The sequence below is a fragment of the Lycorma delicatula genome, chromosome 5, assembly GCF_047948215.1.
Source record: "Lycorma delicatula isolate Av1 chromosome 5, ASM4794821v1, whole genome shotgun sequence".
Lineage (NCBI taxonomy): Eukaryota > Metazoa > Arthropoda > Insecta > Hemiptera > Fulgoridae > Lycorma > Lycorma delicatula.
Window position 1 is genome coordinate 169,929,326 of NC_134459.1, and position 60,948 is coordinate 169,990,273.

The following is a 60,948-nucleotide window of genomic DNA, read 5'->3' on the forward strand; positions in this document are numbered from 1 at the left end:
TACAACTGTTGACTCATCTTGTTAGCCGAGTTCCAGATGTACATAACAAATTGTTTTTATTACTTTATTTCAAGAGAAGGAAAATAAAATTATATTTTTAAATTAATAAATCTTTTTTTCAAGAGGTCAAATAATTATTAAATTATTCAATAAAAATTAATTTTTGTAATATATTTAACTAAAAATTATTTATTTATTTATTATTATTATTATTTTGGAAAACAATTTTCATTTACCATATAAATAATATCTGTATCTGTAAAACATTGACTGTACCTAATCGATTGATTCATCATTAACGCCCAGTAAAAACTACTAAAGATAAATTATTGAAAATTTTAATTAATGCACGTTCTTCTTAGGAAGAGCACACTAAGAAATATTTTTTTGAAATTCAGAGTGTTTATGTTTAAAATGTAATAACAATGAAATTTACTTTTTTATAATTTCTTGGTAATAAATTAAGGTATCAACTTGATTTTTGATACGTCTAATTTTCATATGAATATCTAAAAGCTAACATCTAGATTTTTCGAAATTACAAGTTTAAAGAGTTAATATTGATTTTTAAATTGTTTTTCAAAAACGGCTGTTATTTTTTTTTTTAACTTTTTGGTAAGAGATGAAGATATCAACTTGAGTTTTGGAGTGCTTAATTTTCATGTACATATCTAAAAAAAAAGAAACAATTTCTAGATTTTTCAAAATTATTACACTTAACACTTATTACAAATTTTCCCCATTCCCGACTACACTAAACACGATATTCACTAGATTGGAGCTTGCAAATACTGTTCCGATAAATATCTAAAAACCATTTTCGGGTTTTTGAAAATGTTTGAAGGGTGAGAAGGTATATAACGCAACGGTTCAACCAGCGTAGCAACTGTTATTGTATGTCCGATACGACTGGCTACATCTGCTCCAGTTACTTGGCTAAAAAAATAAAAGTAATTAAAAAATTAAAAATATAAGAAACGAAATACGGTCACCTTGAAGTGGTATTTGTCGAGTAAAACTAAGAACCGGGTAAAATACATTTTTACCTTTCCGAAGTACGGGTAACTAGTTATCTAAATAAGCAAAAATGTAAATGTTCGTTTGTTCAAAATCTTATGTCTCCGAAAGTTCTTCAGCAATTGCTTTGAAATTTTGACACAACGTTGCATCCGAATAATCGCGTGTTTTTGTATACCTACTATTTATATACCTAAGATGTTACACCTGTGACGGGTAAAATTATGTTTTTTTTTTTTGAAAAACAACGCTATCTGTTGGACGTAAAAGTAACACACGCTATAAGAAATATTTTACGATTCCATTTCAATGTTTCCGATATATGTGTCCGCTATAGATTCAAAAACTACTGGACCGATTTACGCGAGGGGAAAAAGGGAAAAATCGAAAAAAGGGGAAGAGAGAAGGTAAAAGGAAGAAGGTAAAAAGGGGAAAACGGGGGAAATGAATTTGAAAGGGGAATGGCGGGAAAGGTTATGCGGTAAAAATAAAATTGGGAAAAAGGGAAAGATAAAATTTTTTGAAGTTCCGTAATATTAATTTGGTTAATGTTTTATCCAAATCTATTAATTTAATCTACATATATACTCAAATCGAGCAATAGCGAAGCATGGCAGCGTCTGCTAATAACTAATCACTTTAAGATGGTGGTTGACTATTTTGAAACCAGCATTCTTCAGATCGCTCAAAATATCGGGTCCTGTACCGATCAAACTGTGACAATGAAGAAATAAAAATATTCTGATATTTTTTTAATAAATTGAACAGGCTTTAATTCTTATTTATCTTTATTTTCCTAACAGGCACGAGTTCAACGAACACAGAGAGATCGAAGGGGCAGAACCATCTGGCTAGACGAGAACCTTCTGGCTAAACGGCGAGCGAAGCTAGCCATAACCTGCTAAATATCCCCTGACTTTGACGGGAAACGCAAGTAATCGCATAGCGTGGGCGAAGCCAGATATGAATGCTGTATTTTTGGGCTTGCAAATATTCCCCAGATATACATTTAAAAACTTTCTGAGGTTTTTTGCATTTCGATTTTTAAAGGGTGCGACACAGCCCCTGTGCGACGCGACTGGCAACACCTGCCTCCAGTCAGTTATTTGACTAAAACAACATAAAGTAAAAGAAAAAATTGATCACGACAGAAAACGAGAGTAATCATATATAGCGGCGAAGCCACGTCAACAAATTAAACGGCTGTACAACTGATATTATTATCCACGATGGATTGGAGACGATATATGCATTTGGGGTAAAAGATTGTGTGTGTTTGCGCGCGCGCGCGTATCTGTGTTACCATTTTCCTCCAAAACTACAGGATCGATTTCGATGCGGATTTTAGCATTACATATGTATCTCTTTAGAGCGAGTCAATGCCGAATCAATGGCGAGTCAATGTGACGAGAGCCGCACTGTCGGACCGTGTGGGAGCTTCTTGATGCGGTTGCTTTGTTCAACCGACATCAGTAGTTTATCTAAGCGAAAAGACTCCTACCGCACTGCTGCGGGAAGCTAACCGAGAGACATGGCTGCCTAGATTAATGCTCCAAGCGCTTTAATGGTGGACAGGTACTTGCTGGCATTCAGCAGCCTAGGCGTGGCAGCGAATTGCTGGCTTTGACGAGATAAATTTAATCATTGATAGTCATAATATATTTGGTAGTTGTCGTGGTGCGCCTACCCATTTTTTTTATATTTGGCAAGTGGGTGGTGGGACACGCAAGCGAGTGTGTATAGTACCGCGCTTATTCCGCTCACGTTTTTAGGTTAGCTCTACGAGCTAGTTAAAACACGGATCGCTAAACTGTTTCGAAGCTCAGTAGCCGTTTGCGGCACAGACATTCGGTCTTATGCTTTAGGGCTACCAAATGGGGCGGTGGCGGGAGAAATGCCAAGCAAACCAATCACTTTAGAGCAAGTTCTTAAACTATTTTTACGGTTATAGGCCACCAGGGGGCACTGTAGTAGATATGTTACTTCAGAACGGCGTCGTGGGTTTTTTGCATTTTTATTTTATCGCTTGTTTTCTAAATAAAAATTAATTTCCAGTTTTCTTCGTTAATGGTTGTCACCGCTTCATTAATCCTGTTTTTTAAGCGGTTTAGGTCACTTTCCTGAGAAGTGTGATTGATTGAAACCCAACCACCAAAGATCACCGGTATCCACGAACTAGAATTCAAATCCGTGTAAAAATAACAGAATTTACTAGGACTTGAAAGCTGGAACTCTCGACTTCTAAATCGGCTGATTTGGGACGACGCGTTCACCACTAGACCAACCCGGTGGGTTAATAGGATATATATATATATATATATATATATATATATATATATATATAGATTAAATTAACACAATTGAAAGTTTGATAAAATATTCAAAAAATTAACACTACGAACTTCACAAAATTTAACTTTTCACTTTTCCATTTCCCTGTACCCTTTTTCCTTTCCCGCTATTTCCATCTTTCCAATTTTACAGTTTCCTCATTTTACTTTTTCCCATTTACCCCTTTTCCACTATTCCCTCTTTCTCTTTTTTTTCCCATTTTTTCCGTTTTTCCCGACGCGTAATTCGGTCCAGTAGTATTTTAGTCTATAGATGAGATATATATCAACATTGCATTTTATATATATATACTGATTATGATTCAAATCGGTCCATAATAAAAACTTTTCTAAATATCTCAACCTCAGTGCCACCTAGAAACACTATTTTTCGCAAAAATATCTCTTTTCACAAAATTAATACATTTTCTGAATATGAACCAAATCGGACCACAAATGCAACTTTTTCAAATATCTCGACTCCAGCGCCATCTAACGGGTCCGTTTTTTGCAGAGGTATCTATTTCCATTTAAGTAACTTATATTCTGAATATGAGCCGTATCGGACCATAAATAGAATTTTCTGAAATATCTCGACCCCAACGCCACCTATCAGGTCCAAACTAACTCAGAAACCTTCCCTGACATGCGTCCAACCGTTTCCCAAAATTTCATCGCTATCGGATGAACGGATTAGGAAGGCATAAGAGACATACAGACAGACAAACAGTTATATATATAAATTTCAATTTTGTTGAATATAATGCAGAGAACCGGGAAACATTTACAATTCCCTACTGATTTTTAAAGAGCAACTATATTTCATTGTATTTTAAATTTTAAATATAATGAATAAAATACAATTAATTGGATTTTAAAATACGAAGATGGAATTCTGATTTAAATGTCCATTAATAATAAATGATTTTTTTTAATCGATACATTTAAATATTAAAATAAATAAATAGATATTTTTATTTACAGAAAAGAAATTATCTGTAATATCACATCATAAATTACTTTTGTTTTTTTACAAGATTTCTTAACTTTACTTAAGAAAACAAAATTATTAAAAATATAATAAAGTTTTTACTTACATTTAATAGTCCGTATAATTTAAATAATACATAAATAAGATGTAAATAAGATGTATTATAAATATAATACATTAGCACCGATAAAATTAAAGAACAAATAAAAATATATAAATTTAAACATAACAAACAGGTTCTCCTCCGCGTTATTTCTTTATAAATTATTGATTTTCAATGACCGCCACAAAAAAATGTCCAGTGGTGTAAGGTCAGCAGATCTTATCGGCCACAACTGTTTCTCTTCTATCTATCCGATGCTTGGGAAACAACATAAAATTTAAATAACGGACATCGATGGGGGTTAAAACTTTATTATTGCGGCTGCAACTCTAATAAAATTTAATAAATTTTATTGTAAAAAAAGAATCTGTACTAGATCATATCACCTGAAAAGGCGTAATTTTGTCTTTTATATTATTTACAGGAAGAAGAATATCTTAATAAAAAAATGTTACTTCCATATAAAAATTATTTCTCCAACAATATTTATTGACATGTTTATCACATAAATTATACTACGTTAAAAGGATGCTTGTTATTCTTTAAAATGACTGTGTCAACCGGTTTTTCATATCACAATCAATAATCATTCCGGTAATTGCAGATTAACATAAATATTAATTATGGGGGATTAAGAAATCTGGTTTTCAATGCTTGCTACCATTTTTTATTTTTTTGTTCAGCCTCCGGAACCATGGTAAGGTATTACTTCAGAGGATGACATGTAGCAAATGAGAAATGTATTCTTGTACAGTCTCAGTTAGACCATTCTTGAGATATGTGGTTAATTGAAACCTAACCGCTAAAGAACACCGGTATTCACGATCTAATATTCAAATCCGTATAAAAGTAACTACCTTTACTAGAATTTCAACCTTAGAACTCTCGACTTCGAAATCACCTGATTTCTAATGACGAGTTTAACTAATAGACCAAGCCGGCGAGTTAATGCTTGCAACCAATAAACAGCTTAGATGTAAGTTTTTATTTACACTGGATTATATGAAACAAATAACTAAACGAAAAATTAAATACAGAAAATATCTTTATTTAAGTATATATTGAAAATATTTGTGTAGGCAATAAAAAGAAAAAAATTAGAATACCTTAGTATTACAAAATAACTTTTATAGTGAGGTTAACATTTAATTCCTCATTATGAACGAAGATGAAAGTTATTTTTATCTTCACAAGTTTACTTATTTTATTAATTAAAGAAACCTATTGAGAAATATTATATAAATAACTTTTTACATTTTTTAAATCGGTAAAAATATTTTAAAATTCACACGATCTCCATTTTATACCAACGAATAATAATGCAGGGTTCTATAAAATTTAGTTTTGATAATATCATTAATTTGATTATTTAAACAACAAATTCATTACTGATCATATAAATATTCATATTGAAAAATGTTACAAAATCAATAATTTATGAACTTTATTTAGACAAATTTATTGAATTAAAATTTTTAAGGTTAGATAAGTTAAAGAAAAAATTAAAAAAATGAATTAACCTAATTATTTTTTTCAATAATATTTCTTATACTAAACAAAGAAACGCAATATAGATATAACGTACTCCAATTTAAACCCAAAGTCAAACCAGATTTTAATTTTAAAAAAGTACAGATTAATCTTCAGGAGGTCCCGGGTTTCTATCGAAATGAATATAATAAACCTTCCGATGTAGGAGATTAAATTCGAATTCTGGCCGTTTCCAGTCGTATTTTAAAACTAATGGCTACTGTATAAATTCTCCCGTCCAATATTCCGGTTTTGGGTTCTAATAAATAATATACTCTTGTTATATAATAAGTTACAAGTATTTAAACTATATGAAATAAGGGACGCAGTTGATAATGGCGGTCGAATGAAGTATAATATGTAAGCAAACATTTCCAGGAAATCGTACGAATCAATAAATTAATATATATATTTATGTAATAAATATTTTCTAAATAAATCAAATCAAAATATATCGTATACTGTACTTACTTATATTTTTAAAGTCGTATTTTGCCTGATATCCATTCAAAAAACTTTAGTTGTTACTTATTAAAACATCTTCACGTTAGTTTCACTGCAATGTATCACATTAATGATGGAAGTACACTAAAGAAAACTATACAAACTAAAAGATAAACATAATTCAAATTCTTTTGTTAATTTATTTTAAATATATAAACTTTGATTTAATCAATTAAATGTTTTTTTTCAAACAAAAACAAAACAAGTATTAATTGTAAAATAAATGATTTATCTTTTAACGACTGTTAACCATATACTAAATTAATTCTAGTTTTAACTTTACTCTCTAGAGAGCATTATTGGTTTATGAAATAAAGAATATACACGACGACTAATTTATTACATCCCTCACACCCTTGCCGACTGAACATTGTTCACGTACAAGGCTTTTTGTTATATAGTTGTCTTATGCAATATCACTTGTCCTTGAAGTCTACATATAATAGCGTTTTTTTGTTTGTTTTTTTTTTAACTTTAACTTGTCATCTTTAATATAAGGTTTTTTTTTAGCACAAGCTGCTGTGGAATTTTAAAAAAGTTTTAGACTATATATATATATATATATAATTCTTGTACCAACAAATATAACAAAAAAATATCTCGGTAACAAAAATAACTTTTTTTCAATACCTACCAATATAAGGTTGGGTTGCGTTTTATATGGGACACTCTGTATGTATATATATAAACTCAAATCTAGCAATAGCGAAACACTGCCGGGTCTGCTAGTTTAAAATAATTTTTTAAACATTTTTTTTTAATTATAAAAAATAGTTTTGTTACTACAATCCATCGCAACGGAATGGAGAAATTTTTTTATAGCGGTTAGAAAGCCGATTGATATAAAAAAATATACATGCACAAAGAACTCCTATTAACTCGTTTTCTGAAGTATGATATAACTAAATAACGAAAAAATATATATATAGTCATTTCTTGGGGAGGTGAATAAGTATTAATTAAAACGTTTTGGTTATTTTCAATCTCGATAAACAACCTTCGACTTTTGTAAGAAAGGCTTTTCGCTAACATACTCCCGTAAAAATTTGGATTTTTTATTTCAGCCAAACCCCCTTAGTTTGGAAAAGAAATTCGGTCGAAGCGGTCCACAGTTATAAGATCAAATACAGGCCAACATATACATGTACATATGCACAAAATCCGCCTGACAAAAATAAATTGTTTGCGCTTGGAATCATCGGATAGAAATATTTTTTCGCAGATTATTTACGATTTATTTAAATATCTTTTTTTTTTCTTTTTTCTTTTTAATGTCTCTTTAAGGCAGAAACCTTTAAAAGACAGATCTTTTTATCGATCTACATTCTTTCCCGTTGTAGCTCCTATAGCAGCTAATATCACAATAGCTAGGAGATTAATATTTTAAAATATTCCATTTACAAATGAAAGACTCAGGTTTTTCGCTTTTATGCTTCTTATAAACGATATTTTTCATGCGGTCATCATTTTTTTGCCCTATTCAAATTAAAAATATCGATAAAACTAAAATATTAAAATAAAATAAATTTTAAAAATCTAATAACTAAAAAACAAAGTAGTATTTTTAGTTTTTATAAATTTCAAAAATTTAACCGACCGAGTCGGTCTGGCGGTGAACTTGTCACGGCAAATCAGCCGATTTCGAAGTTGTGAGTTCTTAAGGTTCAAATGTTAAGTAAATACAGTTACTTACACGGATTTGAATACTAGATCGTGATGCCGGTGTTCTTTAGCGGTTGGATTTCAACTAACCACACATCTCGTAGCGGTCGACTTGAGACTGTACAAGACCGTAGTTCATTTACGTTCATACATATCAACCGCATTCATTCTCTGAAGTAATACCTTACGGTGGTTCCGGAGGCTAAACAAAAATAGAAAAAGAAAATTTCGAAATTTATAACCCTCTGCCATATTATATCGTTGTAAATTAACGGTATTTAAAATTTACATTTAATTTGACAGGATTTCTGAAGTTCAAAAGTTTCAGAGAAATTGAAAAAAATAATTTTTAAATTTATATATCGTGTGTGTGTATTTGCGCGCGCTGTACTAATATATATCCAAGAATTAATATTTTACTATTATACACACATGAGCTTTGTTAGTTGAAAAAAACATTGCTCGTATTTTCTTTTAACGAGTCACTCGTGCAGTGAAAATATTTTAAAAAATAAATAATTGTTCATTATATAGCCTAATACTGAAAATATAGTTTTGGATTTTATTTGAGAAATTTTAAAAAGTATCTAATGTATTTTTTATTGAAAATCACGTAAACCATGTTGATGACCAAATTCTAATCTTAGGATTATTAAAAACAAGTGGAAAATCTATTTCGTAGTTTTGCAACTACTTTTTTTTCTGCTAGAAGTTAGAATTTCAGTGTATTATTATTTTACGATAAGTAATTTACATTATTATAAACTAAAAACTATAAAATTTTCTAGTTTTAATTAAATAAATAATTGCTTTGGAAGATGTCACTTTTGCTTTGTTTGCTGATGACAAGGCGATCCAAGCTGTAAACGATGACCCGACTCAAGTTTTGGTTAAACCGCAGTCCGATTTGCATCTAATCAACGCGCGGCTGGTTAAATGGAAAATGAAGATCGATCCGATGAAATCGAATCGTATGACGTTTGCGATGACGAGAGGTGAGTACCCACGGGTCCATCTGAACGGCGTTTACATCCCAAATACTAAATGTGTACGACACCTATATCTGCATCTGGATGCAGATTAGATTAATATTTTAAATATTAATGTATATAATAACGAAAAATAAGTGTCGTGCAGTTTAAATGTACGCGACTAAATAGTACTGTGGATACTATAATACAGATTTGGAAACTAGATCGTGGATACCGGTGTTTTTTGGTGGTCGGGTTTCAATTAACCACACACCTCAGGAACTGAGACTGTACAAGACTACACTTAATTTACATTCATATATATTATACTCTGAAGTAATACCACACAGCGGTTCCGAAGGCTAAACAGAAAAAGAAAGAGTAAGTACTAGATATACTCACTAGGTCCATTAAAACCGGTCGAGAACTTTTTTATTGTACGTATCGATAGTATTTACGCGATTCCAAATTACTGACTAGTAGAATATTCCAAAATATTGTAATTTTCACCAGTTAATTTTAAAAGATTCATATTTCTAAGTTTGCGTTCCCATATTACTACGTTTTTATTTTGTCTAAATTAAACGTAACTTTGTCAAGTTTAACGATAAATAAATAATTTTGGGTACAGTTAATAACATTTTAGAAAACAAATGTGGTTTCTTTGTTTACGATTTTTTTGAATTTATAAATCAAGGAATTTTTATAAAATTATAAAGATGTTTAGCAGCAGCGTGCGAAATATGTATTTGCTTTTGAATGCAAGGCTACGGGACCCTCTTAAATGAAACATTTTCAAGATTCAGTCAGTCAAATAAAAACCCTATTTTTATCTTTACGTTTGAAGTTTTGTAAAAACTTCTTATCTACGAGTGCCTATGACAACTGTAACCCTTGAAAAAATTACATTTTTTATAGGTTCACGGGAACAGAATATTAAAATGTTACTTACTTAATAATTTACACGCATATTAAATATTACAATTTTGAGAAGTTGTAATTTTTTCGTTTATTTTGGGTCAGGTTTAGGCTGGCTGCGATCATTTCTTCTTCTTGTTCTTCTTACAGTTATGTTCTTTCTTTTTCCTGTTTAGCCTCCGGTAACTACCGTTCTCAGATATTACCTGAATGAATAAGGATGATATGTATGAGTGTAGTCTTGTACATTCTGAGTTCGACCGTTCCTGAGATGTGCGGTTAATTGAAACCCGACCGCCAAAGAACACCGGTATCCACGATCTAGTATGTTGTATACGATAGCTATGTTTGTCTCTTTGCAGATGAGTATTTTTTTTTTTTTTTATTTAACCTCCGCGACCACCGTTAGGTATTGCTTCAGAGGATAAGATGAATGATTTGTAGCGTGTATGGAAATTCCACGCCTGATCGGGATTCGAACCCAGGACCTCAAGATGAAAGGCCGAGATGCTACCCTTCGCGCCACGGAGGCCAGCAAGTATTTATATTAGTTTTTAAACGTGTTAATCGTTTTTATTGTTTATTTAAGTTTTCATATTTTTGTTATAATTCAAAAATAATTTTTTTCCTATCAAATTATTTTAATATGTTTTGTTATAATTAATACGATCGATTAGTCGATGTAATTTAATGTTGTTGTGATAAATTACCGGTTGTAAATAAACGAATAAACAATTAATTTAATTTTTTTTGTTTTTTTTTTCTAGAATTTTTACGGGCATCGACTACTAAGGTCATTAGCCCTCGTCACGTTCTTAAAAGAAATTAGTATCACCATCAGGATCGTCATATGTAAGGATGTAAAGGGCCCTTACATTTTATTTAAAAGCACAAACTACACAGAACATTAAAACACAAATAACAAACACAAGCGCAACACTTACGGGGTGTAAAGGGCCCCGATATTAAAATTTGAGATAAGGTTCTCAAAAAACCATGAAATTAAAAATACAAGTTATCAATACCGTTATCTTCTTCTACCTGTCTCGATTATTTGTTTATTTTAGCACCCTCGGGGCCGTTAAGCAGAATATCAGTCGCGCCAAGATGCCGTGGCAGTTGACTCTCCATATAAACAGGCTACAGGCATGCATTGCGCCCACCCATAGCCTCGCGCCCTCAGTCTACCCTTGAGGGTCCCCCATGCCATCATTGGGCGCACCCCGACTCACCGCTCTTGAATGCAGACAAGCCAGGGTGGCCTAGGCAAGCGGGCTACCTCCCGTATAAGCGGGCTACCTCTCGAAGCGCGGCACGTATAGTGATACGTGCCACGCTTCGAGACTCCCACATATGGATGAAACTACCTCTTACAGACTCTTTAACACGGATTTAAAATTTCCATTTTTATAGACTTTTAAGAAGTCCACTGGCGTGTAAATATGCAATTATTTTTCTTTCATTTCCATTAGCTAAATCAGCAGTAATATAATTTCTTAGACGGAACCTCTTTCTGAGGTCCTCATATATTGTACGCTCTTCTATTAGATGCTTAATTGTAAGAGTTATATTGCAAACACCGCACATCGGTCTCTCATCGCCGGTTAACAAATATGAATTTGTTAATCGCGTGTGACCGATTCTAAGTCTGGTCACAGCTACTTGTTCTCGGCGAGTCAACTTCACGTCGCTTTTCCATTTATATGGAGAAGTTTTCACCGAGTTTAATTTTGTATTTAAACTCCTCCACTCAGTATTCCACTTGTTTTTTACTACGTTAGTTAGACAATTTTTAACATCTGCCACTCTTACAGGAAATGCATCCAAATCATCGCAGACTGTTGCCTTTCTGGCTGCTTCGTCTGCGCTCTCATTACCTGTAACACCAGCATGCCCTGGAGTTCATACAAATATGCATCGCTGTCCTCGTTGATTTAAAACGTATAAAATGGACAGGATGTTTGAAATTAATACATCCTTAATGTTTTTGTTCCGAATTGCAACAAGTGCACTTAGAGAATCGGAACAAATTAGCACTCTCTCTTCTAATTAAATAATTAATTTAATTATTTACTATATTTGAACTTGAACGGGAGTTTATTTTTATTATTTCAGCTGATTACTTTAATTTTTTTTTTCATTTCTTGATTCAATTGCATTCATTAATATAATATTAGCGTTGATTAATTACTTAGGTCAGTATTATTTTTTTTACTTTTTTTCATTTGTATAATTTCTGAATTGTTACTTTTTGAATTTGTAAGTCGCTGTCACTGCTTGTTAGCAATTTTAATTATTACTTTTATTATTTGTCGATTTTATAATTAATTTTAATTTTATTGTAATACGTATTAGTAATTTTTTTTTTGTTATTCTTCGCCCGTCGATAAAAAAAAAAGATTCTATGAACTTAAATGTAAATTATCGTAAATCTAATAATTAAAAAGCTAACTTAAGTTATGTTACATGTATATTGTTGAAATTGGGATGAAAAAATTAAATATTAATTAATAATTTCGAAAAATAATTATATCATCGGTGTACAGTAATGAATTACAATAAAATATATTACTTGTTTACGATGCTTTCGTTTACTAAATAGTAGTTATTTCATATGTTTATTCTTTTTTTAGGTAGATTTCAATACAAAACTACCTACTGTAACGGGTACAATGATTCGACATCCGAAAAATTTCTATATCTTTGCGTTTCACATCCCGCAGAATCAAAAACCACCGTCAGCTCAAAAGTTTAAAATACATTTATACATGTTATATTTCAGTTTCTTGTGGACAGGATAACTGCCGCAATCACTTTCAAATTGTTTATTAAAAATAACTCGTCCCAAAATCTCGGTCGAATGGCCAAAATCGGACCGTGCAGGTGGAAGTGGGAGGACCTTTTTCGGGAAAGTTATCTCAGGAATAGTTGATGTGAGACTGTACAAGACTACACTTCATTTACATTCATACATATCATCCTCTGAAGTAATACCTTACAGTAGTTCCAGAAGCTAAACAGAAAAAGAGAGTTCTATTATCAGATTTGATAGCATGGATATTGTTATTTTTTTAAAAAGGGACTATTTTTGGAAAAGAATGCACATTCATAAATATAAACTCAAGGATAACTAAAAATATTTCATTTTCTAAATATCAATCTACACGATTCATATTTATTGTCGCCAAACAATTTTCTAACAGCCTATTTATGCATTTTGAAAATTTGTTTTAACTTTTTAGGGAAACCGTAAAGAGGTTTACTATACTTTAAAATTCAATATACATAAGTATAGTACATATTTAATAATTGTCAAGCGTAAAGTTTTATAAAATACTTCATACGTGTTTACTTTGCCGTTTTTAATAAATTATCAAACGATTTAAAAAATCTTAGCGCCGATTTATTTAAAATACAGACGGTTTAAAGAGCGACACAATCTCACGGAAGAATGTTTTCTTCTTTAGTTGCAAGTTTAATCAGGTAAAACGGGTTACAAAATGCAGCAGAATATATTCGTCGCCTCCCGGTACATTAGATGTGCCAGTTACGCCCAGACCCAGAACGCCTTCACAGAAAAGTAGTTCTCCATCAAGCGGCAGAATCAAGAGACAGGGAATGCGATAGACGCAGCCAAAAGCGCTCGACCGAAAACGGTAGCATCAGAAAAGTCGATCGACGTGCAAGCTTTATATTCTGTTAGTGCCAAGAAATCTGTGCTACGTCTATCTAACCGTTTTGATCTTTTTTGGTAACGCCCGCACGGCATCGAGCAAGCGTTTAAAGATGCGTTCACGCAGAATTGCTGTCGTTCACGAGTTGTTACCTGAAGACACTGGAAAAGGTGTAGCTTTCTGTCAGCGGTTCACGTCATAACTCGGACGGGGATGAATTCGACGATCGGTTTCGATCCGATGAGGCACGGTTCCAGTAATACGGAACTACCATGAACGCACAGAATTCACGCATCTCGCGTACGGAAATCCACATCGGTGCACTAGTCTCCTCTCCGCGGACAAAAAATGGGAGTTTCGCGTGCAATATCAGCAGTCGAAACGTCATACATTCTTTCCGGCACTGTGAAATATGAGCGCTACATACAGACGGTGCAACAATTTGTAAACACTATACCTGCAGACCGGATAGATTACACGTGGTTTTAATAGGACAATGCTACGGCTCATATAGCCGACTTTCTTGTATCGGTGTTTTCGTGGACAATAGATTTCGAAGGGATTGTGGCCCCCTCGGTCTCCTGATTTATCCTTTCCTGACTTTTTCTTGTGGGGGGATACCTTAAGGATGCCGCTTACAAAACTCATCCTCACACCGTTCCTGAATAGCAGAGCGAAATTAAACGATGTGTCGCGAAACACATCGTTTAAAACGATGTTTTAAACGAAAAATATCTATTTTTCGAAGCGAATGAATTATCAACCCCACGAATTACAAAACGGTTTATTTCAGTATATTTTTCTGCAATCTAATGTTTTAAGTAGATTTCAAAAGATAGCTACGTATTGTAATGGATACAATGATTTGATTTCAGGAAAATTTCGACATATCTTGGCGTTTCACAGCCTCAGAGCCCAAAACCACCGTCAACTCAAAAGTTTATATATGTATATTTCAATTTCTTGTGAACACTATAACTGCCGTAATTTTTCAAATTGTTCCTTAAAAAAAACTCGTCAGAAAATCTCGGTCTAGTTCGTTAACGGCCAAAATCGGATCATGGGACTGGAAATGTGGGAGGGCCTTTCGAAAAAACAAAATATCGCTGCAACTGTCTTATTAAGTAAAATATCGAAAAGTGTTTACTATTCTTTGGATAAGGGTTTAAAACTTATCTAAGTAAAGCTTTATGATATTATTTAATTTTATATTATTTTAATTTTTTTACTGATGCCTTTCCCTCAAAAATTATTGCATACCAGCACGAAGCCGACTAAACTATAGCTGATATTCAGCCCTGAAATTAGTCTTTTTACTCTGTTCATCGCATCGAACGGTTATATCGTGTCATAATAAACGTAAAGAAATCAACTTTATATGTTATCACTTATATATCTTGCACGACTTGTATAACACAGAAGTCACAGATCAGGAATTTATAATGTAATAACTTGTTCAAACGCTTCTTCATTCTGTTTAGCGCTGGTAAAGAAGCAATTGATGAAAGACACGATGATATCGTCGTTTCCAACTTGTAATTCTGTGTTTTGTAATTAATTTTTTGTGAGCAAGCGAACAGTGAAACTAAAATCGGTAGATGATAATCTCATGTTCATACTAATATTATGAGCAACATGACGCCAGAAAATCAGAGAGAAGTGAGCCATACAAATTCAGATGATATTATTGAACTGAAAAACGATTGTCGCAACATTTCGGGAACAAAAGAATCTACTAACAGAATTGATGGAGCTTGGGACTGCAGCGATATCAGAATCTTATTATGAATTGAAGGATGTTAAACAAATCAAACGGTGCAGGCTGCTCTCGATGGCTGTTATTCGTCTGAATGAAAATGTATAATCTTACCCTGTAGGCCACTTAAAGACGTTAGTTGTGGGTTCAAGTTGGAGATTTTTATTGTCTGGACACTGCTTGAATACCTTCTCTTTATTAAGATAAAGATTTGTCTGTTAATCGGTATAATGAACTAACAAGGGGCTCAGAAATGGACTAGTAGTGGATTACAAAATTCATTTCTACAAAAGTCGGTGTTGCGGTGCAGCAAGTACCCGAGAGTGGAAAGCGACTAGACGAAAGTCTAGTAGAGATATGTTTGTAAGATATAGCGATCCAAATAACCAAATATTTACACAGTTTTTTTTTTTTTTTGTTTTTTTATTACCAGAAATCATGAACATGCTATATTTGTCTATACATTGAGGAGAAAGGCCTTTTCACGATAGCTTTAGATTTTTACTAAAGTAAAACTTGCCGGTTTTTATCCGTTTATCCTAACATCGCATAAGAAGAGCCGAACAATTTTTTGTAATTAAGAATTACATTAAACCCGATTAAAGTTTAGATATTTATTTTAAAACACGATAGAGGAACCGCAGCCGATACGATAATTTTTTTTATTTCTACTTGCTTAGGAAGAAATTGTAGTATGAAAAAAAGTCAATAAAATAATTATAGACATTTATATATGTCATTTGCTCATTTGCCGTAAAAAAGGATCGAATGCGACAAGATACGTGATACAAATCCCACAAAACGGCATTGCCGTTCTCAAGAAAAAAGCATTTCACGACGGGCATAATAAGGAAAGCGAGGGCTGAAGCGATTACCCGTTGTCTTCTACCCAGAGTAGGCCACCCCACTAAAACGCAGGAAATCTTTCACCTGTACAAGCGACACCTTCGCTCTGTTCAACACTGGGACCGGTCGCGTATGTAAATCAATATTCTTAATGAAAGCGAAAGCAATTTTATCTCTTGCATCTGTTGTGCTTTATATGCATCACCGCATTGTGATTGCGACAGATTATGTAATTAAACAACTTAGGTCACAGATAATGAATCGCAAAACGTACCTCACAGTCGCAAACAGTAACATCATGCGATGCATCGACTCCATGTACGAAATTTAAACCATCACTTGACCTAAACATTCTCCCATCTAACAGCCAATCGTCAGTCACCAGATGCGTAACAACAGAAGAGTTTTTGTAAAGTTTTCATATCTAGCTCTATCCTTTTTCACAAATAAGTCACACTGATATCTATGACTAGATGTCTAACAGAAATTAAATTTTAAATAATCTCAAAACTGTAACCGATTTGTATAACAAAAACAGTTTACCTCATTTTGTTCTAAGTTAGTAACCCACCGGGTTGGTCTAGTGGTGAACGAGTCTTCCCAAATCAGCTTATTTGGAAGTCAAGAGTTCCAGCGTTCAAGTCTTAGTAAAGTCAGTTACTTTTATACGGATTTAAATACTAAATCGTGGATATCGGTGTTCTTTGGCGGTTGGGTTTTTTCAATTAACCACACATCTCGGAAATAGCCGAATTGAGACTGTACAAGAATGCACTTCATTGAAACTCATAAGTAGCATCCTCATTCATCCTCCGAAGTATTATCTAAACGGTAATTACCGGATGCTAAACAGGAAAAAGAAAGTTAAAATGTTCTAAATAAGTAATCGTTTTCTGTATGTCTGTCCAAATACGAATCTGAACTAGAATAGTTAAGAGAACTTCCGAGAATTAATTATAATTTAGATTTGTCAAATGAAAACCCCAAAGGGTGTAGAATAAAGTTGCTCGCTTCCTTAGGTTTCTGGCCTCGCAGAGGATGGCTAAAGGAGTTTGTTGCTCTAATAGACAGAGTGAAACCCGGATGGCTAGGGGCCGGTTTGGGCGTTTACTTCACCAAGGTAGGCGTTTTGGCATCGAGTCACGGTTAGTTTAGTTATTCGTCTTCAATAAGTAGAATAAGTTAGAAATTCGGTGATGGAGCTAAAGTGCGGGAGGGTGAAGGTTTCCTCGTTCCCAAAAACGAATCAGAACAGAGTAAGTTAGTGTTTGTTTCGAGTTAAGATTTCATAATTGTCTTTGACAGACTGAGATGGATTTGGATATATGTTGAACAAAACTGTCGTTGTTGCAATAATCATTTATTAAAGAAGTATAAGAATAAAAATTTAGATGTTTGTAGTAAAGTCGAATAAAACTTTATATATTAGATAACGATGTCTAGTTTGAACCTGAGTTATGGAAACGGTTATTTTGTTACCTTCGGTCACAAAATAACCATTTTCCTGTTATATACTCAAAATTTCCCATAACTTAGTTAGGCGCGTGGATCACGCTTCCGCGAAACGGTTATTTAATTAGTTGAGAGCTACAAATAAGAGTAGATGAGCAAAAATTTGGAAAAGCCAGTAACGAAAGGGATAGTAAAATTGAATTAAAACACTGGAAATGTCTGCCCAGGAATTCGCATCGATGGTATCCCGACAGAGGCCAAACTAATACTGTGATACGTAATCAAAGTCAGAGGGTCTATAAGATGATCTCCGGTAAGCCCATCAGAACTAGGAACGTAAGGGGTGTTATGGCGTCCGGGATCTTCCTCTACGAGGGTCAGGATGTACGTGAATGTATTTATGTATTTTCAACTTTTTCGAATGATAATAATTTTCGTCCATAATCCCTAATAAGAAAGTCGAGGAAATGGACTTTTACATTACGGTTTTACGTTACGGGTTTTTATCTTACTGAAAAATAAAACTTTAGTTTTATAATAATAAATATATTTGAGTCGACTACAAAAACCGTCTCACTGGCCTGTTACTTATGAAGACAGAAATAATTAATTTTGTATTATATTTTCAGAACGGATAGCTTTTTTTTAAAGTAACAATGCAAAAAAGAAAAGTTTAAGATCGTATCGTAAATATTAATTATGACAGTCGTGTAATCATTGACTTTTTTCTTAGAGAAAGTAATTTACTCGGCGTTTTAAAATATCACTGCACGAATAATAAACGTTTAAAACTTGTGATTATCTTGATTTAAGTTACTACTTAAAAAATTATGAAGTTATCCAAATAAATTTAAAATTAAGCAGTTTAGGTCGTAAGAAATACGTACATACAGAACCATTTAGATCGTTTCAAATCATATAATTCACAACAAATATCGGTACAAATACACAGACATGTTTACATGTATATTAGGTACGACACAAAAATTTGATTGTAACTAGTTTTCTGTGAAAATATGAATTATTCTACTGTTATTTTTTACCGCTCTTATATTAACTCGCTCTTCGACTATACGTGAAATTCACGTTACGGAACCTTCCGATCGAATTTTGAAGCGCTTCCGCTTATCCATTCGCTCTGTAATTTTCCATACAGGTTTGCTCTTGATGACATATTTTAACAATATTTACAAGTCTCTAAGACGCCCCTAAGTTGCTAACTGAAAAAAAAATGCCTCTCGAACTTACGCAACCTCGTTTACATGCATATTTTCTTAGTGAAAGAATTATCCGTGTTTAATTTATCCATTAAACCTGAATAATTCGTAACATGATATTGTCGTTTCAATCGATTAGATTGAATGAACGTATTTTTTCTACCGCCGAGAAAAAAATTCAAATTTCATATAATCGCTCAAACCTGTGCGCTAGTGCAGCTGTGAAGTATCAACTTATGAAGACTAAGAAGTAGAAATGAAAAAATAAATAAAAACAACTTTTTTAAAAAACAGTGTTACATTAAATGAACTAAAACATAGAAATTAAAAAAAAAATTAAACACATTACTCTTAAATTAAACGTGCTAAAAGGTAAAAAATAATTTTAGGACGATATCTCAGAATGGATTTGACAACAAGCTTTGATGATGATATGTAAGATTATGTGAAAGTCATAGCTTCAAGTTAAAAATTTGATGTTTTTGTCAATTTTTTCATATGCGTGATGAATGGCCCAAAGAGTGGGGTGCCCTTGTTAAAGTACAAATCTTTGCATTATTAAGTAGTATACTAATTATTATAGTTTTTTTTTTTTTTAATTAATATTGGTACCAATTTTAGGCAATTTTAAAAATGCTCAATACAAAAATCTATTTCAGTTAGATTTTATTTATCCTAGCTTTAAATTATTTACATTTTGTTACTAATAATAATATTTTACGTTCAATAAAATTTTAAACTAAAAAAAATTTATTCAGGATTATTATATATATATTTTAATTAAAAAATTTCAGAGTATATGCATCCAGTTTAAACAGATCGAACCTCAAGTCCCATGCAAATACAATACAAGGAGAGAACGGCGTATAATAGGTATGTGAAATCAATAAAACCAGGCGTAAATGGAAATTCTTTGGAAATAACTAAAACCAACAATATATAATGAATAAAGAATAAAAATTTAATAACAATAATACTTGCCCGGTACTTGTACTTGTATTGTACAGTTTTACTTTATTCTAATTTACTTGTTAAGTTTTTATTTCGCTAAATAACAAGCCTTTAATTCAATAGCAAACAATATATGGAACACTGAGGAAGTTATTTAAAGTGCAATATTTTAAATCTGTTTATTTACACAGATCACAACGAATGTGGACAGTTTTAAATTTGTTAATCGTATTTGATGCGTAACAACACATCTACTGTTCATTAATTATTTAAGAAAAATACTTAAAAATTGGCTTAATTTACAAACAGCAAATTTTGATCCTGACGAGCCGTCTTGAAAACTTGTTTAGAATTGCAGATTCAATGACAAATATTGATAATTTTCTCAAATTTATTTTGATTAGGGTTTTGAAAAAGAATTTTTATTTTTATTATTAGAAACAAGTTGTTTTTAAAATCACTGAAACTTCGAGGTTTATGTAAGCTTCCGAAAAACAACGACAAATATTTAAATATATATACTTTTTCTTTTTATGAAAGAACGAGTATAAACAGCTACGGTCATTAGCCCGGTGAAAATCGATAGCGTATGAAAAGTTACCGTAGCTGACCGGGATTCGAACCCAGAACCATCTCGCTATTTAAATATTGTTCTATTAAATTACGTGAAAAAAAGATTAATATGGCTCAATCTTTTAGTTAATTTTAATGAAAATATATTTGCAAATATACCGAACTAGATGTTACATTTTATTATAAATTTAGATTTTTTTAGATATAATTAACATAACAGTTCAAGAGAATTAATCTAAGTTATTTCAATTATGTCCATTTTATACACATCTTTTAATGGACTTCAGAAACCTATCGTACATACATTGCATTTTTTTTCTTTCACCTCTGGGACCACCGCTAGGTATTGCTTCAGAAGATGAGATGAATAATTTGTAGCGTGTGAAAATGCCATGTCTGACCGAGATTCGAACCCGGGACCTCCGGATGAAAGGCCGAGGACTACCTCTCGCGATACGGAGGCCGGCAAAAATTGAACTATTTAGATATCTCTATATGATCTGCGAATATCTCGTCTGAAGCGTAGTAAAATAATCCTAAAATAAGATAGAGGCTGCCGATGCAGCTTTTAGTATCTTTCGTAATTTTTTTAGGTTCAGTTCAAAATCATATTAAACTGCTATTCAAAAAATGAATTTTTCGATTATAAGCAGGCATTTTCAACAAAGTAAAAAATAAAAAAAAAATGTACGTTTTTATTATTTATATACATAACGTTTTACATCCTCTGTATGTCCCGAAAGAGAAGTAATATTACATCATATAAGTTAAACGAAATTTTAAGTTATCTCATTATATTAAACTACTAAATTTACTATGGGGTTTAACATTTAGGTCACGTAAATGTTAGATACGGCGTTAAACTGATATTATGATTTTAAATGAAGGTATCGCAAGTCAAGAAAGGACGGAGTATGAAATTTTACTATAGTTGTCGGGATGATGAGAGAAGAGAATGATGTAACGTGTGCGAAACAGAAAGATCGAGTGAGTGAGGAACAGGCATGAGACACGACTAAAATTAATGGAAGTAATGTTGCAGAATACTATGAAAGTTATTGTAACTTGGTCTAGCCGAATAGCCGGACATGTCTTCCTGCCAACGATTCTCCATTACATCCAGCTAACTCAGCGATATACACGTGTTAACCTGTATATGTACCAACTACATATGAATACACAAGTGGTATTGCAGTTGAATGTGCGTTTGTTCACACAATTATCTACAAGATAAAATTAAACGAAAGAAAGAACGAAATAGTAAGACTTGTGGAAGAAATTTACGTAAAAACTTATAGGCGTAAAATATTATAATATATTACTACTTTAATAATGAATCAAAATATTTGCATATATGTACAGTATAATAGAAGTTACAGAAACAATAAAGTTGCTATACTTAACGGCAATTGGATAAAGCTTACAAATTAGCATCTGAATAGTAAAGTTTTAAATAATAACAAAATTTTAACTGATTTGTTAAGTAGTAAAATATTAGACTTATTCAACCGTACAAAGTACCAAGTTACCATAAATACAACCAAATTAATCTTAAAATTTACAGTTTTTTTTTGTTTTATTCTTAACTGATTATTTTTATTTTTTATTTTTTTTATTCAATTTAATTTTGATTAGTGAAATGAGTTAAATTAACATACATTACCTGAAGAGTTAAACTGTTGAATTAATGCCAAGTAGTATTTGATTACATTCAGCCTTACAATTTGTGTCTATAGAAATTACATTATTTCCAACGTTTATAAAACTTAATATTTTATATATTAAGTTTTTAAAAAATAAACGAAACTAAACAATTTTCGACATCAACAACAACACACGTAAAACGAGAAAATACATTAAACTCTATTACATATTAAACATTACAAAAATTAAATCAGAAATACGTAACACAACACGCACGTCTCATTTTTTAATTCAACAGTATAATAAGAATCCGTCAGACAGCGCGCTTACAGTCATTCCCCACCCCGTCAATGTTCAGTCTAATGTTCCGTTTTGTTCATAGACAACACATGATACCTACCTAATTTTTGTAACAAGTAACTAACTGTTCTTTGTAGTTGTATAACCGCATGTCAAGCAAATAAAATACGAATTACTTTGTTTTAACATTACTCCATCAGTTTGATGTTCATCTTTATATTTGTAAAAAAAAAATAAAATAAATGCGATAAATGAATTCGTAAATTAAATATAGTACATTAAATAATACTAGTGACATGTGCAATAGTTAAGTTTAAGTGAGAGTTGTAATAAAGCTTTAATTTCTATATATATATATATATATATATATATCTACATAAAAGCGCAGGATGTAATCTTAAAGAAATAGAAAAATATATTAACTGCGTTCATGGCTTATTTGTTACCGTAGGAATACAAATGAAGGTTTATATAGTGAATCACCCCTTAGTAAGACAATAACCGAAAAAAATAGTTACTATGTTAAACGACTTAAGAATAATAAATTCCATATTTTTATTTATAACAATCGGTTCTTACGATAATGAAAAAAATTTAATTTGTCTTTCACTACTCCTCAAAATCGTAATTAATGGCCCAAGTTTTTAATACGTGACCTGCAGATGAATTTCACAAAACTCTTAACACCAAAACCTTTTCGTTAATTTTTTATTTGAAGTACTGTCCATCGTCAGCTGTTTTATAATTATTGAATACTTCATGTAGAATTTGAATTTGTAGTTTCTACAAATTACAATTTCTAAATGAAATATTTTTATATCAGGTGACATAATTAAATGAAACTTGTACTATTTTGGTCGGATAATATATAAACGAAATACAATTCCCAAAAATAGAATAGTTTTTTCTTGCGATACCCATCGGGTTGGTCTAGTGGTGAATGCGTCTTCCCCAGTCAGCTGATTTAATAACGATTGAATTTAATAATAATTAATTTTTTTCGGATAAATAATTATTTTTATTATATAATTTTAATAGGTATATAAAAAATTTAAAACTTTTATAAAGAGATGATTCAATTGAAATCAAAAGGAGTTATTTTTAGTAGCCTTTAACAGAAATATATGACTTTTAATTAACTTTTAAAAAAAAGAAAGTTTGCCGTATAAAAATGTAACGTTTAATACAACTGTTATAATTATTAAAATTTAAGAAGATTGTTGCTGAATTTTTTACTTTCCCGTTATGAGTACATCTCAATTTTCTCTATAAATTCTCAATACTCGATTACACTTCATACATTCTGAAAACACTTTTTTGGGGGTTATATTTTAATTTCATAAAACTTAGAAGAATAAAAATTGGGAAATTTAATTAATTGAACTCTAAAATGTAGTTAATCTTTATTTATTTGACATGCTACGACACTGCTTATATATATAGTACAATTACGAACAAAAATTCACATCTTATGAAAATTAAATAAAATCCATCAACTTTTAATGATAGTAAAGAATAAAAAAACTCACATAAATCCTGTACAAAATTAATTAAATGTAAATACTCTTCGGTTTAATGCTTTTTAGTAGTTTTTATTCTTTCACAATTTTTTTAATCGGATTCTTTGTTACAATTACGCAATCTATGTTTAACATTACAGTATTTCGTACTGACTAGACAGAGGTCACTTTAATACCAAAAACTACATCTCTACTGAACCCGCATTAAACTGGTAATACATGTACTTTTATTGTATACCGTAAAAATAATTTATAAGATAATTTTTTCTCGTTTTAAAGCGTTCTGTCGTGAACAATTTTATTTTATTGATATCCAAATTATTTGACGTTTATATCTACGCGTATAATAAATGTAATCTGTATAAATAAGTAGATCATGCAGGTCTGGTCGATGATTACATGTCAAAAATTTTTAATTCAACCGTTCCTTCTCTGTGTAAAGATTACAAGTAAATCAGGTTTTCTTTTAATAGAAATAAACGATTAAATTTCTCACATAATTAAGTAGCATTCAGACAGTAAAATTTTGAAAAAACTAACAGTAGCTCCAAACGATTTCTTTCACTATATCCGAATTAGAACCGCAGACTCCACTATTCATTTGTTAACAATTTAATAGATAAGAATGTAGTATATTACTTTTATGTGTTCGAGAATCTATTCCAAAATCTATTTTTAGTCAAGAGGCACACAGATAAATATTTTGAAAAATGGCATATATTGCTAAATTTCATTGTCGTAAACGTTTATTCTTAAAATTTTATTAATCATTAATATCGATATTATTCATGTACAGCTCTATACAAACAAAAGAAGTACACAAATCGTCATAAAAGGAAAAACGCCGTAATTTAAATAAATATAGACATTGAGGCAAAGGCCCTTTTTTGATTTTGTATGAAACTCACGAATAATAATAAACTTTAATTATATAACTAGTGAACCTGGCAATGCTATGTATTACTACGTTTGAATACAGGGTTATCGTAAAAGAATGGTGCGGTTTTGAACATGGTTTAAATTAAAACAGAAATACAGTTTAAGTTTTTTTTTCAAATTTGTCGTCTCAAACATTTTTTTACATAATTAATAAATTTCATTATGTGCGCCCTTAGTCGCTCGACAAATGTCCAAACGATACTCAACTTCTCTCCAAACATTAGTTAACATTTCTTCGTTAACGGTTGACATCGCTTCATTAATCCTGTTTTTTAAGCGGTTTAGGTAGCGAATTTTTTGTGTATAAACAACGCTTTTGATGTAACCCCGCAAGAAAAAATCGCAAGGTGTCAGGTCTGGACTTCTTGGAGGCCAAAGTACGGGTCCTTGCCGACCTATCCATCGATCTCCAAATATTTCGTTCAAAGTGTCCGTGACCGATGCACTGAAGTGCGAGGAGCACCGTCTTGTTGGAAATGAAGTCGGTGAATGTTTTCGAATTCATCCGGCTGAGGAAAGCAATAATCGGTTAACACGTCAAGATACGCGACTCCATTAATTGTTTTTTCAGCAAAGAAGAAAGGCCCTATTTACACGATTTTTCATCGCACCACACCAAACATTAACTTTAGGCGAATCGCGTTGTTTCTCGATAATTGCGTGTGGGTTTTCAGAGCCCCGTATTCGTTAATTGTGTCTGTTAACGCATCCATTCGCGTGGAATGTAGCTTCGTCTGTAAAAATTATGTCGTCTAAAAACGATTGGTTTTCACTTATTCTTTCCGACATTTCAATAGCGAAATCGTAACGTTTTACACCATCATCGGGTTTCAATTCCTAGAAATATATATATATATATATATTTCACTTTCTTGTGGACACGATAACTGCCGTAATTTTGCACCAATCACTTTCAAATTGTTCTCCAAAAAAAAAACTCGACCAAAATCTCGGTCGAGTTCGTTAGCGACCAAAATCTCATAATCATTTTTTCTTTTCAAAAAGAATAAAAAAATCATTTTTTCTTCTTTTTTATAATTATCTGTTTTGTAAATCTCTCCGTTCTCAAACAAAGAAAGATTTGTAAGTGTCGTAGGTGACTACGTTTTGAGAATCTTAATACATTGAGAATGCAATTGTATAGTTTAGTTACAATTAAAGGGAATAAGAACGATGGCGTATATCATCATATCTACTCACAAATATTTGTAAAGTAACTTTTAAGTAACTCTTTAAATAAACAGTTTTTATTTAAAAACTAAATATCTCTAATTTAAACAAAAAATGAAATACCCGATATAATTTATTTTAAAATTAAATTCCCCGAATATTGTTTTTTATATTCGTATAAAGAATTTTATATGAAACCTCATTAATATTATCCGATTTTATTATACATTTAGAATATTATTAAAACGTTTACTGATATAAATTTAATATATAAATCGTTGTCTTTTTTTTTATCGTTTTCAGGCAAAGTAAGTTTTTTTAATATTCAAATATGAGTAAATGTAATACAGCGGCTGAAATTTTTACTACAGTATTAGCAATGGGTAACAGATTATTGATAAATGAGAAAACACCATTAAGGGGAAAAATTCTGTTAATATCGGCAATTATTTCATTATTTTGACGGAAGTTCCGTCAGCCTTCAAAAAAAGGGTTATAGTCATGATACCAAAGAAAGCAGGAGCAGATAAATGTGAAGAATACCGAACAATTAGTTTAACTAGTCGTGCATCAAAATTCTTAACTATAATTCTGTACAGAAGAATTGAGAGGAGAGTGGAAGAAGTGTTAGCATAAGACCGATTTGGTTTCACGAAAAGTATAGGGACAAAGGAAGATATTTGAGACCTCAGATTAATAGTAGAAGGAAGATTAAAGAAAAAAACAGACATACTTGGCATTTATAGACCTAGAAAAGGCATTCGATAACGTAGACTGGAGTAAAATGTTCAGCGTTTTAAAAAAATTACGGTTCAAATACAGAGATAGAAGAACAATTGCTAACATTTACAGGAACTAAACAGCAACAGTAATAATCGAAGAACATAAGAAAGACGTCGTAATAAGAAAGGGAGTTCGACAAGGATGTTCCCTATCTCCGTTACTTTTTAATCTTTATATAGAACTAACAGTTAATGATGTTAAAGAACAATTTAGATCCGGAGTAACAGTACAAGGTGAAAAGATAAAGATGCTACTATTTGCCGATGATACAGTAATTCTAACCGAGAGAAAAAGGATTTAGAAGAAACAATGAACGGCACGGATGAAGTCCTACGCATGAACTATCGCGTGAAAATAAACAAGAACAAAACGAAAGTAATGAAATGTAGCAGAAATAACGAAGATGGACAACTGAATGTGAAAATAGGAGGAGAAAAGATTACGGAGGTAGAAGAATTTTGTTATTTGGGAAGTAGAATTACTAAAGATGGACGAAGCAGGAGCGACATAAAATGCCGAGTAGCACAGGCGAAACGAGCCTTCAGTCAGAAATATAATTTGTTTACATTAAAATTTAATTTAAACGTCAGGAAAGGACTTTTGAAAGTATTAATAACGAACGTAAACTGTGGATCTTATTCCATATTGCCAATTTACTAACATTTTTTGGTGACCCCGACGTGATACTTTTAAACGTTCAGTTTGATTATCAGTGACAATTAAACGTGACTATTGTAAAAAAAGGTCTTTTAAACTTAATTAATCCTGATGAATTTCCTTAATCCTGAATTTACTTAATCCCTCCTCTATGAATCATGAGACCTTGCCGTTGGTGAGGGGGCTTGAGTGCTCAGGGATACAGAGTAGCTGGACCGAAGGTGCAACCATATCGGAGAGGTATCTGTTGAGAGCCAGACTAAGGAATGATTCCTGAAAGAGGGCAGCAGCTCTTTCAGTAGTTGTTAGGGGCGTGAGTCAGGACGACTTAAACGGCCGTATCAACATCACTCAGTCCTCTGAGTACTGCGCAGCTGAAAGCAATGGAAAACTACAGCTGTTTTTTTTTTCCAAGAAAATGTGGCTCTGCATTTTCAAAAGCAATAATGGAGGCGCCTTCCTTGGTAAAATATTCCGGAGGTAAAATAGTCCCCCGTTCGGATCTCCGGGTGGGGACTACTAAGGAAGGGGTCACCAGAAAAGTAAAAAATAACATTCTACGAGTCGGAGCGTGGAATGTTAGAAGCTTAAAAAAGGTTGGTAGGCTAGAGAATTTAAAAAGGGAAATGGATAGGGTAAACGTGGATATAGTAGGAATTAGTGAGGTTCGGTGGGAAGAGGAAGGCGACTTTTGGTCGGGTGACTTTAGAGTAATTAACTCAGCGTCAAATAATGGGCAGGCAGGAGTAGGTTTCGTGATGAACAAGAAAATAGGGAGGAGAGTGGAGTATTTCAAGACGCATAGCGATAGAGTCATTGTAATAAGGATAAATTCAAAACCTAAACCGACAACGATTGTTAACGTCTATATGCCTACAAGCGCCCATGATGATGATGAGGTAGAATGTGTATACGAAGAGATTGATGAAGCAATTAAACACGTAAAAGGAGATGAAAATTTAATAATAGTTGGAGATTGGAATGCAAGCATTGGAAAAGGCAAGGAAGGAAATATAGTGGGTGAATACGGGCTGGACAAAAGGAATGAAAGAGGGGACCGACTTATAGAGTTTTGCACGAAGTATAATTTAGTAATTGCCAACACCCAATTTAAAAATCATAATAGAAGAATATACACTTGGAAAAAGCCAGGCGATACTGCAAGGTATCAGATAGATTATATCATGGTTAAGCAAAGATTTAGAAATCAACTCGTGGACTGCAAAACTTACCCTGGAGCAGACATTGATAGCGACCATAATTTGGTGATAATGAAATGTAGATTGGGGTTTAAAAACCTGAAGAAAAGGTGTCAGATGAATCGGTGGAATTTAGAGAAGCTTGAGGAAGAGGAGGTAAAGAAGATTTTTTAGGAGGACATCGCTAGAGGTCTGAGTAAAAAAGATAAGATAGAAAATGTAGAAGAAGAATGGGAGAATGTTAAAAAGGAAATTCTTAAATCAGCAGAAGCGAACTTAGGCGGAATAAAGAGAACTGGTAGAAAACCTTGGGTTTCAGACGATATATTGCAGCTGATGGATGAACGTAGAAAATATAAGAATGCTAGTGATGAAGAAAGTAAAAGGAACTATCGGCAATTAAGAAATGCTATAAACAGGAAGTGCAAACTGGCGAAAGAAGAGTGGATTAAAGAAAAGTGTTCAGAAGTGGAAAGAGAAATGAACATTGGTAAAATAGACGGAGCATACAGGAAAGTTAAGGAAAATTTTGGGGTACATAAATTAAAATCTAATAATGTGTTAAACAAAGATGGTACACCTATATATAATACGAAAGGTAAAGTCGATAGATGGGTGGAATATATTGAAGAGTTATACGGAGGAAATGAATTAGAAAATGGTTTTATAGAGGAAGAAGAGGAAGTTAAGGAGGATGAAATGGGAGAAACAATACTGAGATCTGAATTTAAGAGAGCATTAAAAGATTTAAATGGCAGAAAGGCTCCTGGAATAGACGGAATACCTGTAGAATTACTGCGCAGTGCAGGGGAGGAGGCGATTGATAGATTATACAAACTGGTGTGTAATATTTATGAAAAAGGGGAATTTCCGTCAGACTTCAAAAAAAGTGTTATAGTAATGATACCAAAGAAATCAGGGGCAGATAAATGTGAAGAATACAGAACAATTAGTTTAACTAGTCATGCATCAAAAATCTTAACTAGAATTCTATACAGAAGAATTGAGAGGAGAGTGGAGGAAGTGTTAGGAGAAGACCAATTTGGTTTCAGGAAAAGTATAGGGACAAGGGAAGCAATTTTAGGCCTCAGATTAATAGTAGAAGGAAGATTAAAGAAAAACAAACCAACATACTTGGCGTTTATAGACCTAGAAAAGGCATTCGATAACGTAGACTGGAATAAAATGTTCAGCATTTTAAAAAAATTAGGGTTCAAATACAGAGATAGAAGAACAATTGCTAACATGTACAGGAACCAAACAGCAACAGTAGCAATTGAAGAACATAAGAAAGAAACCATAATAAGAAAGGGAGTCCGACAAGGATGTTCTCTATCTCCGTTACTTTTTAATCTTTACATGGAACTAGCAGTTAATGATGTTAAAGAACAATTTAGATTCGGAGTAACATTACAAGGTGAAAAGATAAAGATGCTACGATTTGCTGATGATATAGTAATTCTAGCCGAGAATAAAAAGGATTTAGAAGAAACAATGAACGGCATAGATGAAGTCCTACGCAAGAACTATCGCATGAAAATAAACAAGAACAAAACAAAAGTAATGAAATGTAGTAGAAATAACAAAGATGGACCACTGAATGTGAAAATAGGAGGAGAAATGATTATGGAGGTAGAAGAATTTTGTTATTTGGGAAGTAGAATTACTAAAGATGGACGAAGCAGGAGCGATATAAAATGCCGAATAGCACAAGCTAAACGAGCCTTCAGTAAGAAATATAAGTTGTTTACATCAAAAATTAATTTAAATGTCAGGAAAAGATTTTTGAAAGTGTATGTTTGGAGTGTCGCTTTATATGGAAGTGAAACTTGGACAATCGGAGTATCTGAGAAGAAAAGGTTAGAAGCTTTTGAAATGTGGTGCTATAGGAGAATGTTAAAAATCAGATGGGTGGATAGTGACAAATGAGGAGATATTGCGGCAAATAGATGAAGAAAGAAGCATTTGGAAAAATATAGTTAAAAGAAGAGACAGACTTATAGGCCACATACTAAGGCATCCTGGAATAGTCGCTTTAATTTTGGAAGGACAGGTAGGAGGGAAAAATTGTGTAAGCAGGCCACGTTTGGAATATGTAAAACAAATTGTTAGGGATGTAGGATGTAGAGGGTATACTGAAATGAAACGACTAGCACTAGATAGGGAATCTTGGAGAGCTGCATCAAACCAGTCAAATGATTGAAGACAAAAAAAAAAAAAAAATAATCCTGATAAGTGAATTAATTAAACAATATTTTAAGCGTTAAACAAATTGAGTGAAATAGCGATAACTAAACGAAAGCTTCATCGTATGCAGCAAAACCTTATATTATGGAGTGATTTACAAATATTTTGTGACAAACTTATGACTGTGAGTATTGTACATTATTTTATTAAACATTTTAACACCATAAACTTTAACGATCTACCAATTTAAACTAGCAATTATGCATATGAGATCAGCTGAAACCATCTGTATCAACTTTTAATACGCACGCATGAGATGGTCTTTTTTAACATTTTACACGAGTGTCTTCCTGATTCGTCTGTGTCTTTTAGCGTCAACAACAGTTTCCTCGTTGGGATTCAGCTATCATCTTTCCACAACGTATCCTTTATACTTTAGCTTTTAGTATTGTTAATAAACAGTTACACATTACCTTGTGGATCGAACATTAATAAAAATAAACTTTTTATATAACAATATTTACAACTAGTTAAACATATTTTCAGTAAATGTTCAGTTCGATTTCATTCTTATGTTTTGATTTTGTTAGAATTTAAATTCAAGGTTATGATCGAATCTTGTAGTTATTACAGGCTATAGTAAATTTATTTTGCACTATCGTAGAGCTTATCATATGTGTATTTTTAAAATAGGTTGTTTGGGTTTGTTTTCGATATCATTTTCTCTCGGCGCCAGCTTGACTGACTGTTGCGTCATTTTTAATAGTGTCAGCGCATTTCTATCACGCATTAATTATTGTTGTTTAATCTATGAAATTTGAGTTCTTGTATTTTTTTCTTTATAATTTCAAATTATACGGCATAACTTTAAAGACATTAATTGTAGAAGAGAATCTCCTCTACATTTTTTTGTTTGGAAAAACGTTTCTCTAAAATGCATAGATTCAGAGAAAAACACATTTCAAAAACCTTTTGAGTATTTCGAGTTTTTCAAAAATCTACGGGAGGGGGGATGTTAAAAATCTGGAGTTAAGCTTCCCTCATCACCCCTAACGCACGGACAAAAGATCAATCGGTAGATAAGGATTTTCAAATACAGCCTGTTTTGACAAATTGTCTGTACTAATACAGAAATTCACACGTTACAATATGTTAATAAAATAAAAAATCGTTTTCTCTTATTTAATAATAAATAATATTTTCACATATTTTATAGCCCGAGAATCAACGACAGTAATATGCACAATTTATGCCAAACAACTACGGAAAACGTTCTTGTTTCCCTTCATCTGGAAATAAAAAATTTCATTCATTTGTTTATACGTTCAACTAACTTTACTCGTATCTTATAAGGAGATTTAACTATAAAAATACCTTATAAATCGGTTAAATTGAAAAAGATGTAACTTGTATCTTAAGTAATTGTTTGTTTCCATCAAATAATATTTGCGTTTTTATCAATTTTTTTCTTAAATTGTACGTATTAATTTTTCTCTAATATAATATATAAATATATATATATCAAAAATTATCTGTAAGAGTATAAAGGGATCGATCAACATATCAGCGTAGAAAGAGGAAATAAATGTGTACCCTTTTTACACAAGGTTTTTTTTGAAAATGAAACGCAGGATATTAAACAGATGATTTCAAAATTAGAAAACATCGAGCGAAAAATGAATCTTCGTAAAAAAAAAATAATTAAAAGCTATTGAATATATCCATAAAAGAGAAAAGAATTGAACGATACTTTAATAAAATTGTAAAAAAAATTAAAATCGTGAAATAAAATAATAAAATTAGAATAGCAATAGTTAAGGAAATATACGGCTAAAGTGTGTCCCAAAAAGAATCATCCGATTTAAATCGTATGTATTTTGAAAAATATTGAATATAAAAACTTAAGATTAATTTTGTATTAAAGGTTTATTCGTAAAGTTTCTTTACATACAAAGTCATAACTGCTCAAAATGCATCCCTTGGGACGACGGTGCACGGTATCTTTATTTTTTGTTTGAAGCACTTACCATCAGCTATTCCGGTATCTCACCGCCTCTAGAGTTCGTAGGCCAAAGCCTTTACCTGCAGTACTCAGACTCAGACTTTTCGTGTTGTGGCACTTACCACGCTACATGTTCCCCGTTCCGTTATAACTTATCCGAATCGACCTCTAGTAGAGGGAAAAGTCGGTTTTCAAGCGTATCGAGACACGTTGTTCCCACAAAAGTGTTCTCTAAGAAAAAATATTGACCGTACACCTTTTCCCCCGAAACCGCACAAAAAATATAACTTTGGAAGAGTCTCTCTCATGCTGTCCAAATTCACGCGGCATCTTTCCGTACCCCGTCATTCTAATATCGATCGTAGCGGTTCACCTTCCCGCTTAAATGAAAAGTAGCATCATCATTAAACACTAAGCGCGTTACAAAATAGTCATCTTCTTCCTCCGCCTTATTAAGGACGAATTCACAAAATTCCACTCGTCGGTGTTTTTGGTGTCACCTTCATAAAGAGATTGCGCTAACCGAATCCTGTACGGTTTCATAAGCAAACGACACACAAAACAAACCGGATAGACGTTCTGAGAACGTTTACTTTTCTACCGGCACGGCGAGTTTATTTTCGGGGGCTGCTTGAGAAAGTCAGACGGATTCGTTCCATATCTTGGTCTGACACACGGGGTAGTCCGCTTGATTTCCCTTACATAGACAACCCGTGTCTTTAAATCGTCTATACGAGCCTAATTCTCTTAGCGGAAGGACGTTCAGCGCCGTACTCGCTATGGAAATCACACCGAACAGTAAATACGAAATCACGCTGTGTGAGAACAAGCGTGATTTCTGTCGTGAAGTCGCCATATTTTCTAACGTTGAAGCGAACGAAGTTCTGGAGCTACCCGGCGGCAACCTCGTGAAATCCGAGAGTTCCCGCTTTCTAACGGTACTTTGGTCGATCAAAACGGACTGAAAGCTAAATAGTTATGAAATTTCAAAATCGGATGATCTTTTAGAAACACGCATATTATTTAACAGAAACTGTACTTACGTAAGAAGATATTAGAGTTATAGAAGCATCTTATGTAAAGTTATGTTTGGAGTATGCGTAAGTACGGATGAAACACCGAGACTAAGAAAAAAAAAGAGGCTTAGGAGATTTCAAATGTGAAATTGAAGAAAAAGACAAATTAACAACGAATCTGAAATCTTTAGATCTGCTGTCTGATGAAATAAGATAACAAAATGCGTCTCAAACTTGACTTCCGTAACAGAAAGATAATGAATATCTCAGCTTTTCGTTTGGAAAGTACTGAATTCAAATTCCGGTCAGGATCGATTTTTTTTTCGTATAAAATTTCAATCGTTTATTTTCACGCTTATATAGCTAATTAATTTATCGACTAAAAAAATAATAAAATCTTGAAAGTAGAATCGAGAGTAGTATCGACGTAGTAAATTCACCAGAATAATAAATACAAAACAAATAGCGCAATAATCTTCTTATCGACATAGGTAACAAATTTTTCAAAATTTGGGAGATATAGGAGACGGGTCTTTTAGTTTAATGAAATATAATCGAAAAAATAATCGGTCACGATTTATTTAATGTAGAAATGAATTTACAAATAATCTACATAGACAATCTATATTATTTAATCTGTAGTATTTAATTTCCGATGAAATATAGCATCTTTCATCAGAAATTCCAGTACCTCTGTTTTGACGCGCTTCATTTCATACAGAAGAAATTTATAAATTGAAATCGCTAGAAATTAACTTGAAGTTTTCAATTAGTTATCATTTTTTATTTTAGCTAGTATTTAACGAAAAATTCGCTAATTAACTAAATTACATTAAAGCGGTTGTTTTTGAGAAAAAAATTACAGCATATATTTAGCATAACACCGATTATGTAAAATCAAAGAGTGCGCCTAAGAAGTTCTGTTCCTATCCCGATGTAATTAAGTATAAAGTTGTTTTCGTCTAGACGGTAAAATTATTTCAGACGGTGACAGGACAACAGACCTGTATTAAATCTACAAATATTTTGCACTGATAATGCATTATACAATTAATATCAAGAAAGGTTAAGGATGGAAATACATCGATAAAAAAATAACTCTTATAATACCGGATAAATAAAAGAAAATAGAGGTAAAACTTTAATTAGAGCGACATATAAAATAAAATTGGATGCGGTGAGTCTATATTAGTTCTTAGAAATATTATAAAAAGTCCCACGGAGTGATATCTGGCGAATAAGGTTGCTGTGGTAGTACTGAAATTTGTTTTGAGGTTAAAAATTGCTGTGCTGACAGAGCAGTATGGGATGGCGCATTATCGTGATGCATAATCCAATTATCAGCAATGTTGACAATGACACGAAGAACTCGTTTACGAAGTCTTTCTAAAATTTATTTGTAGAAATATTGGTTAACTGTTTGTCCAGGAGGCACCCGCTCTTTTTGAATAATTCCCTTGGAATCGAAGAAACACACACAAGCATGCATTTCACTTTTGACTTTGACATGTGAACTTTTTTTGTTCTGGGTGATCCCTTTGAGCACCATTGCAAACTTTAGTGTTTCGTCTCTGGGTCGTATTGCAAAAACCAACCTTCATCACCGGTGATAACACGGCCCAACAAATCTGGATTGATTTTCGTTTGCTCTAACAGATCGGCTGCCACATTTTTCCGTGTTTCTCGCTGTTGTTGTGTGAGATTTTCGGGGACCATTTTTGCACAAATCTTTCTCATACCAAGATCTTCAGTTAATATTACCGTTTCTCGATCGATGTTGAGTTCTTCTGTGATCATTTTCACGGATAATCTTCGATCAGATTGTACGATTTCATACACCCTGGTGAAGTTGACATCTGTCCGTGAGGTTGATGGTCGTCCACTGCGGTCGTCATCTTCAACATTCGTTCTGCCTTCACTAAAAATTGTATGCCACCAAATAACTTGAGCTCTTGGCATAATCTTCTCTCCAAAAACCTTCTGAAGCTTACCGTAAGCTGTCGTCGTGTTTTCACCCAATTTAACGCAAAAAGAAATGGCATACCGTTGCGCAATATTTTGCGGTTTCATTTCTGTGACGAGACACAAAAAAAACACGTGTTCACTTATTACAGCACAACTCACGACTGAGCAGTTGCATCAATGTGCCGCTTGGACTAGAAGTAGCTTATAGACCAAGGTTAAAGATGGTGTGCCTACGCAAGCTGCAGGGTTGCCACATCTTGCAAAGAAAAATCAGTCTCATTACTTTATTGTTGCACGTCGTATATATATATATATATTTAAATATTGTTGGATATTTCTCCTTGTCTGATACAACATCCAGAGAAGCTTTGTTCAGGAACATGGTAAATCTCCATAAAGTTTGGTGGAGCACCATCTTGTTGCATACTGAATCCTGAATTAATCTGGGGAACAGTGAAGTCCTCAGGCATTTCGGGTAACAGAATTTCATTCCATCATAATCTGACATTTACTTTTAATGTGTCCCTTTGATTTTCAATTGTAATTGTTTGTTTTTTTTTTAATTTTACAGGTTACTATTGATAATGGAACTAGAAGTTCTACGTTAAAATCACATTTAAATATTCATACAAAAGAGAAAGGTTATGTTTGTAACTTCTGCCAAAAGGTTTTTAGAATTGTTCTTCTAAGTTGAACAGATTTCTTAATATTCATACAAGAGAGAAAAATTATGTATGTAAATTCTGCCAAAAGGTTTTTTATAATCCTTCTAATTTAAAGAAACATCTTAATATTCATACTAAAGAGAAAAATTATGTATGTAAGCATCTACACATAAAGTAGACTAGAATGAGATTTAAACTATTTAAATTTTGGCATAGTTATGCCTACAAAGCACTTTTTTCTTCTTTTTTTTAACATGTTGTACCACCGTTAGATATTGCGTCAGACATGAGATGGTAATTTGTAGAATATGAAAAATGTAAATACCTTTGTAGAATGTGAAAAATGCCATACCTGACCAGGATTCGAACCCAGAACATGTAGATGAAAGGCTACAACACTACAATTTTTACCACATAGGCCAGCCAAGGCTACAAAATGCTTAAAGACAAAAAAAAAAATTAGATTTATATATTACCTTTGTTTATAACGTGCGGATAATGTTTATGAAAATTTTAAGTCCAGAATTATACCGATCGGGTAATTTGGTAGGTGTTGATGGATTCCACCAGTTCAGAAAATGAGGTGTAGAGACAATGTGTGTAAAGTTCACAAGTGAAAGTTGTTTTTGACATTGTTTTTCTCAAATGCATTTCCACAAGTAACACTGATCTTGAATGACTGTAAAGCCTCGTTCTGATTTTGTATTAAATTTATTTACTTCATATCACATGTCTTACATTTTAGTAATATACCTTTTTAAAATGTGAAATGTAATACATAACTCTTGTATTTCACCATTCTATGTTATTTTATTAATTTCACACGAACGATTTGTTCGACACAAGATCTTCCTGTTCTAAACCACCCTGATAAATTCTCCAAATTGTTTATTGATGTGCTATTCAGTTTTCTACAACTTTAGGTTACTAAAAGAAGAGATATTCCTATGTGATATTAACTTCTATTTTGTCTCCTTTTTGGGTAGATGATGAATTAGGGCAGACTGCCCATTCTTATGGGATTTTTTCTGTTTTCCAAATGTTTTCAAATAATTTCTCTAATAGATCATCATACATTAATTAACTAATCAGTATAATTATAAAAGTTACGCCATTATTGAGTCCTCACCAGATACTTTATTATTTTATAGATATCTGATTAAATATTCAGTACTTACGTATTAATGCCACCGCAGCTACAGCTTTATTTAAAAACAAAGTATTCAATCACCGGTTGAAAATGAACAGGCTCTATTAATTTTAATAAATGGTTATTTATATTTATTTATTTAATATAAATAATTTAACCAAACTTAACCTATGCTCGCTTCGCTCACTAACCTTGACTAATTAACACCGTAATTTTTTGAGTATTTATTTAATAAATTCAGTAATTATTGCAATTATTTATTATTTAAATAATCAAAACACTCCTGTTAATTAGTCAAGGTTAGCGAGTGTAGGTTAATAAAGAAATTTAATTACGTAGTGATTACGCTAAATATTATTCTGGAAGACTGAATAATACTTCTTTCACTTCATTGTTGTGTAATATTTCATTCAGAGTATTTCACTACTACAGTATTAGTTTCTTATGAAAATTTATTGTGATCTTTGTCTTCATTTACCACATTTGTTATTTAAATCTTTTTGACCATTTTTGTAATTGTTTTCTACTAAATTAATTTTTTCTATGCTACCTGCTAACAACGCTATCAACATATCACTTAGTCAACAGGAGAGGGTCACATTTTTAATGATGAGAAGCTTTGGTCATAAGTTGTCATATAGTGAAGTTTCTGAATTGTTCAATGCAACATTTAACAATCATAACCCTATTTCAAAAGGTACAGTCCCAAGAAGCACCCAACGATTTGACACTAAGAGCAAAAATAATAAGGGAAAATCAGGGAGTCCTAAATCTGCAACAAATCATTAGAGATTATGCAAGAAATTATTGAGAATCCTCATTCCTCAACTTCAACAGCAGCACAAGAACATAACATTAGCCAATTTCAGATTCAAACATTAAACAGTGAAAATTTCAAACCCTTCAAAATTTGACTTGTGGAAGAACTTAATGCAGATGACTACGATCAAAGATTGAGTTCTGAAAAATTATGATAATATTTGTGAAGGATCCTAATTTATTAAACAGCATAGTTGTTTTTAAGTGATGAGACCACATTTCTTTAAATGGCAATGTAAATCGCTGTAAATATTGATACTAGACTGATATTAATCCGTACTTGTATCATGAAGCACATTCACATTACCCAATCAAAGTAAATATATGGACAAGTATTGTTGTTGGTGGATGATTGATAGGGTCTATATATTTACTGGAAATTTAAACGCAGTGAAATATATGGCTTTGCTTCATAACCATATTATTCCAAACATTCAAAATGTTGTTGGCCCCAACTTCGAAAACATTTGGTTTCAAAGAGATAGTGCCCTACCTCATTTCAGTCATCAGGTATGTGAAATTTTAAATTCATTTTTTCCTGGAAGATTGGCTGAAGATGTCAAATACAATGACCACTGAGATCACCCGACATGTTCACACCGGATTACTTTCTATGGGCTCAATTAAAATGTATTGGTTATCAAAATAAGCCGCAAGATATTGATGATTTACAGAATCGAATTCTAGAATCAGTCACAAGTGAAAATATCACAAGATAATCATTGAATAATCCAGTACTAACCTTTTACAACTAACAACAGAAGGAGGACATTTCAAGCATTTATTAAAATGAAATACAAGTAAGAAAGCAAACGTTAATCTTAATAAATCATTTTTTTTTAAATAAATTTATTTGATAATATCCATTTGATAAATTTTTTATAAATTTATTTACTTGTGATAACAGTTCCTTATATTATCATAGTAATTTTATTCAAAATCCAAACTTTATGCTGCCATCATTATGGGTACACACATGTACCAACTTTCTATTTATACAATTTTTCTTGTCTTAAGGAGACCTTTAAAATGATCTATCACTCAAAGGGTGTTATCACAAAATATTTAAGTTACAATCCCTCAGCCAACCCCCAAAATGGCTGAAATTCTATTTCTCATCAAAAGGTAAAAGTAGTTGATCGATAAATTATCTTCAAAGCTACAGCGTTCTATCTGGAGAATCGTTTTAAAATTAAAGAAAATTGATTTTTTATCACTATAATTATTTTTTTATTACTTATATATTAAAAAGATATTACTATTTTGCAAAATTTAAATACAAATGCTTGTTGTTAACCTAAAACAATCCTTTATAAGATAAAATTCAAATTTCTTCACAAAAAAATTGAAAATTTAGGAAAAAAGTATCTGATTATTTAGAAGCAAAACACTTTAAAATGTCTTGGTCCTTTCAGTGCAACAGTACTTAGAAAACTGTATTCCAACTATTTATTAGTCTCCAAGTTTGCAGAAAGAGAAGACTACAATAAACTAGTCACACAAAATTTGCAACAGGGTTAGAAAACATCCAAATCTAACACAAATTGAGTTAAAAAAAATTAATTTTTTTATACCTTTTGGTTTATTATATAAACTTTTATTAGATAACTAACTTTATCCTTGGTGTAATTTTTGGTTCAACAATAATACAGTATTGGGCTCAATCATCTTAGGAGCAATTAAAAGAAAATTAAAATCCAAAACAAAATGAAATAGGCTGCAGCACAAAGAAAGCCTTTAACACATAGAAACCAAAAAAGTACTAGCGATTATTGAAAACTAAGTATTGTTGACTTCATTTTAAAAGGAATATAAAGGAAACAGGTATAAACAGGTAAATATAATTCAACAAAACCCATATTGTCTACAATTTAATTGTTAATATCTTATAATTTTATAAAAGTACATAATAACTCAACGATAACATTACAAAAATTTGAGTCTAAAAATAATAAACAAATATAAAAATTACAACTTAACGTGATCTTTCTGCATTCTTTTATTCATCATTAATAAAATGCAACTAGTTAAAAAAAAAGTCAAGTAGAATCAATCATCCACAAGAATTAATTTTTTCCTCGTTTCATTACTTTACTAAATTAATAAAGCTATAGAAAATGACCATTATTCTTATTTGATATAAACAACCTATCTCCTTTGTATTAAAAAGAAAAACAACCTTTAAATAAAAATATAATATAACCTATTCTTGTAACAAATTTTGATATTACTATTAACGTTATCAGTATAAGTACCATTATCTGACAAAATATTACTTAAAATAAAAATAATTTCATCAATAAAAATAACATTTAACAATTATAAAATATAACTAAGTACAAAAGGTACAATTACAAATACGTCTACATAGGCTAATTATATAAATATACATTTACATATATATTTATATAAAAAAGAACAAAAATAAACAGTCTTTTATAAATTTTAAACGAGTTGTTCGATAATGAAAAGATAAATAAAAATGTAAATAATATAATTAAAACAAATAATAAAATTATAATAATTAATCAAACAACTGATAAAAGCTGTATTTCTTCATGCTGTTCTATTAATTCTTATTCAGTAATATACAGTACGAAATGAGTCATCGATTCATTTTCTTTAATAAATGAGTCTCTATATAAACATATACATATTATGTGTTTGTGTATGTAAATGTATATATATATATATAAATATATACATACATATGAAATAATTATTATATATACATATATATATATATAGTGATAAACCCGTTTCAATGTTATGTATTACAACTGCAAGAAATAACTAACAATAAAGAAAATAAAATTTACCTTTAAAATATATATTTATATATAATGTTATAATATACAATATGTTATAGTAATATATAATAGTAATAACACTGATATATTCAACTGTCAACACGTGACATTTGTTCAGGATTTACTATCACCTGTATCACATAGCCAGGCATAACATTGGCTTCATCGATGTGTAGTTTATCTCCTAGTAATTTTCCACCAAAAAACCACCTTTGTCGTGATGGTTCCAGTCCTTCTTGGCTCTGGAAAATACAAGTAAAAATGAACATCAAAAATCACATTATAAGTTTAAAAACAAAAAATTAATATATAATTTATTCTGATCGATGCAAAATAATACATTAAACAATTAATTAGAAATGGCAGCAAAAGCATAAGGTCTTTTCTCATGTCCCAAAATATTGTGCTCAATTAAACGAAAATAGATCTGTTGTCTGGTTTGCTGAGGTAGAATTTTTTTTAAATTAGTGACAACTATTCTCTTTAACACAGGTTGCACATCTATAAATATACACAACTAATTTTTCCATGGCACCCTACCCTAAGTAAAAGTATGACTATTATTTAACTTTTTTTTTTACTTTATTAACAACAAATTCATAATTAATGTGATGGATGAGCCTGCAAATCACTGCACATTTTCTCAAACTGTGGAATTAAACTGGACTCGGCCACCCTCATTTCCTTTTACATGTTGATTTTTGCTCTATATTTTTATTACAGCGATCAGCAAAAACCAAGCTTAAAAGAAATATGCTGTCAAAAATTGAATTAAAATCCACTGTGCCCTAGCACGTAGAAGGGGCCCTATTCATCTTTTATTGAAATCCAAAATTCTGTCAATTCCATGCTGCCAAATTTTGCTTTCAAACTGTTGTTGCAATATAACACAATAAGATTCTCTTCTTTCGCAGAAGAAAATTCAGACGGAACACTAGAGTTAAATGGATCTTGAATCCATGCAAAGGTATCAAAATTTTCATTTTTAAAATATTTCTTAAACCAGATAATTAACTGTGATAAGTGCCCTTCAAACATGGTTTTTATATCTTGAGAAAGATTAAGTTCATTTGATGTTAAAAATTGCTACAATATTAAAAAAACAATCTTATCCTGCATCTTCATTCACTTTTCTTCTCCATAGTTTGAGTTTTTTTTTACAAAAGCTGATATTTTTCTGTTTATTTCAAAAGGTTTTTTAAAAGGTTTTTCCCTGCAAAGAGAGATTAAGGGGATTCAGCTTTTCAAGTATGTTGCATAAATATGCCACTTTTATTAAAAAATCGGCATCAGCATAATCTTCTGCATCTTTGTATAAAAAAATTGTCATAACAAAATCTTCTGCATCTTTGTATCCTTACACTTTAAGGAAAATAAACATTCTTGCTGCAATTCAAAGGTACGTGAAATAATTACCATAAGAGAGCCATAGTGCAATGCTACAGTACAACAAAGATAAGTGTTTGGCTCCCATATCTTCACACAGTTTTTTTAAAAACCTTGCTTTCAATGGACAAGATTTTATAAAATTTATCATATTCACCACACATTCCGATTCAGTGCAAGACTCAAATGCTTTGATGCAAGTGCTTCTCTATGAATAATGCAATGGGATCACAGTGCATTTGGTGATATGCTTAGAATAAGTACCTGTTATACTCCATAGCAGCCAGCCATGGAGCGAAACTCACCGGGTTGGTCTAGTGGTGAACGTGTCTTCCCAAATCAACTGATTTGGAAGTCGAGAGTTCCAGCGTTCAAGTCCTAGTAAAGGCAGTTATTTTTACACAGATTTGAATACTAGATTGTGGATTACCAGTGTTCTTTGGTGGTTGAGTTTCAATTAACCACACATGGTTAATTGAATGGACCACACATGGAATGGTCGAGACTGTACAAGACTACACTTCATTTACACAACATATCATCCTCATTAATCATCTGAAGTATTACCTGAACAGTAATTACCGGAGGCTAAACAGGGAAAAGAAAGAAAAGCCATGGAGCAAGCTTCACCAGTACAGACACCAACGCACTTAGGCCAATTCAAATTATTATCAGGTATCAATGAATCAAGAATCTTGAACAGGTCCTGAGAAACCTTCACTCCTGCAATGATATTTTTATAAAACAAGTCTTCTTTAATATTATTACCATCTATAAACCATACATAGCATATCAAATGAGCATCTTTATTATTATCCATAGCCTCATCTAGCTGCAATCCAAATTCCACTCCTTTAATTTTTCCAATTCTTAATTTTTGATTGTTGATATCCTCCACCATATGTTGTATTCTCTGACTAATTTTATTGGACAAAGGCACTTTTAAAAGCACCTTTCCAGCAGACTCGGCAAACATATCTACAGCAGCCAGTAGAATAAGTTCTTCTGAGATTGTATGACGCTTCTTGCATTTCATGATTTTTAAGCCACCTTGTAAGATGCTAGCAAAGCATTGCTTGGTATTGATGCAGTCTTAAAAAAAGTATTTTTTTCTTGTTTCAGTTCTTTTTAACTTCCTGGCAAAAAAATCACGAGGTTTGCCAACCACTCAGTGGTGATTAGCTTCAAAATGGCGCTTCAATTTACTTGGAAGCATACACTCGGGCTGCCAAAACTTTCATACACAATACACATTGTTGTCTCTTTTCACCATCAATTTCTCTTGACATAAAGCCAAACTCTAAATAATCATCATATTTATAATATTTTCATTTCTTCACAGTCGTGCCACTGGTTGAAGATATACTTTCTTACATTTATTACTGTTCAAAAACTTGCCCCGTCATTAAAGATACAAGAGTAAAAAATCACAAAACTACTTATCAAAGACAACAAACAAGAAGTAATATAAAACTAACTATACTACATGAACTAATTTATATCACTGTTTATTTATATGAAGCGCAGAGTTTAATTTCATTCACTAGACTTAGATTATAAACTGACTGACTGAATTGAGCCGGCAATGCTTGCTTATATGCTTTCTGAAGATCTCCCAGAACAGTCCAAATCTGTCAAGTTCATGAAAGGTCTACACACCTTGACATGTCAAGCGCAATCAAGAATGCGAGCATTGCCAGCTTGCATTCACTAGAATATTCTGTGTTGGCAACTTTACTTTTATACAGGGTTTTTAAAAACAAACCACAAAAAAAAATCTAGATATTTTAGCTTCTCACTTTGTTTTTTGTTTAGTTAGGCCAAATATAAATTCTTGGTTCAATTAATTATGAAGCTTTTACAATATTTTGTGGCGCCCCTGTGAAGAGGCTGTAGTTCCCCGGGGCGCACAGTTTAGGAATCACTGATGTACACAATTCATGTTTATGGACACCAAATTTTAGACTGGACAGCACATTTTTATAACATGAAAGCTCATTCTGACTTGAGAAGCTCCAAGAGATGACACTGTACTACAAGCAGCAATACAAGCAACCACAATAAACATATAAATACTTAATAATGACAAGCTTAGCATTTTATTAAGAAGCTTCAAAGTACAACAGAACAGCGATTTTGTTACAAATTAAATCAGTTTGATGGTCTAACAAGAATTTACCATTTAACAAAACACCCAGAAACATCATATTATAGACAATAGAAATACTATTAATAACATAACATGTGAATAATTTTTCAACTGTTACTCTAGAATTTTCTAGCCTAGTTCTTTAAAATAATCATTTTCACATGTGCAGGCGTGCGCGCGCACACACACACACAGCAATAACATCCGCAAAGAGGATAGCAATTAGACCATAAATAAATAAAAAGATCAATGAACAAAGGAAATGTCCCTGTTCCACTCCATGTTAAAAAAATCTTGAAGTGAGAGGCTATAATTTACTTGTTTTTCTCATGGAAAAATGAATTCACAATTGCCTGTTTACTGACAAAACCTGATTACAGTTTAGTTGATCATCAACCTGTTTCCAGGTATGATTGACCAATTGCATCCAGCTCCCTGGATACTATTTATTTAACTTTTTGGTTTGGTTTACTGTGGCAACAACAAAATAAAATGTATACATATTTATTCGATATAAAGACAATGAAAAGGGAGATTAGCAATATGGAAATTCTACAAATATCATTCAAATAAAGCAATTTACACACATTCAAAGTTAAAAGCAGATTAATAACTTTATTAACAAACATCAAGAGTCATATTTGATTTAATAGGAGAGAAGGAATATTAAATTTTATTGAACTGGATGCCATGTATATAACAAATACTGATCAATACTACTGCATGGAAGACAGAAAATTAATTAACACTGCTACTTTATATATAAAATCTTTAATTTAAATTAACACATTTGAAAAATTTTTTTAATTCAACAGATGAAAGAAGGTATCTCTAATAACATATTCATATAAAAACATACATAATAAATTAAAAACAGGTTAACAAAATGTATTTACTCATACTTACTGCTTAGAGTTAAACCGATATAACTAGTGTACATGTACACTGTAATACATGCAGTATCCCTAACATGTACATCGGGTACTAATGATTGTGTAAATATATAGGTAAAAAAAATGTGTTTCATGACAGTTGACCAAACTTAACTCAAAAATTTCATGAAATTAAAGTAAGAATACAACATTTTATTATCTTTCACTGCAGTTCCCAAGAAAAAATATTTCAAGTAACTGCCCAATAATACACTACACTCTTAAGTATGAATGGAGAAAAATGATGTAAGGGTAGAGGGGTTTTATACAAAATTAAAATACATACGCACAAACAATGTGAAGTTTTGAAGCGACCATAAGGCCTTTTCTTATATTTAAAATATTATAAAAGTGTAAAACAACTTCATTTAGAAAAAAGATGTAATCCTAAAATAAAGCACTACTTCATAAAAGATTGGCGACACACACCTTTAAAATCAAATTAATAAAACAAACAAAAGAACAAAATTTTAACTAATTTTACTATTACACAAAGAAAAACCATACTATGAAATAATAGATTAGCAACAATATTCATAAAACTCAAACTAGATCATAAGAAAAGAAATAAATACATGCATATACACACCACACAATTACACACCAGACATATGCTCCAAAACCATGACTCAGCGTCTCGAAAAAGAAGTGGTAGATCAAGGAAAAGAGTATGGTAAGAAAATAAAATAAACAATAGCTCTGTTATTTTAACATTTATGTTCAAACATCCACCCTGTTGGAAAAGTCAGATCCACGTAATAAAGTCAAATCACAAAATTGATTTTTGGAAATAGGAAAAAAATTGAAGAGAAGAAAAGAGTTATAAACAAAAATTCAAAATACCTGCAATTTTTTTTTCGCTGTTCCAATAGTATCATTAGTAAAAACAGGTAGTTTTACATCTTGGCAGTTCAATGAAAGGCGAAGCTTAAGTACTATTTCAGTACCTCCTTCTCCAGGTTCTGTAATAAAAACATTCACTGATTAAATTCTATTTTATTAAAGACATTATATATTATTAATAAAATTACCAGTAAGCACAGAGAGCTAGCCAAGGAAACTTCTTTTTTCTCATAAGAAATATATTTGTTAATTTAATAAAAAAAATTGTTTAAATATTCTTAAATATTGCAGAATTGCAGAAAAGAAAAGCTGGATGTCAATTACACAAATAATTACATTACAAATCAAAATATTTATCATCTGATATGTCTTATCACCTATCATGGATAGAGGTGTCTTCGTATTATCAATCTGGATATTAGGAGTATTTACCAATAATACGTTTGTGATCTTACCATAAAATCCCTCTTTCAAATTTTAACTCTAACATGATTTTTATTTTGATCATTCTATTCCCCCATCTGTTTAATTTTAAAATAAGATTGTCATATGAAATAAAATTCAGACAATTTTACAATATACAAGCAATATAGAGGCAATTTTTATGGAATCAAGGAATTTTAAACTGTATTTTTTCTCTCCTAAATACAAACTATCTAGCCTTAATAGACATTAAAATGATGAAATGTTAAGTTCATATATAGCTTCCTTTGTCCCGACAATAAAATCCTAAAATCACAGTTTTACTAATAATATTTATGTTTCAATGTTACAGTAATAATTCAAAATTTATTTAAAACATAATAATTGTAATTTTGTGGAAGTAATAATTGGACAACACATATCTATTATATTTGTTACATTAAATCACGATTTAAACTATAAACATTGTAATATACTTCTTCAGTGCAAGAGATGGTGAACATCACCATCACATTAATAGTTGCTATTTCACGACATTTGAATAAGAAATTCAGGTTTCATCTCTAGTAACAATGTGATCAAACAATTCATCACTTTCATTGTCATAACGCTGCAAAAATTCATGCACTGCAGCAAAATCTTTTCTCTAAATGTACATGATGGTTAACATCTCCTGCAACTAACTGAATGAGATAATAATTTTTTATGGGCAAATTTGTCTGTCAAAACTTCATAAATCAATGACTGCAAAACATCAGGAAACAACAAATATAATCGTGACAAGATGAAGTGATATTTTTCTCTAAGTTTTCCATCAACTTTTTCAATCAGATCATTATCACCAACAGCCGGCTGCTACATTCTCAAGAATGTTCATTTGCTCTTCTAAAAATGAATGGCATTGTCTTATTTTATTGGCACTAAATTTTCAACCCGTAAAAATCGCAAATTTGCCTAAGAATTTCAGGCACAGAATTGTTTTTTGTCATCAAAAATTGGATTTTACCTCATATTTTACAATTGACGGGATCAATAATCATAGCACTCACTATAAATGGATGAATATGAACAACTATGCTACTGTTGCTAACAGCTGATTTTTTATTAAAATAACTGATCTACGCAAGCACCATTTGTTAACATCACATATACAAAAGGCAAATTCAAAATAAACCTTAATTTATTTAAAAAAAGCCTTTTAAAAAATGAAAAATTGTTACAAATGATTTGCAGCAAACAACACAGATAACTGCAAGCTCACAAAATTCAATGTTACCAAGAAACTACTAACAGAATGAATTATAAAATTATATGATGATTTTTACATCATGATAGCCATCTACACTTCTTCATACAGTCACTAGATGGCCTACAGGAAGTTACACCTACTTTCCAGTCTAACTGCCAGTCTAACATGTATTGTTGTGTTGGGTTAGAACCCAATACTTAATAGAATGATAGCTAGGAGGCAATCTCATGAACACATTAACATTAAATACAACAGATCTGATCAGCATTAAACTAAAAGCCTTTATCTATCTCCTGCACAGAAATTAAGACACTCTCTGTACCACTCAAAACTATACAAAAAATTACACTTAATTGGATATATTTTACTCAATATTATGGAAATAAAACAATGTTCAAAAACTTATCTTTTTAATATCAGTAAAACATATTAAAAATTTCACAGAAATAAAAAAATAATACCTGAACTATCTGCTGGCGATTCTCTTCCATTGTCTTCTTTAACAATATTTATAGGATAAGAGAGGCAGTAAACAGGCACCTGGTAGCGAGTCCCCAACTCGTCATAACACTCTGTCAAGAAACCTTACCAAAACCATAAAAAATTGTTAAACATAAAATAAAATAGCAAAACAATATATTTAAAGGAAATATTAAAAAAACTACAAATAATTTCCATCAATCACAATCTAGAGAAAGCCAAATTAAGCATACAAACTGAAGGATGAATTTATTTACACTTAAGTATAAGAAATAGTCAGTCTACCAATAAATTTAAGAATGTTCTCATTCCATGCCTACATCCTTCGTCCTACCTACCTCATACCTACATCCTTCAGTATATCAAATTTTTACATTAATACAAATGCATAAGAAACTACTAACATGATTACATAATAATTTGAATAATGTACATCAAACACATGTTGATGCTATGATATCATACTCCTCTATAAAGGTAACATAAAATGATACCATTCATTCCTCATCTTAATTCAACTTATAATTCAATGTAGAATATGAACACAAAAAATCAGTACTTCCACAGTAGACAACAAAAAGGACTGGAAATATAAAGAAAATACACTTTTAACCATTCAAGAATGGCTAATTTTCATTACCCAGTGTGGCTGACAAGACATTCACGTTCAGTGTTAGTTTTACCATAAATAATATTAATGGTGAATACTTACCCCTAAATTTTTATGAATTTTTGAAAACATACACATATACCTACATATAAATAATTCAAACTGTGTATGCTATCCCTGCTTCTTGAAAAAAATTATCAAAAGTAAAATATCACCGTTTTTCATGTTCAACTTTCTCATGATAATTTTCTCATAGAAAAAGAAGAGATAGGTAAATAAACCACAGCACCAACCTTTTACCTTGAGAAAATATGATTAAATTGCTTTTTGTTCCATCCTTCCAGGACCAGTAGTTTTTTAGTTAAGATTTTTTCCGTAAACCCTTACAGCCACAAAAATAGGTGTGCGCACCATAACAAAAATGGCTGCCACAGGTAAACTGCTTAAATAAAAAATTAAAAAAAAATAGTTTTAAGGTTCTGAGACATGTAGGAAACACATGAGGTAAGTTTGTTTTTTGGTCAAACAATCACCCTTGGGTCACTTCAAATGTATTGACCCTAAAAGAATTTATATATAATTAAATGTTATAAAAAAAAACATGTATTGCACAAATATTAACAAAGAACTGAACTTTTTTTTTATAATAAAACACATAAATAATTTAATGACTATAGCTACCAAATGATTTCTAAAATGCTAAATTTTTATTAGGGCTCAGACCACAAAAAAAAAATTCATCCTACATAGCTTAAGAAAATCATTAAACAATAGACAAAATATTTTAATTACAATTTTTCTTCTACTTCATATAATTCCAAGTAAAATGATTACATAATTTTAATAATACAGATACTTAAAAGCATTTTTAATGTGGAGGGTACATATTTTTTTTGCACGATAGCATCCAAACGGGAAAAACTTTCCTAAATAAATTCTCAATATTTTTACACCATTTTTATTTAAATAGAAGGTAATTGAAATATTTGGGGTCAATCTTGTTGAAATTTACAAAAAAAAAAAAAAATTAAGATGAACAACATAATAACCAGTGATGGGCAAAAGGTTACATCTAGCATTAATATAAAAATCACTGAAATTGATCCAGACACTATTTTTTATCCAGAAGAAGATTATCCATTAGAATGTCAATACATTTTTTTTTAAGTATGCAGATATCTCTTTCAAAGGAAATTTTTTATTTTAAATTGCACATCTTCCTTCTACTAATTGCACTTTATTTGAAAAACTAAAAATGAGGTAAACTTTTTCCTTTGTTAATAGTTTCTAAATAAATCACTTTTACAAAGTATACAAATAAATATAGAAAACTAAAATAAAGTAAGGCATTTATCAACTTTTTTGTTGTTGATGAAATACATATGGTTTCAATGTCATGCTGCATCCTCCTTTCATTTGATGCACAGGTATGTGATGTGAATATAAGAACTTTGTTATATTGTAACTGGAAAAAAAAGGGTTTTTACATACTAACAGCAAATTAATAGAAATAATTCAACCTTTGAATGTACAAAGCATGTAGGTACTATTTTCCATATCATCAGAAATCAACTAAATAAATGAAAATCAGTAACATAATATTTTGAATGGAAAAATTGTAAATAAAGGTTTAACAGATTAAAACTTCAGAGAACTTAGAGAAGTTTGTAAAATTTTGTAGTTTTTACATTTTAATTACAAATTTACAGTGATTATAAAATAAATTATTTTAATCCAAGAGTGACAGACTAACAAAATATTGTCTTCAGTTAAATCTAACAAGCCCTGTCTTTTTTCTATTATATATTGTTGTTACTGTTTATATTATATTGTTATTATCATATAGTTATAAAACATGTGGATTTTAAATAACGAACAATTATTATTAACTTTTAAATATGTATAATTATTGCAAAATGTTTTAATAAAAAAAACACCTAATATTAGAATGACTAACAAGAGAAAAAATTATGTAAATCAAAATTTTCCAATACACCAAACATTATACAGATCAATTAAAGTAACACGTATTATTAATTGAAGTGAAAATTATACATTTACAGAAATAATTCTAAAAAATAAATTGATCATATGTTGAAAAGGAAGGAATTTCACCTACCATTCAAATGTGTATGAAGTACATACAAGATTTTAACACTAAAATAAAATAAAAATTCAAGACGTGAAATAAGAAATAACTAAAACAGAAAATCTTTGGAAGGCACAATCTTAATTACAACCAAATGTACAACCTAAATATCTAGATAAAAATATAAATATCCATATTTATACCAATTAACAAAGCGAACATTAATAATATTACAATAGCCCATCAAGAAAATACCTACAAATTTCAATAAACTTACCATTAGGTACTGATATGTTTGCTCCATCAAGAATCGCTTGTGCAAGCTGAAAGTCAAGAGACTCTGATGCTACCGCTGCAGCTCTAAGGGCATCCCAAATTTCTTTTCTACCTTCAAATGCTGGAGCAGTATCCCAGAATTCATCCCTTTTACTTCGGAGTTGACCTTCTGTCAATGGCACATCTGATTTCCAACGAATTGTTTCATGGCACAATGGGTGATTTTTTCGAGAACGTTCTGTACAAACAATATGTAATTATTTAATAGCAGTTCTATTAACATAATTGGACAACATCTTACCATAAATACTCTTAAACAATAAAAGAAAATATCATCTGAATTATATAGAATCCCTACAAAAGTTTCACAACTGGAATGAGTTCACCCAAGATGGCAATGAAAAATGGACAAATCTACTCAAGATAGCTCAAAGAGGAAGAAAGTGAGATCAAACGTGATAAGATTTATAACATATTACAGTTATAACATATTTTAGTTAAACATATCATAGTTTCATTACCTGTGTCGCAAAGAACTTTTTAAACTGCTCTGATACAGGCAAGTTTTGTTCTTTCCCACAACTGTGATACAATATTTCAGAGGAGAGAATAAAGGATAATAATCCCATATTTTTACAACTACTAACAACAATGGGATGAATATAAACATACAATAATAAAAATCTACTATAGATTGATTAGTTCAAAAACTTAATTATAAAAATTAAGGAGTTGAATTTTTTCAATTTAACTTTTCCAAAGGTTACAATAAAATTTTAACTAATTTACACTTTATAATTCATTATTTAAATAAACAATAAATCAATTAATGGTACTTACGTATTAACGCCACCGCAGCTACAGCTGCTGTTTAGGTTATGTTGACTTTGTGTACTGACAAATCGTACGTATATCAAAATAACCTAACTAAATATAACCTACGCTCGCTAACCTCTTACGTATTAACGCCACCGCAGCTGCAGCTTTATTTAAAAACAAAGTAGTCAATCGGATTTTGGTGGATTAACATTAATTGGATTTCAGTGCTATAACATTAAGGTTATATTATTAATAAGTTGTATATATTATGCATATTTAATGTTTATAAGAGGTTAGCGAGCGAAGCGAGCGTAGGTTATATTTAGTTAGGTTATTTTGATATACGTATGATTTGTCAGTACACGAAGTCAACATATACGTACAAAGTCAACATAACCTAAACAGCAGCTGTAGCTGCAGTGGCATTAATACGTAAGTACCCATTAATTCTACAAATCTAGTATTATAATTACTGCAGTCACAGATTAATTTTTTTTAATAGAAAAAAGGAAGTTAAGTTATTTCTAATAAAGTTGTTCCCAAACTTTTGCATCAGATATATTATCTGTTATCACAGAACAAATTGGGGATTTATTTTAAGGAACAATAACATTGAAGAGCATCTTAACTAAAAAAGGTAATGCAATAAAATTTATCGTCAGCTTATTATCATGCAATGACCATATATTATGTTAATTAAAAATTATACATTTTACTACTCTAAAGTATTTAACAAATACATTGATTTACTCTGGCCAAAACAATAACTAATGACAGATTGCTAAAATTTAATGGAAATATATGAATTCAAATGTGTAATATTTATCAAATTAATGCAACCATTACTGAAGGCAACATTATACTACTGACAAACATTAACCCATTATGCTGTTCTATTGCAGCATAGACTTTAGACAGAAATTTATGGTACACTGAAGGAGGTTAAATATGCCTTAAGCCAGATTTTTATTCAGTAAATTCATGTTAACCTCCAATATCACTATTTCTAATAATGTAGTTAACAATTTGATTCACTGCGGTATTCTTTAAATGTCTGGATACCTAGCACGGCTTTATTCAAGGACAGACAGACAGTTGTATCCCAAGTTCATAAGCTGGAAAGTGCCCTCATACATCAACTGGAACAGTAAACGTTTGGAAAATGATGCAATGGTCAAATTTTACTTCAGAAAACAAAAATGAGCATTTTTCTGCTAACATACATGAAAAATATGTAACAAGTTTAATAGAATGTAATTTATGATCAAAAATATACAAAACGAATAATATAAAATATATAAACAATAAAAAAAATTTGTTCAAATAAAAAATACATAAATTCGTTGATATATATATATATATATATATATATATATAATGTAATAGTCAACATTAATTTAGAGGAGCAAAAAAAAAATAAGACATCTCTAATAAATAAATTTTGTTTGTATCACTCTAGAGATATAATGCAATCTTTACATCTCAATAAATGAAGAAATTTATTCTGAAACACTGCCATATATCATCGAAAACATTTTAAGAGACCACACAAAGATATCTTAAAATTCTGAAAATATATATTAAACACTAAAAAAAAAAAATTATTAAAAAACTTCAATACAAAAAGATGCGCCGCCTTAAAAGCAGTCTAATTTTTTTTTAGCATACATAAAAAAGCATAGTCTAAATGTTTTATAAAAATTTAGGACAGGACCCAAAATAGATAAAAATTTTGAATTCCTTTTCAAAATATCAAAAAAGCATTTGGATAAAAATATACAGCAAAAACCATTTTTCTTTTTTTCAATAAATTGTTTGTGACAAAAGTTACATCAAACTGTATGGTTTTCAATATTTACTGCAATAGAGTTTTGATAGAAAAAAAAAAACACTGAGCTGACAAAAAATTAATTTTCACACACTTAAAAATTAAAAAAACACTATTGTTGGCAAATCCCAAAATCTCAAAAAATGTTTTATGGAAAGATAAGTAAACTATTACGTGACTTCCAATTTTTGTTCCCACAAATTATTTGACAGAAGAGAAAAAAGAAAGAAAATTTAAAATAATTTTGGATTAAAATGATGTTGCTATCTTCAGATGTATTTCAAAGTAATTACAGCTACCATTAATTCTGATGCTCCGGTTTCCAATCATGATCATCTATAGTTCTCAAGCTATGGTAAAAAAAAACTGGACAACAGAAAAATTTTTATAAAAGATAAAAATCACATATTAATAAGAATACATCAGAAAAGCGTTAAACTTACAAAAAAAATGTTAACGTAAATTTCATTAATAAATATTCATTTATATAATTTCACTTCTTAATCATCATCCATAAACATAAATTAAGATAAACCACTCATTATTCAGGAAGATAAAATCAACTTTAGTATATTTTTTTTATGAAAAACAATCTGGAAAGTAACCCAACCCCTGGGTTGGGTTACCTGCTTCAGGAAAACTAACCGATTGGTACTGTGTAAAATGTGGGAAGTGTTATCACACTGTATTTACATATTTTAAATTTCTCTGGTTTTACATTAACAGACAATGATAAAACTGATTAAATTACTCTTGGTTATTTTTAATATGCATACTTTGTATGTTTGGAGTTAACAACAAACTTGACAGAAAAGAAAAATGGCCTTAGAGATGATGTTACAGGAAAATGCTGAAAATTAGATGGTTTGATAAACTAAAAATTAAGCAAAGATGAGAAAATAAATTAACTCATCTTTGGAGAAAAAAATTTGTGGAAAATCTTATTAAGAGATGAACATAATCCATTCATTAAAAAAATCAGGTTTCATTTAATTTCATCATGGAGAGAGTTGTAGAAGGTGCAAATTCATAATAGAGAAAGTCAAAGAATGAAATACATACATGTATGAGAATGTAATTTATAGCAATTACATAGAGGTTAAAGAATCAATATACAATAGAAAGAGATGACAATTAATTACCACCAAACCAGTCAACTGACCGATGACTCAAAAAAAAAAAAAATGTTCACATAAATTGTGTTAAAATTCCATTGCAAAAATAAATGTATTTATTCTATGAAATTACTAAAATGACTATTACTTTTACTAAAGTAACCCTAATGATAGCTGTAATTAATGATAGCTGTAAGTATATCTAAGATGACATCATTTTAATTAAAAATTATGTTTATTTTTCTTACTTTCCCTCTTCTGTATCTGGTAAAGTAAAATGACTATTTTTAAATTACAAAGAAACTGCTCTTCTAAATCATATGTTTTGGAGCTAATTACCACCACCTCCTAATTATCAATAATTCCAATGAAGAGGAGCTACAAAATTAGTTCAGAAAAATGATCTGAATAAACAATTTCACAATAATTTTCAACTATCAGTATTATGTTTAATGAGCTTACTTTAAAATTCAAACCATAATCAGAAAATTACATTCTTTTGGAATGAAAAGTATCAGTTGATAAAATAAAAAACTTAAAAAGTCATAATGAAGACAAGAAAACAGTGTGATTATATTATTTATGGAGTTTATTTGAAATGTACATATGCAAAACATAAAATATAGCAATCCACCTTTCCACATCAGAAGTCAACTTGCCCAGCAAGTATATAAATGTATTAAAACTATGTAAAGTACAATACAGCAGAAAATAACAAATAAATTTAAAAAATTAAAAAAGCAGTATTTAGGGAAGATCAACTACAAATAATCAACCGACATACAGTCCAGCAAAGCAGAGAGCCGGTGTATGAATTTGTTGTACCTTGGGTATGAATTTGTTATTTTAAACTCTTTAGTGTGCAGTTAACAATTTAATACTACTTTAACTACACTATGATAAGCTGATGACATCAGCACATGCAATCAGTCAAATACCTCGAATAAATTCTTAAATCCAAGAAATAACTGGTAAGATGAGGCATATCAGACCACACTTCGTATTATGCAATAATTTCCAGAGAAATTATAATAAGTGATTGATAAACAATATGTTTATAAAAAATTATTTTAAATTTATTAAAATATTTAACCAAACAATGAAAGATTATCAACGATAAAATAAAACGGTAAATTTCAATTATAGAAACAGTCATAAAAATCCTTTAATGTTATATTTTGGTTCTATTTGTAATAATCATGCTCATGAAGGATCTTATAAGCACCAAGGAACTGAATGACCTTTACAATATGAATGATAATAAAACCTATAATAAGTTTTATATATTGCCAGTGAAGGTTACAAACACAGATCTGACAAACAACAAAAGAAATTAATCCCAATTTCTCACTGGATCTTTCACAACCATCTGCATCAACAATAACATTTCTATTATTGTACAGTAATGTTAAATAGTATTAAACTGTACACAAAGTAAAGAATTAAAAAAAGAACAATTAATCTTCTGAAGAAAAGATAACATCATAACCTACTTGCTTTGCTGGTCTATAATATTCATCAATCATATTTTTTATCAAACTTAACCACTCTCAGAATTCACAGAACTACATATGTTTTTTTTAAATAAACCAGAATTAAAGACAGGAATTCAGAGTTGAGTTACACACTGTAATATACCAGGAAATCAGCTTGCAAATAAGATAAAGCATGTGAAAAGGAATATTAACTTATGACCACACTTTTATTCTGAAGTACACTTTAAAATACTGTCTTAGATGTTGCATGATTCATGGATAAAAAAAGAACACTTATTTGTGTTTTTAGAGTGGTAAATTTGGAGAAACACCATAGTAATGCCCTTCATATCTGCCAACAGTGGCCATCATTTTTCTGCTTCTACTGTGTTTAGTCGCAAACATCAATCATCTTTTTATAAGAGAAAGAATACAGTAAACTTCTAACAAAACCAAACCTGACATTCTAAAAGAGCATATATTATTCTAACCGATCAAGAGAAAACCAAAACCTCCCATTGTAATTTCTAACAATTAGGTAGGTACATGCACACATTAAGCTGACACAAACGAGTACCTGTGAAAAATTCCTGATTTATAAACCAAGAAAAAGTTTTAATATCAAGACGAGCAACTAAAATGACTGATAGCAGTCCCCAAATTCATTTCTTACGTTCTTCAAGTTTACTTTTTCGAACGAACTAACAGAATTTCCAATTACTTATAACTGGGCTAAAATAATACAACTTGCAATTTTAATGTTAATCTTTTAGATTTGTAACAAATATCTAAACTAAAATAAAACTGTATACATACACTTATTGAATGTAAACTATCTACAATAATTCCACAATTACATAACCATACATAAAATATTTAATTCATAAACACAAAAGACTTAATACATATACTACAAAAGACACCCAACTTCACAAAAAAATCAAGGCTTTTTCACATTTTTACACCATAAATTAATTATAAAAATAAATAATTTTATTATGATCTGTGCAATATGATTATTTTATAAACAGAAACAATAATACCCAAGTTTTAACACAGAACAAGAATAATTTACTACTCTTCCTTGTTTTCTAGCATTTGTCTACAGATAACAAACCATGAAAGTTGCATGGGCTTCATGTACTGATTTTTAAACTCATAATATTTTTCAACTTATTACAAAATACCACTACTATTTCATTAATTAAGGCAATTTTCAAATTTAGGGAATTTTCAAACTTAACTAATTTAAATGATACAGTATATAATTTTTATAGTTATAGATTTAAGCATCAAAATTTACACTACACTATTTTTAAAGATCTATTTACTCATTATCCTGAGACAAAGATAATCTGATAAAATAATATTTCAATAACTAGAGCATAGTTTCTTTGTATTACTAAATAATTGAATAAAAAGATAAATACATAATCTCCAACTTTTCCTGTTGGCCTATAAAAAATATATACATATTTGATCATATTTGTTTTATCTCTAACAATGTTTAAGAATTTACACAAAATATAATTATTTTTGGAACTATCCAAAAATTACAGAAAATGTAATAAAAAGCACAGTAAAGTAATATAAATAACATTATTACTGATTTCCTATTTAATCTACATATTTATTATGAATTGAATAATTGATTATCCATTATGATAAAATATCCAATATGCCAGAATTTCACACAATGACAACAGCAGGAAAACATGATGATACTACAAAAAACTAAGCTTCAATAAAACAAAGAATGACTGAATATCAAGAGCAATTCCAATGCACAAATCAAATTACATTACTTATCTTTTTTAATAATGCAGTCTGTAATATTCTTTCTGAGGCAAATTGCTATAAATGAAATAAATTGATTTACCATACATATATAGAAAAAACAATTATGTGTGTGTTTGTGTATATATATAAAACCTACAGAGCTTGCTCTTTTTACTGAAACTTGTTTGATAACAAGGATAAAATAAAACAGCTTGACTAGACCAAGGCTGCAGCAGAACTTGTATCATGCAATTTCCTGCACAATATACACAACAAATGTTTAACTCGTAAAGCTTGTATTTAAACTACAACATGAATACACATACAACTACAATATACACAGAAAATCAACATTCACAAAACTTAACCAAACCTGAGAAAAAAATAATTTAAACGTAAAGGGAAATGTAACCTAAAACAGTTCAAAAAAAATTAAAACCGTTGTAACACAATAAACTTCAATAATAACTGCTAAATGCATTGCGAAATAAAAAAAGTAACAGAGAACGACACTTGTAAAATTAAAACACTTACAATAAGTACTTTAAAATATCACACACTTAACGACGTTCCAGCCTAAAGCTACGTACCTGAATTTGGTCGCGACACATTTTCAGAAGAATTGTCTATCCCGCCACTTCTATTCCGATTTATTCCAATACATCCTCCCATTCTGTAAATATCGACAATTGCGGCATTGCAGCAGTATTTTTAACAAAGTGCAATGAACGATTCCCATTTCCTAAACATCATTCCATCAGCCATATTTGTTGAAAATACTTCACTTGAATGCGCTGCCGTCATGATATAATTAACGCACAAACTGGTTATGTATATTAGTACCGTAATTACAAGTTACTTCAGTTTTTTTTTTTTTTATTTCCCTCAAATTTGCATTATTTTTGTGATCTCTAAGTTTATATTATGTCATTAAAATTAAAACTCATGATACGTTTCGAATAAGAAGAAACAATTCAACTTTTAAGTTTACAGATATTCAAACTTAACTCAGGGATCTACCATGAAGTTAAAATTAAATTTTTAAATATTAACAGAATTTTACAACGTTTATCGAATAAGTAGTTACCGAAATAAACCCTTTTGTTGACAAAGAAAAGTTGAGTGATAAAACTAGAAATCCATAGTTTCTCACATTCCATTGTATTGTAATCATCGGTTTGCCGGTCACGCGTTTGACCTGAATTTTAAACCTTTTCGCTCAGTCTAAATGCTGATATTTACATCACAACGTATTTCTTACATGCATTGGTATCCTTTCAGAAATTTCTTCTTTAAGATGATATCTTTTAACACTACGCGTTAATATTTAAATCCTAATTAATTTACCATTCATGCATTAAGCGACGATAGTTAAGAATAAAATAAATTGTAAAACAGTTAAATTGTTAACAATCGCCTAATAAAACAATAAAGAACCCAAATAAAACTAAACTCAACACTACTTTCAAATCACAAGTTTGATCACTTAGGTTTATGTACCTAAATTTTATCAAAAAGCATGAAAATTTTGAATTTTGTGTACTAAACCAACACTTTTTTTTAATTATTTTTATTTATTTTAATTTATTATTGTGTTTCAATGCTTTTATAAAGAACATACAACTAAAAAATTCAATATGATTTTCATTAAAATGTTTCATTTATCTTTTCTGAACATCTGGAAACTATACTGCAGGTAATGAATAAAAGTTTATTAATTTTCATACTATAAATTTTGATGATGCTGTTAGTTTGTTATTGTTTTCTTTTATTTCAAATAAAAATTTTTAAAACATGCACAAATTAATAATAATAGTCATTTATAATTAAAAAAAAACAGCTTATAAATGATCTGGATTTGAATATGCCATGTTAACTAAAAATGTATATTTAGACAGATATCTGAATAGAAAGATAAAGAATAATTTCAGCTGATGTTAAGAAAGATAAATGTAACAAAATTTAATTTTTTTTTCTTAAATGAGAATGAATGGCTGATAATAATAGTATGTATTATGCTGATTTCATATATGTTAATAGATTTTTTCTAATGGGCTTAGTTTTTTGTAATTGAAATTTCTTTTGAAACAAAAAATGTATGGTGAACATAATACAACAATATATTACATGCATTCTGTACTCACCTAAAATCTATTTCTTTTGGATTTTCTGCT

The 60,948-nt window shown here is 30.7% G+C and overlaps 1 protein-coding gene across 1 annotated transcript; it reads right to left on the reverse strand.

Annotated features, from left to right (window-relative positions):
* Window positions 1–40,369: 40,369 nt before the first annotated feature.
* LOC142325581 (ubiquitin domain-containing protein 1) lies at window positions 40,370–59,572 on the reverse strand. Its single transcript, XM_075367500.1, has 5 exons — window positions 59,365–59,572; window positions 51,760–51,996; window positions 48,765–48,887; window positions 46,632–46,750; window positions 40,370–41,563 (listed from the first exon to the last, which is right to left on the reverse strand). The coding sequence occupies exons 1-5, from the start codon at window positions 59,444–59,446 to the stop codon at window positions 41,411–41,413; spliced, it is 714 nt and encodes a 237-aa protein (XP_075223615.1). The 5' UTR covers window positions 59,447–59,572; the 3' UTR covers window positions 40,370–41,410.
* Between the last annotated feature and the right edge of the window lie 1,376 nt (window positions 59,573–60,948).

Coding starts and splice junctions, on each gene's coding strand:
- LOC142325581 (XM_075367500.1), bottom strand. CDS start 59,446: ATGGGAGGATGTATTGGAATAAATCGGAATAGAAGTGGCGGGATAGAC. Junction 48,888..51,759: donor AAACATATCAGTACCTAATG/GTAAGTTTATTG, acceptor GGTTTTGGTAAG/GTTTCTTGACAGAGTGTTAT. Junction 41,564..46,631: donor CAGCGAAAAAAAAATTGCAG/GTATTTTGAATT, acceptor TGTATTTTCCAG/AGCCAAGAAGGACTGGAACC.